The sequence below is a fragment of the Sprattus sprattus genome, assembly GCF_963457725.1.
Source record: "Sprattus sprattus genome assembly, chromosome: 18".
Classification (NCBI taxonomy): domain Eukaryota; kingdom Metazoa; phylum Chordata; class Actinopteri; order Clupeiformes; family Clupeidae; genus Sprattus; species Sprattus sprattus.
In genome coordinates this window covers 26,855,365-26,926,915 of record NC_137916.1, presented here as the reverse complement: position 1 = coordinate 26,926,915, position 71,551 = coordinate 26,855,365, and the positions used below count along the sequence as shown (strand labels likewise).

The following is a 71,551-nucleotide window of genomic DNA, read 5'->3' as shown; positions in this document are numbered from 1 at the left end:
TCCAGGACCAAGAGAACAGAGCACATTACTCCAGTTCTAAAGTCTTACAGAGTATATTTTAAAGTGCTGCTATTAGTCTATCACTGAATGGTTTAGGCCCCGAATACATATCTGATATAAAGAATAAAAACTGAGTAGGGCTTGTAGAACCTGATAATGTAATAATTTCCTGATAACGTAATAACCCTGATAATGTAATAAAAAAATCCCTCATAAGTACCTAAAAGATGTAATAAAACCTGATAATGTAATAATATCCCAATAATGTAATAAAGTGCATTTCCCAATAATGTAACAATCGCCATACCAATAATGTAATAAAATGTTACATTAATGGGAAGTTATTACATTATCAGGTTAGCCTCAATTTTGCAGAACCTGATAATGTAACAAATTCCTGATATTGTAAAAACTTTGGTCAGTGCTGAAATGTTGGGACACCAGTTATTCAGACCAAGTAGTGATGCTGTGTAGACAACCACCTACTATTGTTTTGCTCATATTTTGATCCCAATGGTATAGGCCTTTAGCCTCGCAAGCCAAACCTGTACAGCAAGAAGCTGTACAAGGGTCTGGCACAACACGATTTTCAGTGTGGGCGGGATTAACGGTTGTCTGTTAAGTTGCCTCTGCACGCAATACCACACAATAGGAATGGCGCTACAACCAATCCGAGCGACTGACGAATGACAAAAGACGATTTGATTGGCCTGGTACAGTGTCATTTTTAAGGGACATTGCCACACAAAATCAAAAGAGAATTTGATATAAATCAAATAGCGAAATGTCAGCTATTGATGATCAATGAGGACTTAGAAACTCAATGTTCTATGTGCCCATTAGCTGCCGGTCTATAACATACCAAAATGTTCTCATTATTTCTCTATTAGTTGATTACCACTGAATATCCCTTTCACCATTGTAAAAATTGTGCATTCGCAATCATATAAAATATATACTGTATCTGCTAATAGTGAAGAAGCAGGTCTCTGGACAGCTTCACTGTTTGGACCTCTGAAACTGGAGACCTGATGCTACAGCACCAACCAAAGTTATTACAATATCAGGTAATTATTACATTATCAGGTTTTGCAAAATTGAGGCTAACCTGCACTTTATTACATTATCGGGGTATTATTACATTATCAGGTTTTATTACATCTTTTAGGGACTTATGAGGGATTTTTTATTACATTATCAGGGTTATTACGTTATCAGGAAATTATTACATTATCAGGTTCTACAGGGCTCATAGATCTATGGACTCAGGTCAGCTAGTAGAGCCCAGAGTCAAAAACTAAACATGGTGAAGCAGCATTTAGCTGCCAGAAAATCTTAGACATGCCTAGCATGTAGCAATTCTCTTGGCTCTATTTTCGTGATAAGCTCTAGTTTTTGTGCCTTTCTTTGAAAATGCTTCTATCAGGCTCCATTGCGGATTCTATTCTGGCTTTTGCTCAGATACAGATAAACATGCAGTCGGGCTACTTCCACTATGTTTTAACTATTTTTTATGTACTCTGTATTTTCCCGTAACTAATCTTTTATTGTTTTTCACTCCTTAGTATTATGCCTTTTGCTTTTACTTACGTTAAGCACATTGAGTTGTGCATGAAATATGCTATATAAATAAACGTGCCTTGCCTATTCGCCTTATTCACACGCGCCGCCATTTTGAAACGAAAACGAGGCTTGGTTGTGTAACCCAACCGGAAGTCATTCTCTACTGCACAGAAGTCAAGGGGGCATTCCTTGCCCATGTTGCCATTGTGCTTGCACTGAGGGGGTTCAGGCTCTGGGCTCTGTAAAGCGCCTAGAGGCAATTGTATTGTTATGGCGCTATTATATAAATAAAATTGAATTGAATTTAGTTGAATCTCTCACCTTAGTGACTCCTACTTGGAAGGCCCCTGGTCTCACAGGACACAGCTTCACGAGCATGATGACACAGTTGTCACCATTTGCAGGGGGAGGCTGCTTCATACCCAGAAGGGATTTATACCTGTAAGTGCAGTATCCTCACTTAAGATGTGTTTACTGGAAATTAGTATTCCGACAATTGTGGTGCCAACAGTAAAAATAAATAAAAATGTGTTCAAGCATTAAGGTTTGTCTGGTTTCATAACCATATTTGTGTGCGTCAGTCTGAGCTGGATGAGCCCTCTTATCCCGCACCTGAAAAGGAAGACATCGAAAGGCACTCTGATCGGGTATCCCTCCTTCCGGATGCGGATGGTCTCTAGGATCCCGGAGTAGCGCAGCTGTGTGCTCACCAGCTCCACGTCAAACACACCGGGCTCCTGTAGAGGAGTGCACACACACACACACACACACACACACACACACACACACACACACACACACACACACACACACACACACACACACACACACACACACACACACACACACACACACACACACACACACACAAACACATTTACACATCACCGCATTGGAAAGACCAAAAGGTTCTCACTTGTACCTTGATATACATTTATTTACAATTTAGCAGCCCATAGCAGGGCTTCATTTTATCGGTTTATGTAACCCATGACCATAATGTTGTTACCATCTTGCTCAGCTATACAAACATATCACACATAGTCCTCCCCCTCCCCCCTTCCCACCTTCCTATCTCCACCCGGCCGACCTCAAGCAGATGGGTCCCCCCTTATGTGCCGTGGTTCTGTTTAAGGTTTCTTCCTGCCTAACAGGGAGTTTTTTCTTGCCCCTGTTGCCATTGTGCATGCACTAAGGGGGTCTAGGCTCTGGGCTCTGTAAAGCACCTAGAGGCAATTGTATTGTTATGGCGCTATACAAATAAAATTGAATTGAATTGAATTTAATTTAATTTAATTGAATATCATGCTAACATGAATGTGCATTTTACACAGCCTTAATTTTTTTGTAACGCTTTTGTACATCATATCATACCTTTGTATGGTTTGGCTTGATACAGCGAACAAAAAAGGGGTTACATCTGCAAAATACAAAAACAAGCAAAAATAAATCACACACTTCCCATTTAATTGGTTGTACCACTTTAACACACAGAGAAACTAGAGAAAGGAAGCCTTGTCATTTGCATGCATGGCAACCACAGTGAGAGGCTTCGGGGTAATCTCAACACCTCTCTATCTTCTCTATGAGCTCCAGAAGGGAAGTCTGAAACTTGGCCGCGACCGTGGAGGGCTGGTAGCGCCGAGTCACGGTGCTGTTCTTCCTCACGTGTGACTTCTGTTGACTGAGGGCCTCGGCGTAGCTCGTGAAGAGATTAGCCACCATCTGGACACACCAAGAGGACGACAGGAGAGCACATTTCACCTCGGGTAGCTCTGGTCCACACACCACCAGAAAATAATGAGAGCGACAACAGAGAGACAGAGAGGTTATGTTTTCAAAACGGGCTCACCTTGTTTCTACTCTGAATGAAAAGGTCGAGCACCTCCTGACGCACCTGGTCAAAGTTTTTGTCTAAAAACTTGTGGACCTGCAAAAAGGGTGTCATCATGTTGCTGGCAATGCATGGGCGAATGAAATGTGTGAATAGCCTGGTTGTGTTTTAAGCTGTCTATGTTTAGACTGTGTGACTGAAGAGAGTGTACCTGGTAAGTAACTTTTCCAGCGTAGTGTTTAATGGTGAACTCAGGAAGTGGCATTTTTGGCTTCACATACAAGGGGCTGTTGCCATGGTGATAGTGACATTTTTGAAGGAAGGTGTGGTCTGTTGCCTGTTGAGTAAAATAAGTAGAGAGTTTAAAAGATGAATGTGGATGAAACTGCACCCAAAAATAACACAACAAACACATCAGAGAAACGAGCCCAAAAAAGCTGCTCTCATTACAAAAAGGGGGGAGAAGAAAAAGAAGAAGAAAGTTGTTGGTGTTTACCTGAGGAAAACCACTCTGGTCATCAAGGATTCTGAGTATCCCATGGGGCTTTGCAGCTATGATGTCAATGCAGTCCTGGTTGTTGCTGAAAGGCACCTCTTGCCAGTCAATTTGCTCTCTGCTGTAGTCCTCCTGCGGAGAATAATCGAGAAAAATAAGGGTTTTATGACGACAATGTGAGGGCTATATGCATAAGCAGCCCAGCTCTAAGAAGATTATCATGAGGAGGGTGTACTTACTTGTTCTTCCCTGAACACTATCCTGTTGAAAAAGAATTGAAGGTACTCGTTTGCATAATTTATGCAAAGCTGCTCAAAGCTGTTGAAGGTAAGGTCCTGTAAAGCAAAGACGAAGCAGGAGAGAAAATAACTTCTTTTCATGGTAGTGTGGGTTCCACTATACAACAAAGAAACTGGCAACAACATTTCTGTGTGTATGGCGCAGCAGATTACCTCAAATCCATAGATGTCGAGTATGGAGATAGAAACGGCATCATTTCGCGGGTAAACCAACTTGTTGATACGATCTGTCAGCCAGTTGAACAGAAGGGAGTACATGATCTTGGCAATGGCATCTCTGGTGTTTTCAAAGTTGGAAATGAGCCATTAGTCGGGAGAAGTCTCAATATTACGGTTTCTTCACATACACAGTAAAAAAAAATCTGACGGGGTAATCCGACTGGGAATGTTTACCTGGCATCAACTGCACTTTCAACTGTCAAAGGGGTATATATTTTCTCCCTCATTGTTTCCTGTAAAGGATAAAAAGAACCAGCAACTTAGCTTGTGACCCTGAAGCAGTATATCTTAACAGAAAATACAGCAGCTTTAGATTTTCTTTCATCTTTAGGTTGTCAAGAATGCACTGGGAAGAGGGTTACGGACAGATCACGACAGGAAATAAGGATCTGCTATGCTCAACACACAGTTACCTGAACACATGTACAGTAAGTGCGGACAGGGCTCAGTTTCCCGTATGTAAACACACACTGAGCAGGGAGACATGGGCAGAGCAGCTGTGACGAGGGCTCTGAGCCAACATGGCAGGGAAGAGTCATCTATTTGATACTCGAGGAAGGACGGGCATCTTTTGATACAAGATGTTTTGGTCCTCTCTAAAGTGTTTCCTGTGTTCTTGAAACCCTACCCTGTCCACCCAAAATAAATACACTTGAGACGCTTTTGAATTTGTACTCTGTGGTTGAAATGAGGGGAATTTAACCAGATTTAAAATGATTTGATTATTTTAAATGATTAGATTATAATCAGTTTAATGAACTGCACAGCTGCTGCAAGGAGGTGGTGGCTCCTGTGGAAATGGAACCCGTGATGGTTGGCCAGTTGAGCAGCACGCAAACAGTTAAATATAGTGAAAGCAATTAGTGGGGCAGATCGTGTTCACAGAGCTTTTTTGTAAAGTCAGCGACTTGAAATGGATCCGCAGGTGCTGTTTTATGGTACAGGAGCAGGAATATGACGTTGAATGCAGAGTGAGATTAGCAAGATATGAGAACACAACTATGATAATGGAGCCAACAGAAAAATACTGCGTAAAAGCGTAAAAGGAGGCATTAAATGCATTACCACCAGCTAACAACTATAACTAACTATACGGACTCATATCTCATCTCATACTCATATTCCCTACAACAATAAAATAAAGGTAACACAAAATGGTGGGGTGTCAAGAATGATAAATGGATATTTACCCTCTGTGGCGTGAGGCCGGGAGGGGCTTGGATTTATACCTGTGCTGCGTGGGCAGCTTGCAAAAAAATACTATTGTGAACCAGAAGCCAAGCAAAAAGACTGGAGTAGAAGCCGATGAGATGTGCCATCAACAGAGGAGTGGAAGTGATACCACCCTCACTGAAAGCCTCCCCCACTGCCTCTCCCTCTGTGCCAGGCTGACTGTAAACACGACCCGCTACATCAGCAGCCTCGCTTCAAGACAATGCTAATCCCTTTGGCATTTGACATCGACATTTCTCACTCACGGGAGCTTTTCTAAGTATGTTTAGTCTAGAGTGGAGTGAGACTGGCCCTATCCCTCCGTGCTTTTCGGGCGCGCAAGTGTGTGTGCGAATGTTTTTCCTACGATCTCATCGCAGAGCCTGCTCTCAGGGCTCCATCTGATAAGAGAACCCCGATGGCATGATAGAGAGTGTAAAGAGACAGCCCGAGGTCCATCCAATCCAGCTGAGAGAGGGGAAATGGCTGGCTACGGGTCTTCTCTTGTTACATAGGAAGGACCTGTTTCAGTAATTAGTCGAATTAAGTAAATTGCCATGGCCCGGCCCTTTAGCGGTATCACAGTCAGGGGCTAGATGAGTTGTGGCTGACACACCTTTGCACATTTCAACATGACCATGGCACAGTAAACACTGATGTGCTCTGGCTCCAGGATACACCGTTTAGGGGCAAACACTGAAACTGCAACAGGATGCCACCAGAAGGATCGCATGAATGGTTTGTCAAGGCAGGACTCGGAAAAGACTGAGGGGGATTGATGAAAGAATTGAAATGGGAAGTCTACGTGCAGATGATACGGAAATACTGCATTTTTTCGCTTGTTTACGTTACAGGACCTATAGGAGAGGCACAGGAGCGTCCATTGCTACACATTTTTTTGGTCAGTTTTAAACAAGATGACCATATACCCTTTTTTCATCAACTATGGATATGATTGACAGCTCACTTTAACACAATTCAACAAGGACACTGACACGAAGGGGAGCGGCAAACACTGCAACGGGGCGAAACCACAGCATGTGTTCAAAGACGGAAACAATAAACACAGTAGGTTGGTGAGACCGCTTGAGTGTGTGGTGCTTTTCAAATACAAAAAGCATTTCAAAATGTACGCCTTTTGAATGGAAACATTTCTGTGTTGGGTTTTCACCTCAGAAATAATACTGGCTTGTAACTAAACATACTGTTGACAGCTTTGTGAAGGTAGCGTGTCCAGGCTATCATGAATTATTAACGCCATTCTCATAAGATATGCTGTCATCATGTTCGCGAGTGTTAAAATGAGTAACTTTAAGCTCTGCTACAATGTATCCCATGAAGCGGAATCGACATTTATTATGAAACAGCAATGCAACTGTTGCATACTTCAACATAAATTAAATCTGTATCCTGTAAAGTGAACAATACTTCTGTCTGACATTTCAAGACTTGATTGTTGCGAAGGGCACAACTTCTTTTACTACACTCTTAGTCAAAGTTCTTCAAAAGTGCAAGATAAGTTCTGTGAAACTCTTGTTCACTGAGGAGGTATTGCCTGCCTTATGGACTACTCTCCTGCCCCCACGTGGTCACTTCCTGCTTTAGCCTCTCTGGTGGATTCCCTGCAGTGTCACACTGACGAGGAATGGAGTAGGGGAAGACTAGCGTTCATCTCCTCGTGACGTGAGCGCGCGCGCACACACACACACACACACACACACACACACACACACACACACACACTTACACACACACACTTACACACACACACTGGAGAACCGGAGCGGGAGAGGCAGAGGGCAAATGCAGCAGCAGTAAACACACATACACACACACACACACACACACACACACACACACACACACACACACACACACACACACACACACACACACACACACACACACACACACACACACACACACACACACACACACAGTCCCAGGCACAGACACAGACACACACACACACACACACACACACACACACACACACACACACACACACACGTACACACACAAACACACACACACATAAACACACACACACACACACACAAACACACAAACACACACACACACACACACACACACACACACACACACACACACACACACACACACACACACACACACACACACACACACTGAGCATCTCTCCACAGCTCAGACACAGGGTATCCCCTGATCATGTTTCACACGTTTCCATAGTGCTGCACCCCGCTGAACTACGCCAATTAACTCTGTGCTGTTATTCCATCTGGAGGATTTAGAGCTCGTATATACATTGTTCGCAGCTGTCTTTGGTGTCACCGGCTTGGCTGCCGAGCAAACAAACTGAAACGAATCGCCTGAGAACTTTTCGATTTGTATTTCCAAGCAGCGACGCACAGAATGACATAGGATAGGTTATGATATAGGCAACAGCACACAACGGTTCTGATACTTGGCTTTACACCATCCCATAAAGTCCACCAGGATAAAGTTTATCTCTCCACCTCACTTGTAAACCTGTACAAATGTAGAGAAGACTATGTTAATATTGTGTGATATTTATAATTTCCATTTCCAATATGCAAATGTCATTGAATCTTAAATTGAAGTGGCGCGCTAAATCGCTAAATCAGACCAACAGGGAGAACAATGGATGAACCAGCAAGACTATAAGTAAGACTTAAAGTAAAGAACTCGTAAAAAATGTGTATACATCCTTGTAAGTCGCTTTGGATAAAAGCGTCCGCTAAATGACGAAATGTAAATGTAAATGTAACTCACACGACAGCTCCCTGTTTTTTGCTTCAAGACACAGACATTCCCTCACCACTATAAATACTGTACGTACTGCCCTGTGGCTGAACAGAAACGAGAGAGTCCCATTTGGAAACGAGAGACTGGGGGACGCTGAGGCTGGATAGTCTGTCTGTAGAACATGATCTGTGAGACTGCGAGAGGACGCCATAGAAAATGGAAGCAAAAACCGTGATTCAGGTTTCCTATGGCGCAAACTCCTTGACTTGAAGGAGAGAGAGAGACAGAGAGAGAGAGACAGAGAGAGAGAGAGAGAGAGAGAGATAGAGATAGAGATCGAGATAGAGATCGAGCAATCGGAGACAAGCTGTGAGACTGTGGAGGTGTGCCTGTGGCTTAAGAAGGGTTAAGAACCCGTTGCCCTACCGTGACTTTGAAGGAGAGAGAGAGACAGAGAGAGAGAGAGAGAGAGAGAGAGAGAGAGATAGAGCCCTACCGTGACTTTGAAGGAGAGAGAGAGACAGAGAGAGAGAGAGAGGGAGAGCCCTACCCTGACTTTGAAGGAGAGAGAGAGACAGAGAGAGAGAGAGAGAGAGAGAGAGAGAGATAGAGCCCTACCCTGACTTTGAAGGAGAGAGAGAGACAGAGAGAGAGAGAGAGAGAGAGAGAGAGATAGAGCCCTACCCTGACTTTGAAGGAGAGAGAGAGACAGAGAGAGAGGGAGAGAGAGAGAGACAGAGAGAGAGAGAGATAGATAGAAAGAGATAGAGCCCTACCGTGACTTTGAAGGAGAGAGAGAGACAGAGAGAGAGAGAGAGAGAGATAGAGCCCTACGGTGACTTTGAAGGAGAGAGAGAGACAGAGAGAGAGAGAGAGAGAGAGATAGATAGAGCCCTACCGTGACTTTGAAGGAGAGAGAGAGAGAGAGAGATAGAGCCCTACGGTGACTTTGAAGGAGAGAGAGAGACAGAGAGAGAGAGAGAGAGAGAGAGAGATAGAGCCCTACCGTGACTTTGAAGGAGAGAGAGAGACACAGAGAGAGAGAGAGAGAGAGAGAGAGAGAGAGAGAGAGAGAGAGAGAGAGATAGAGCCCTACCGTGACTTTGAAGGTGATGGATTTCTGCAACCCCTCGGGGGAGATCTGAAGGAGTTCGGCCACCACACGGATCTCCTGAGCACTCACCACCGATGCAACTTCCTGAGAGTCGTTCTGCGTGTTAAACCAAAAATGTGTGACAAATCGTGTGACAAATACCTTTAAGAATGTGGACATGATGATGACCTCAGGTCATTGAGTTTGTTGCTTATGATCTATTTGACCACCATTAAACGTTGACAACTAAGCAGTTCGAGAGCTATTATTTGGGTGCTTGTTATTGGACAATAATAAAAAAGATCAAAATTAAATTAAATTAAATTGATACCTCGTATCTCTCAAAGAAGACATTGCCCAGGTGCAGGATGGAAGACAGGACCCTAAAGATGCTGCTCTGGTCTTCGGCACTGAAGTGGAGTATCTCCATGGCGCTCACGAGTCTGCGGAAGTCCTCTCGGTCACTCTTCCCAGGGATCTCACAGTCCCCTCCCTAGAGCAGGTCAGACAGAGGTCATAGGTCACCAGGCCGAGTCTGCCTGATGCAGTTCTTTTAAAAGCACCTTCAGCAACATTTACTAGTGAAGTACCCATTACTAAAAAAAGAACAGACATGGCACGAAAATGTGTTTCCTTTGGCAGTGACACCTTAGGGCACATGTGTCGAACTCAAGGCCCGCGGGCCTGATCAGGCCCAGCAAGCCATTTAATCTGGCCCGCCAGCTCCTCAGAATGTTGCAAAAAGTTCCATTGATTTGAATGAGCAACGGTGAAATTTTATTTGGTTTGCCTAATTTTCCCTCAGGATTAATAAAGTATCCGTCTATTTATCTATCAGAGCGTGTCTGCCGCGGCCGCTGGTATGTCGAACGCACCACAAATACTGCAAGTCCCACAATGCACTGTCCCCGCTCGCCCCAGTGTTCGGCCCTCGACTTACACCCATTTTTTTTTATTTCGGCCCTCTGTGTATTTAAGTTTGACACCCCTGCCCTAGGGGTTCTGGTGGAACATTGATAATCAACAACAACAATGTCTGTGCAGCAATGTCTACTGACTCAGATGTTCAGTGGTAGTTCTGTTTGAACACCAGTGTGCTGCAATTTATTATTACATATATTCAGGTTAGTTCTGAGTCTCCACGGCTCCAAGGTTGCACAGCTAGATCAGCTAGTTTTACCTGGTTGAGATAGTAGTATGTTTCTGCCTCTTGGAGGTAGAAGGACTGTCTTTGCTGTGACGGGAGGCCTGCGAGCATCTCATAAAAAATGTGATAGTTTCGTTCATCTTTGGCCTTGGAGAGGTGGAGAAATTACACAGTAAATTGATATCCTAGATTCTAGACAATTCCCTATATTTAATTGTCAATATATAGTGTCAGACTGAGGAGGTCAAATAGAGAATACAGAAATACAAATTAGGGTGAAATTCATTTTAGTTCAGTTTTTCCACATATGTACTGTATCTAAACAGTGCTTAAGGCATTCTTAAAAAGGTTTATCTGGACAGAGTGTGAATCACGCTGTTTAGAGCTTACCACACCTGAAACACAATCCTGGACTTCTCAAGGAGATACTGTGAGGTTATGGCACCACTGATTACGCCCCTTGGTTAAATAATGCAGAAAAAGGCCATCATCAATCATCCTTGGCATCCCGCTCTTGCGCGGAAGAAGGCAGTCAAGCACTTTTAGCACAAAATGGTAGCAACAAACCACCTGATCGTATTCTATCCACAGTTACTGAAGACGGCATATCATATGAATCTGGGCCTCTGATCCATGAACCATTTAAAGCAACAGAACACCTGGGAACCAGGCATGTTTATCGGTTTCAAACCCCAGTGAAATCCTTATCTGCTTAAACTAATATATAATGCAAAGCTTCTCAGTCATACTTACTCCTCCATGAATATCTCCACAAGCTTTCCAAATCGACTAGAGTTATCGTTCCTCACGGTTTTGGCATTTCCAAATGATTCTAATAAGGGAGCTGCTTCAAGAATCTAGACAGGATACAAATAACAGGGAGTTTATTTATCTCTCAATCAATCTCTTTGATACTTGAAAAAACACACACACACACACACAAACAATCCATGTTAGTATTCTCCACATATGTTTCATTCATGTATTCTTGTGATTACAGAGTTAATATTCCAGAACTGATTTGGCTTTATATAAAGTCATAGAAAAGTCAACAAACCCATGCACAGGGTGAGATTTGTAAAAAAAAAACAGAGGGGGGGGATTTTTGTTAAATTTTAAATTTAAATTTAAATTTTTGTTTTTTTTAATTCTTTTCAAGTTAACGGTAGGCCCTATAAGGTTACATTATGAACAGTTGACCATTTAATGCAAACTAAATATATAAAATACATGCATTTTTTTGTTGTTGTAAAAACCAGAGGGGGGTGGGGAATCCCCCCATCCCCCCCAACAAATAGCACCCTGACCATGCATACTGCAGGCATGCTGTAATACTGAGACAGCCACACTGCAAGCAGTACCACTCCATACAATACCTCAATCTGTGTCATGATCAAAAAGGTAAAATACAGAGAAAATGACAGGTTACCCTCTCATACACACATCTTTCAATCTAAACATCTCCCAAATGAACACGTGTGGGTGTTTACACACAGGTGTTTATGCTTACCTGCTGAGTGATGTTACGCTTGTGGTGTATCGCAGCTAAGTAGCGCAGAACCAGCTTGGTGGCCTCAGTTTTCCCAGAACCACTTTCCCCACTAAAAAAATTAAAATTATAATATTTAATTCACTCATCTAAATGACGACAATCTCCTAATATTACTTAAACAATATCATTCAGGGTAACTGGGGGCTCTCTCTAATGGTTACACGGTGTCTCTTGTACTCTCTTGACAGTAGATTTAACCACTTTTGTTAAACAGAAACACCTATTGGGGATTATGCCTTTACCCGCTAAGCACCACAATTAGGCAAATTGGCTAGAGAGAGAGGGAGGGAGAGAGAGAGAGAGAGGGAGGGAGAGGGAGAGAGAGAGAGAGAGAGAGAGAGAGAGAGAGAGGGGAGAGAGAGAGGGAGAGAGAGGGGGATAGAGAGAGAGGGGGATAGAGAGAGAGGGAGAGAGAGAGAGAGATAGAGAGAGTGGGGGATAGAGGACTTCAAACTCAAAGTCTCAGTTCGTCTTCGTCTTCTCAACAGCACTCCGCTAATGAGGTACTTTTTCTAATCATCAGACAGCGGCGAAACTGAACCCTGGAATGTGTCTGACGTGCCAATTTCCCTGTGGTGGCAATGGGTGCCTTTCACACAGTGACATGATCTGATGGTACAGCCCTGGCCCAGACACCAGTAGTCTTTCCTTACCGGTGTCTCCTTCAAAACCTGGTTTAAAGTGTTCCAGGCGATCAGCTGTGTCAAGTAGAGCTGACGTTGACAGTTTAATACTGTAAAAGGCTACTCGAGGATCATGGGAGTATCACTCAAGGGCTAAATGTTGCTAAGCCTCTGAAAGTACGTTCTTTGGGCAGTTAGGTGGAGATTTTAGGCCCTACTCTCAAGGATTTAGCTAGGTTACTTGGATGTGAACCGTGCTACTCGCTACGTGCATGATACGTGTATGACGTCTACTGCTTAGATGATGATGCTGGCCCAGTCTTAAGAATTTTGCTGTGCTGAAGCAATTTGGTGCATGCAACAATCAACACTTTGACTTGACTTTGACTTTGACTTTGACACTCAAACCTACCTTATGATAATGCACTGGTTCTGTTTGGCATCCATCATTTTTGAGTAACAGACATTTGCAATAGCAAAAAGATGTCTGTTAAGAGGCAATAAACAGAATTAAACATCGCTGATCGAAGTGATCAATTGATCAAAGTGGACAGTAACAGCAACAGTTACAGTTCTATCATTTAAGGTATTTATGTGTCATGACACTTACGGAGGGTTTTCCCCCAAAGCGTGTCCCTTGTATTGCAGCACCATGTCGGTCCCATAAATGTTAAGCATCCGGTAGGGATTCATGGACACCAGGATGCTTCCGATGTAGGTCTAATAGGAGAATGAAGAAATATTAACTTCTTGCTGCTCATACAAACAAAAAAACAAGAATCGAGAACATTGAGCACAAAACCATAAAAAGAAACACTATTACAACACAATTAAAACATCAGTGTGAATGGTAAGCAAGTGAGTGGAGTAGCTCAAATACTTACATAAATCAGTTCACGCTCATACCTCTTCTTCAAGTTTATTAAAACAGCCCCTTCATGCAACTCCCTGGTGGTGCAATCAAGCCATAAAGTCATTCAACTTTACATTTCTAAACAAAAGCATGTATGAAATAAAACAACCTTTTATCAGGCATGACACTCAAATACTGAATGTAAAAGACACAATTAAGTATTTATAGCGTAAGTAAGGGCTATCAGTTCAGAATACTTTTGTTACATGCAGTCTAGTATTTCTTCTACATAAAGCATATGATCATAGGCCTAAACATGTGTGTGTGTGTGTGTGTGTGTGTGTGTGTGTGTGTGTGTGTGTGTGAGTGTGTGTCTGTGAACACTGCAGGCTTTGCTATTAAGTGAGAAATGTTGTGGTTCCACAACGACCAACCAATAGTGATTCTACACCGAAGGGTGTAGGTGTATTCTTCAAGGGGCTGAGATCCAAAACTGACCTTCAATGTCTGCAATGATCTTATAGTGCAGCTTCTGACAGTTGTGATAATACTGATTGGTTATAATAATACTAATAATAATAACTAATAACACTAATAATGTTTTAATTCATAATATTCTGCTGACATTTCCCATATGCACCACATCATGGTAACCATTAATGTTATGTTTTGAGGACAATTTTTGAGTTAATCCAGTGCTTGTTTGTGTGTTGTCTTTCCCTGCCGGAGCAGACTTACTCCAGTTGGGTCATGTCTTCATTCCCATCCTCCTCAGCCAGTTCCCTGTACCGCATGGTGGGGAGGCTGCGGATGGAGTACATCTGGGAAGAAATACAGAAAAAAAGCATGTGCCACAGTACATCAGATGATACATGTAACTATTGTTCTGACATATTTTTGTCTTGTATTACGTAACTGCTTAAATGTCTTAACTGCATAAATGGTGTCAATAAAAAATGTATCAAAAATCAAATAAAAGCATGTGCCACTAGCACTAATAATCATTCATGAATATTAAGCATAAAAAGTCACTTATTTCGATTTTTTCGACAACTCACCTTTTTTCCAATTTATAACAGCAGTTTCATGTAAATATTAGATACAAAAATATTCAACGAAACAATTAAGTGTGATGGCAAATCAATCGAATACAAACTTCTGTTTATGGATATAATTACCACTCCATTCTGGTCTTTTGTTCATTATTGGCAACCTAGCTGCACTTTTACTCTGGTGTTTAAGCACAATTCATTGGTTATGCATCACACCTTGAATTCAGACAATTTGGGTAATAAAGAAGTGAACAGACATCTGTTCATCTGACATCTATACATTTGATTAAAATCTCCAACCAGTCAAATGACAATCAAAGTTTGTACTACAAACTCATTGTACAACGCTCAGCCAAAAGAGATACTACTGAAATGCTAGCTACACCTTTGTTGGTTACCTTATCATACCAGTTCCCTTGAGGTTCCCCCTCCCTGTCAGGTGCCCACTGTGGAACCGCACCATCTGCCTCTTGTCCAATGAATGGAGGAATGCTAGGGTCCAGCAGGTCTTCATCCCTGTACATGGACCATTTGGTGAGATTTTGCACAGTTCCATGAGGGAGGACCCTCTCTGCAGACCAAACATCACAAGGCAGCTGGCCATCAACTGTATGATCTTGGGCCCAATGTTCACCTTGTTGCATTCCCTGAACCTGAGGCGACACAACAGCGTACCTTCCAGATGGGTCTAAGCCTCCCAGCTTGAAGGATGCATTCCGTAAGTTAGGATTCAGCATGGCGCTTGACAGGAATGGAGATGATGCTTGTGTGGTTTGGGGAGCCTGCCTCCTTGTGACTATTGATCCATCTGGTAACTTATAGGTGGCTTTTCGTAGGTTTTGATTCATGAGTGCACTGGACATCATTGAAGGTGTGGCTTGTTCTTTTTGTCCTGGCCTTTTCAACAAAAGTGATCCATCTGGGAGTCTGTAGGATGCTGCACGAAGGTTTGCATTCTGCAAAGCACCTGACAGATGCGGAGAAAAAGATTGCTCTTCTACTTCTGGCTGTTGTCTCAAAAGGGTTCCATCTGGTAGTCGGTAAGTAGCATTGCGAAGATTAACATTCTTCAAAGCACCTGACAGATTCGGAGAAAAAGATTGCTCTTCTTCTTCTGGCTGTTGTCTCAAAAGGGTTCCATCTGGTAGTCGGTAAGTAGCATTGCGAAGATTAACATTCTTCAAAGCACCTGAAAGATTTGGAGAAAAAGATTGCTCTTCTTCTTCTGCCTGTTGTCTCAAAAGGGTTCCATCTGGTAGTCGGTAAGTAGCATTGCGAAGATTAGCATTCTTTAGAGCACCTGAAAGAAGTGGAGAAGATGGTTTCTGTGGTTGTTTTTTGGAGAGAAAGGACATGTCAGGAAGTTTGTATCCTTTCTTGAGATTCGCACTCAATGCGCCCCCTATTTTTGATGAGGACGTCTCTTCTTCAGGTTGTTCGGGAGCAAGAGTTAGGATAGATCCATCAGGTAACCTATATGTAGCTTTTCGCATACTGGCATTTTGAAGGGCATTGGACAGAAGTGGTGAAGTTGAAGGTGCTTGTACCACCTCATTTCTTGTAATAAGTGTTCCATCGGGGAGCCTGTATGTAGCTTTACGAAGAGTTGGGTTAAGTAGAGCATTCGATAACATTGATGGTGTGGCTTGTTCTATTTTGTTCTCCGAGTGCGGTGATATGATTGTTCCATCTGGCAGCTGAAAGGATGCCCCTCGGAGATGAGGATTGCTTAATGCATTTGAGAGAGAGAGTCCTAATTGTCCAGTGGGAGATGAAGACACTTGTGCTTGGGCACCCATGTTTCTCTGTAAAGGGGAGATGTATGAGGCGTTACGAAGCAGTGGGTTTTGCAAAGCACCTCCAAGAAAGGGAGAAGAAGGTTGAGTTTGCTGCTCAATCTGACCTCCTTGTTCATGCATGGGGTTTGTCTGAAAAGGTGAGATGAAGGATGCATTGCGCAAATTAGGATTCTGCATCATTGCACTAGTCAGCATGGGAGAAGTGCGTGGATCTATCTGAGAAGTTTGTGTCATCATTGGAGAATACGGAAAGCCCATTCTCTGCAGAGGAGATGTGTATGAAGCATTCCGAAGGTAAGGGTTTTGTAATGCACTAGAAAGCACTGAGGATGAGGTCTGTGCTTGCTCATACTGGGGTGCCACTTGGGTACCAGGCGATGAAGCCATATGCAGAGGTGAGATATAAGAGGCGTTTCTGAGATGAGGGTTTTGCTGCAAGGCATTGGCCAAACCAGGGGATGACCGTAAATTCATTTGCTGGATTTGTTGTTGTTGTATCATTTCAGGATGTGGAGATTGAGCTCTGTGGATAGGTGACATATAAGAAGCCTGACGGAGCTGAGGATTCTGAATGAGGGCATGGGAAAGCAGAGGTGAGGGTGCTTGCTGAACCGTCTGGTGAACCATCTGTTGGGTAATGGGACTACCACTGGTTGGAAATGGTGATCTGAAAGAAGCTTGTTGGATGTTCTGTTGGTTAATCAAAGCACCTGAGAGCATTGGAGATGTAAAGTTGGCCGGGGAGGATGACCTTGCAGGTAGAGGGGAGCCAGGTTTACTTAAAGGCTGGGGTGACAAAGGTCTACTTGGTACTTGTCTCACGGATAGTTGTGGGGAGAACTGTCCAGCTTGCTTTAAGGAAACTTGCTGGGGGAAAGGAGACTGGGAGAATTGCTGAGGAAAAGGTGACTGGGAAAATTGCTGCGGAATAGGAGACTGGGAAAATTGTTGAGGAATAGGAGACTGGGACAGTTGAGGAAATGGGGATTGAGGAACTTGTTGGAAAGCATACTGGGGAACCTGTTGAAAAGATTGGGGGGCTTGTTGAAAAGAGGGAGACATGTTATGCTGAAAGGGAGTTTGTGGAATTTGCTGCATAAAATGAGTTTGAGGAACTTGCTGATCAAATGGAGACTGAGGGATCTGTTGAGCAAATGGAGACTGGGGAACTTGCTGAGGATAAGGTGATTGGGAAATATGTTGAGGAAAAGGAGATTGGACACTCATAACTAGAGGGTGACCTGGCCCCCTCAATGACTGTCTTACTGATTGAGCAGAATTTAAAGGCCTTACAACAGGATGTCCTCTTCCTACAGGCTTACGAAAACCTCTTTGATGGCTTTGGGCCCCAGGTGGTAAAAAACGCTTGGATTCTCTGAACCCTGGAGGCCTAGAACCTTTTCTGACAAGCATCACTGGTGTTGAAGTTGGTGACTGTTCGCTTGATCTACGTCCAGTGTGAACTGACGTTCTGAAAGGGGCAACATTTTGCATCAGTGGAGGGCCTTGGCGACTCCTCCTACGAATGAGAGGGTTACCCGTCCTTGGCTTTACAGCTCTCATTGGCACTTTGTTACGCCCTACCCCTCTGAACCTGCGTGTGGATGTACGGGTGGGAAAACCCTCGTGCTGGGACATTCTGTTGGACACTCTTGATGGTGATGGAGATACAGGGCGCCCAGGCATGTGAGGAGATGCTGGTCTTGTTGCTGGTCTTGACCCAGAACGTACAACACGAGATGGAGTTGGGGATGAAGCTCTGTTTGATAATCTAGAAAGTGGTGGCGGGCTGCTTGCTCGTAAAGATGGTTGAGGTGATGTGGGTCTCCCTTTAAATGATCTCGACGGTAAGGGAGGTTCGTGGGGTCTTTCACCGAAAATCCTTGTTGGGCCTTTTGATGATAGTGGGGGTGGGGATCTAACACTTTGCCTCAGGATTGGACGGGGAGATGTTGGAGGACTTCTTTTTCTGAGGGATCCACGTGGTGAGGGAGGATGGCTTTCTCTCTCGGGAGAGTATGGTCTACTTAAGCCCATGGTTTCTCTCCTTTGTAGTGGATATAAAGGGGGAGGTAATCTTCCCCGTAAGGAGGGCTGTGGCGATGGCCCTCTTCTTGATAGCACTGGGGAAGGCGGGGGGCTGAACTTCCTTCTCTGGAGCGGTGTGAATGACCTCTGGGCATTGTTATTAATTGACTGGTGAAAAGACCTGCGAGACATTTGAGGTTGTGGGCCAAACCTTCTTGGTTGCCTTGGAGTAAACATCGGTCCCATCTCCATGTGTGAGGCCACAGGGGTACCTCGGCCTGTAGCTACGCTGAACCGTCTCCGAGGGAGATAAGGAGACTGAAGCGGAGTAAACTGATTTTCATATCCATGAAACATAGGATCAGAATAAGGTTGAGGTCCAGCCATGTTTGGAATGAAACCTCTAGCTGACAAAACAGGAGATGGAGGTGCCGAAAATGCCACTGGCCCCATTGATCCATAAGATTGTCTGTTTGGTGAAAACGATGGTGACATTTGAGGGGTAAGTGGCCTTACTTGTGGAGCAGGATAAAACACTGGCGACCGTCCAAGAATAGGGCTCCCCGGCACAATAGGTGCGGACTGCTGGAGTAGAATAGGACCTACTGATTGATAGAGGGGTTTCTGTGCCATAACTGTTGGCTCTGTAAGCACTGCTGGTTGGGGGAACCCCACTGTCTGAGGAGGCAGAATATCATACTGTACATCAACAGGCATTTCAAAATCATTTAGAGCAAAATGTGGTGAAGGGAGATTTGCAACTTCAATTTTTTCTTTTCCAAAAAGTTTCACTTGTGGTCTTGGAAACCTGAAAGGATCCTCAACGCCATAGCCAGCTGAGGTGATACCTGTTAGGTCATTATTGTAAATCTGTTGAGTAGGGTCAACTTGTTCCATTACGTTTCCCCCTCCAAATGCATATAGCTGTTGATCAGTGGGCACAGGATTGAGGTACAAAGCTGAAGCATCATAATAGGAAGAAGGCAAAATATATTGTCTATACTGATTGGGATAACCAGCTGGCATCATATAGGGACTAGGTAGATCTTCAGTAGTGTAATACAATCCATTCTGGTCACTATAGTAACCAGTCTCTTCAGGAGACATTCCATAGTCATAGTATTCAATGTCATTCCCATTGTACCCATATTCATCTTCCATATAATAATATGGATCATCATAATATTCCATTCCATCATCATAGTAGTATGGATAATCATACATCTCATCTTGTCCATATTCATAGTAATCCATCCCGTCATCATAGTATCCATATGGTCTATCATAGTATCCATATGGTCTATCATATTCTCCATAATAATCTTCTTCATAATAATCATATTCATCCTCATGATTCACAGGACGATAATATCCATTTTCATCTTCATAGTATCCGTAAGGATCATCATAAGGGTCATAATAGTATTCCATATCATCTTCAAAATGCTGACCAGGTCTTCTTGGTTGCCCTCTCGCATAACCGTCATAATAGCCTCCCTGGTCATATTCATCTTCTTCATATCCGTACATGTCTTCATCGTCTACGTATCCTTCATTGTGATAGCCTCGATATCTCCCCATGTTTGGCCTATTGTAATTGCCCCTCCCGGCCAGTAACCCCTGAGTCTTAGATGAAATGAATCTGCCTGTGAGCCAGTTGGCTGCCCCTGAAATCTTCCCCAACACCCAGCCTTTTCTTTTGAAGGCTGAGCCAGTCTGAGTTTTCTGTTTACCAAAAAGTCCTTTACATGTGTTGCCTAGTCCTGTCGTTGCAGCTGCGTTTTTTCCAGTTTTCCCTCCAAGATTGGATAAAAGTGAAGACTTGCTTGGAGTTTCTGCCTCCTTTTTTTTTTGTATGCCTGGAAAGCCAGTCATGAATTTAGAGCTACCCTCCAAAGCAGATTTCCCAATTGGCTTCTTTCCAAATCCTCCAAACAGTTTGCCGACTTGTGGCTCTTTCTTCTTCTTGTTGCCAGACAGACGCATGAAAAGCCTCGAAGTGGATTTCAACCCTTTTTTTTGTTTCTTTGGAGGTGGAACTACCAACGGAGCTGCCTTACCAGCCAATCCTGTGAGTGCACTCGCATCAGCGGCAAAACCAGCAACCACTTTGGATGTGGCCTTTATGTTGGCACGTTTACCCCCTTTTTGAGCATCTAACTCGCCAAGCTTTGGCTTAGCTAAACCTTTCAGAGCCACAGCCTTCGAGGCTCCCTTCAGGGCAGCTTTTCCTTTCCCTTTCTTCCCCTTGTCATCCTCGCTCAGCTCCTCCGACGCCTCACTCTCCTCACTTCTCAGCAGTTCTGCATCAGAGCCTTCCTCAGACTCACTGACGACAGGCTTCTTGCCCTTGCCTTTATCTTTGCCCTTTCCTTTCGGTGGTTCTGCTGCCTTTTTTGGCGGCGCTTCGGCCGCTTTCTTTGCCGGAGGTTTTTTTGGAGCCATTTTTTATCCCGTTGCAAATTTTATGTCAATCTGAGTCATTGTGTCACAAATGATATCGATCACTCTCGAAGCAAATCAACATGAATAATATCATTTCAAATCAGGATGTGGTTCCGGTTTAGCAAAAAAAAAAAAAAAGTGTGCCCCACAAGCAGACAAAACGAAAACACAACGAGAATAAAAAAACACAGCATTTAAGAGAAAACTTAGCTGCTCGTGAAGCAATCCAGATCCGTTTCTCCTTTAGTTGAATGCTAAATTGATGTCACTGCCGACAAAGCACCAATTTTCTGGAGGGAGGTAATCCCGATTTACAAATATCCCATTGACTTGGCCGTAGAGTTGCTTTTGGCAGGAGATTTACCCCCACACAAAGAGGCTCTCTGTCTCTCACTTCAGGTGCAGGTATCCACAAATGTCAGCATCTCTTTGTCACAGGCAAACAATGCTCCTCCTTTCGCCAGTGCAGGGGCACTCCAGTTACAAAAAATGTCCAGTGAGCGTTTGCAAGCAAATTCCTGCCACTGGTCTGCAAACATGTGTCTGGAAGCATGTGAGGAGTCCCTGTTATACTTGCAAAGGGCACCTTAATGTATCAACTATACTGACTTAGGGTAACTTTATCTCTTTGGCTCATTCCTGTATAAATTATGCAGGTTAGCTGAGCTGTTACTAAACTGTGTCTGAGAAGCATATCCAGAGAGGAGCATGCATATAGCCATCGATCAGACTGCCATTCCCTCTCTCCACCTCAACAGGTGAGTTCAGCAACACTTCAACAAAGCCAGCAAACATAATAATAACAGAAAGGTGGAAGTTCCAGGCAATAGTTTGAACCCTGGAGTACGTCAACAAGAATGCACTGTTTGCATTGTGCGGTCATCTCAAAATGATGTATACACTGAAATCTTTCCATTCACTAAATGTGTGTTTTGTACTTCGAAATTGGATAACATTCAGCAATTTATGATATTTTAGTTTTAGCAATGATGTCTAGTAGAATGTCTGGTGATGTTATTTCTTGAGTAGAAGTGGTGAATTATTTCGGCTCCAGTCATGCACTGAAAATAAGTACATGAATTTATTATGTTCCTTAATGAATGAAATTCTACACTCTATTTAGCTTCGTAACAGTGTTGTCTTTAACATGTTGCTTGTAAGATGATAGCATCTAATTAGTAGTAAATGTCAAACATATTCAGATTTGTGAAGCATAGCTGTATGGGAAACGGCAGCCAAAAAGTCACTGTTGTTTACGTGTAGGCTTACTTGACTGCAAAAACTCTTCTGAGACAATGATATGCCACCACAGGTCTCTTCTTCCACTTGTGCCTGTATGATATCATGCCAAAACTACCACTCACAGAGGTTGGGTTAAAATATCCAAACAATCCAACAAAGAAGTATAACATGTGTAACAGTTCTCTCCCTTGTACGTCGCTTTGGACAAAAGCGTCTGTTAAATGACTAAATTTAAATGTAATGATGCTTTCATGCCTATTTTGACCTGAGTCTCGAGAAAATGTCTGTAATGTAGGACCAGGCGTAACCTGAATGATTTATGCTAATTGACGACTTGTTAATATTCCTGGAGTTCATGACACTACCAGTTATCAATACTTAATGGATGCTCTGTATTCTGTTCACGAAGAAATAATGAAACATTAATCAGAAAAGTACTAAATTTACCTACATTAAACTTGCTTTGCCTTCTCAACTTTTTTTTACCTCTTTTTCGACCTTTAAGACCTCTCACTTGTTTAACTTAACGAAATTTTAGTCGATTAACCATTTAGGAATGTGACACAGTAGTTTATCAAGATTCTCTCTTTACAGTGTTCACTCCAATGCATTTAAAAATGGCACTATACTAACAATTTCATGGTGACATTGTGAAAAGATTTTAACGCAATCAACACGACCACACATTGATCTAATTTTGTAATGTGATTGAATGTCATCTTGTCATCTTTTGTTTTGCAGTCACAAGTCATAGAGTGGACGTCAACAGTTAGATCCGCTAGAGCTCCTGTCTGCTTGCATCAAAGGGAACAATGACAGGTCACCCCCCGTGACGCTGTCAACGTTCTTTCAACAAAAGCACTCATGGATACAGCCTCATAAAAACCTCCCGGCGTAATTAAAAAGCTGTTAGTTAGCATAGCCATACAATGGAAAATATCTAGGTCCACTTATTGCTGCAGCAATGGACATAGGAGGACAGAAATACCAAATGTATTTCGGTCATTTCAGAAACGTCTGAGCAATTCAGACATTGTGCACATGTGTAACTGACTAAGGGCAGTGTTCACATGTCTTGAGAAAAGACTTTTGAAATATGCTTTAGGTAGGACATACATACTCACAATACTCTCTACTCTATATATTTTTACAAACATCACCCAATGCTAAAATTGTCCTACAATTTGTAAGACTGAGTAACCTATTTAAATATCATAGTGGTTGCAAAAAAGAAAATCCCAAAACACTAGTTAGATGCATACAGCAGACTTCCATTAAGATGCATACAGCAGCCAGTCATAATGGCCCAGACCCTAAGTGAACCTAGCTCTGATCCAGGCTACACCATTCACCGGGGCCCAAACCTGTGTAGGGTTACAGTCAAGTAGCACATGGGAGAGCCGACTAAAGTTTCAGTCTCTTTGTTACGTCTGAGCAGTGTGACCCCTCTTTAAATTTAAATATGTGTGGATGTCTGTCTGTGTGTTTCTCTGTGTGTGTGTGTGTGTGTGTGTGTGTGTGTGTGTGTGTGTGTTTCTGTGTGTGTGTGTGTGTGTGTGTGTGTGTGTGTGTGTGTGTGTGTGTGTGTGTGTGTGTGTGTGTGTGTGTGTGTGTGTGTGTGTGTGTGTGTGTGTGTGTGTGTGTGTGTGTGCGTGTGAATACATGTGCTGGTGTAGCAACTAGAACAACATCAATGATTTTATATTTCTGCTAAATTTCAAAAAACCATTAGGCTTTAATGTAACATACAGGAGAAGCCATTAATGTCCGTATTCTGCCACAGTTGTAACACAGGGGGCCATCATTTGAAAGGGCATTGACCTGTGCGTCACAAGTGTGACGTGATGATAGCGTGCAAAATGTGCAACATCAAAGGGAGGAGTCGAGAAGAATTGCTATTTGCATGTATGGACTCGTATGACGCAGGAGGAGCAGGAAGCATTGGCAGGACAGGTGCAATGGCATATTAATGTGTGGGTGTGTCTTTGAATTTATGACTTTTGAGCCAATCATATCAACAGGAATTCTGACATCTGCTGTGATGACAAGCAACGTATTATTTGTTTGGTTCAAGTCCAACAGACATCAGTGCATGTTATGAAAATATGAAAATATTGTCATTGTCAAATGATTAAATATGTCATGGTGAAACCACCAATAAGAAATCACTGTCGTGGTCTTCACATTATTTAACATACAGGCCTGTGGGCCTGACAAACACCCATGGAAAAAAGCTACATAAGATTATTAATGAAGAACGTAGTGGGAAGGTAATTGAAGAGTTAAGTAGGGGTGGGTAGTCAAGTTTCTTTAGGGGAAAAAAGTCCTTTTACCACCTATGCGGTGGACAACCAAAAACATTAAGGTTGTCTTCAAAGCATTTTCCCACAAAATAATGAAACAGTCACAGTTAAATGGCAACATATTCTTAGACCCACTCCATCAGAAAAGTAATACAAAAGTATTGATGCCACAACAACAAATCCTTAAATGGAGTGTCTTCACAGGAAACAGCAAAGATGTGTCATGAAACACATGTTATAGTCCATATCCAGAGCGAATTAACCAAGCAAATATTCAAATAATATTAGGAAACTATCAGATGAGTTGTTTTGGCTACATGGAAAGGATCCCTACAGAGATAGACCTGTTGGTTGAGAAATCCTGAAGTCCTTTAACCTCAAATTGTGTATTGTAAAACACGACAATGATTTTAAAACCTGATTATGTGTACATGTGTAGCAACCCTGGGTCGAGCTAATTTTATCACCTGATAGAGTCAATACACAACTTCCAGCTGCTATCTTTACCCACCCACGGACTGAGGTTCTCAGAGTGGGGAGGACATCAGAAGTGGCTCCAACAATGAATGTAATGCAGGTACCATACATAACCCATAGTGCTCTCCTGCTGATCTTCCTAAAGTCAACATTATGCCAGTTCATCCATTGCCTTTGCTTTGCCTGAGAAGCCGCTGCTACTCGTCTAGTTTCCTCTTCTTGCTCATAAAGCTGGTTAGCATCTGCCTCCTCTCTGGCACTGTAGTCTTACCCCACTGTAACCTAACCCAAACCCTGCCCCTTCACTCTGTTCCTGCCCATTGATATCACTATGCTGTAAACCACTTTTCATCGTTTTGAATTCCTCCACTTAGCTGGTCAGTGGTCACTCCAAAACGTATTTTATACAGTTTTATAAAAGATACAGTTCTTAGACAATGTGGCACCTCAAGCCATTTCCCAACTGCCTCATTTATGATTCTCTCAAGTTTCTCCACCTCTGAAATAGTAACAAACAAAATTAGTTATCATCTGCCTCCCCTTAATGTAGCCTTACCCCATGCTTTTCAACTGTCCCTATGATATCCCAATGGTAATACGATATCCCAATGATATCCCTATGATATCCCTATAATATCCCAATGATATCCCTATGGTATCCCTATAATATAATGATATCCCAATGATATCTCTATGATATCCCTATAATATCCCTATAATATCCCTATGATATCCCTATGATATCCCTATTCTATCCCTATGTGTAGGAGCCATTTCTATCCACCTTTTAGTTAGGTTTATTTTAGTGTTACTTATTTTAGCCACTTGGGGGCGTATTGCACCGGGTGTGGCACGTCACTGGGAATTAGGTGTATACATGTGTGGTTGAGCAATAAGGGAAAGGTGTGGATGGCGGGGAACACACGGTTCTTACCGTAGCCTGAAACCCACTTTACAGACAGACTCCTGTTTTAATATGCAAACAGCACTGGGTGAAAAGGACTCATTTTATGTACACATCTGCAACTTAATAATAAACGGGAACACCACCCAAAGAGAGCTCATGCCTGGACAAAGATTTGCTACGCGTTGAGAACACTTTGCCGTCCACACCGAGGCTTATAGGATAGCCTCCACACTACGATAGCCCAATGATATCCCAATGATATCCCTATGATATCCCAATGATATCCCAATGATATCCCTATAATATTCCAATGATATCCCTATGATATCCCAATGATATCCCTATAATATCCCAATGATATCCCAATGCTGTAATGCACCTTGTGCATGTTGAACCGCTGCTCATGGATTCCACTTCTTCCCTGCTTTCTGCTTTCAGTGGAGCAGTGTTCTTGACTGCTGGATCCTAAGACTGAGATAAAGTCATCTCCAGGCTGGTCTTACCACATTTGAACTCCTCCATCAAGCCGGTAGGTGGTAATTCCAAAATTCCTTTTCCATACAATGCTAAAGCGCAACTTAGCACCCCGAGCCATTTTCTAGATGATTCATTTATGATTCTCTCAAATTCCTCCACCTCTGAAATAGCAACTTCATACACAGTCAAAGGCCACCTGATGTGCAAAACTAATAATTCACAATTATTCATGAATAATTATTACTATAGGCTATCGATACGATGATGGGGGTCTTGGACAACACTATCACTATAACAAGGACTATATTTGTATTTGACATAAGAAACAGCTTTACTTTGCACAAAAAAATTCAAAACATTGTTAATGAAAAGTGAAAACAAAACATTGTTTTTACGGATTTATCGCATTTGTCGACAGAGACCATCCTTTTTTCACCTTAAGGCCTATCTTCACTGCCATTACACTGAGAGGCACTAGGCTACTTTAGAAAGGAAAATGGGAGAACAACGCCTTGATCAGTGGACTAACCAGAGTGAGTACTATGCTGTGAAATACTAAACAAAATACTACTATTGTGTCTGACTTTTTTGTAGCGCATTACCGAAGGCCCCGACGAATGATACTGGAATATTTTCTTCACTGGCTGTGCGGCACAGAGCTAGTTGAGCCTAACTGCAAAACCTATGCTGCCATTTGGTAACATATTTTGATGAGTTATTTGATCAGTCAATTTAGCGACTCTGTGGTCAATATACTGCTGTCAGACTGTGTAGAGATTGTGTCTGCCAGACATCAAGATGCAGGTTTTATTTTAAAGAAGGAAGTTGCAGAACGCCTTCCTCAAAACAATTCACACCCAAATGAGGCAAAGGCCCCCTGCCTTCAAAGGCGCTTAGCTCTGTGCGCATGTCATGAAGTTACCAAACTCTACTAAACTTTATGCCATGCCCTTCTTTGATGTGCCAAAGAACCCACAATGCACTTCTAGTAAGTTGGGGCCCAAGATGTTGTTGTAAACAAATCAGTGTTTAAATTAATTACTGTTTGTTTGTATTATATTATATTTAATTTGCTTTTCTATTTGTAATTGGGTGTAATACCACAATATTACAGCAATTCATGACTACAGTGGTTAATGTTCCGTTTATGAAGAAGAAGTTAAATGGAGTAGATTTACAATTATTCCATGTTCATCTTATGATTATAACAGTTACATATTATGGTTATGTACAGTTACTTTAAAGGTACAATATGGAGTTTTCCTGCTGTGTTTAATATAAATGTTTCTAAACCTTGTGTGAAAAAAAAGCATATTCCTAAAGTTGTGATACTTTCATGCTTTTGTCATTTTAATTTCATTTTGATGTTTTCAAATATGCAAAAATAAATCAATGTTATGTATTCATCCAGCATGCACTACAGCTTTACATTGGAAATTCACCAAAGCCAATTCAAATTCATAATAATAATATGTTCGGAACGATACTGATACACTATTCAGCGGGCATCTCATCCTTTTTTGATAAGCAAAAAGATGTTTCTGACTTTCTTTAATTTCCATGGTACGCTTCTAAAGACAATGATTTGTTTTTATGTTTCCATAATTAAAATGTATATTTATTAATTTAAATATTTTTTTTTGATAATAGAACATAACACAAATAGATTTTATAAGTAGGCCAATTCTATTTTAGATACCCTTAAGTACAGGGTACTCAGGTGCCTTTAAGCTGTCAAGCTCTTCTATGTCTCATTACATATGTAACAGGTAAGGTCCATCATAAATATATGTACAGTACTTATACTTATGTTGTTGTTACATACAGTATATGTGAACTATACTGCATTAACACTCCATATTAACTATTTAAGTGTATTGTACTCAGCTCACATAAATAAAAATAGGTCCCATTAAAGGCTGTTTAGTACATTATAAAAATGTAAACGAAAAAAAAAGTTGCCATACATACTGTACATGCACATATACACAGTTTTCCTTCAGGAGAGGAACCATGACAACTGCCTTAATGAAAGCACCCAATCCAAATCAACTGTGTGTCGGGTACAACTCAGCCCCCAATGGCGCCATGAATAGCAACAACTGCATTACCTCTGCCACAAATGCATTCAGAGATTTTAAACAGACACATACATATACAATCCATGTACTCTATGTGCCGTCTCCTTAGTCTTAGTCCCTACACCTTACCTTAGTGTTCCCACTCATCATGTCCAATCGAAACTTTCCCTAAACCAAACAGGAAGCAAACGGAGCACCTATAAGCCTGACTCGCCCATATGTATGGACTGTTTGACTGCTGTGTAAAATCTACAGGCTCTCGCCCCCTACTCTCCCTCTTTTGAGTGGCCATGCAATAAAATATATTTGATGAGTCCACCCTCTCTGCTTCAATGAATGACTTCATCCCTACGTGAGCCCTCTCCCAACCAGCCTACGCGCTCACATTCATTACGCTAAACATCACCGAGGCACAATGGCTTCAGCAAACACACTTTGCTTTTCTTCTCCCATCAGAACCGCAGCGAAATGTGTATCTTCGTCCCCGCTTGGCACGGCGTGAAAGGGGAGACTTTAGGGGGTAGACGGTGAGGAGCCTTACGTGTGAGCAAACACCAAAACACTGACAATGGAGGAAGACACGCTTGTGTCCCTGTTTACACAGAGAGCATCACCACCATCAGCAGCAGCAGCACATCATGTTGTCTGGTCCGGTTGCTAAACAAACAGAAGACTAACAGTGGCTTATACAGTGGGTGATCTGATCCCCTAACTCATAGGCCTTTTTCTGTCAGGTAAGTAACAATCAACAGAGCTTCACAGGAGGCTGCTCTTATTGTTGTTTAATGGCCGCCTGAATGGCGCCCACCATGGCCATGGACATGGTCACGCAGGTCTGACTAACTATGACTTGTTTTGCCCTGAAAGGCCCTCCCTTCGCAGAGGCCATGAAACACACACAATGGCCCTAGTGCCTAGTTCAGGGTTATCAGAGCTCTGCACACATACAAAGGCCTCAGCAGCAGATGCTGTGACTGGGGGAAGGACATTACAAGCAGCCCTTAGTTATCCTCATGGGTCAAAAATCTCATCCCACTTTTCCCAAAGTACAGCTCAGTTAAGTGTATTATAATCACAGTGGTTTGGAGTGATAGTGAGGACAGCTCCAGACAAACAATAAAGCCACAATGCCATAAAATCCACATGCGAGTTTGTATGTTGTGTGAATGAATGAATGAATGAATGAATGAATGGATGGATGAACGAATGAATTAATGACAGAATGAAGGTCATAAAATACATGCGAGGGTGTATGTTGTATGAATAAATGAATGGATGGATGAAAGAATGAACAAATGAACAAATGAATTAATGACAGAATGAAGGTCCTGGTTATTGCCGAGATGACATCAAACCCACCTGGATCCTTTTACCTGGTGTTCTTCCCTGAGACAACAGGCCTCATGACAAAAGACTGAGTGTGTGCACTGGCATATGCAGCAGGTGGCAGCAAAGCCACACACCATATGTGCAGGTCCGTCATGAATAACTTATATGCCAAGCCAAACATATCAACAGACTTATCTGTTGTAAGTAAGCACTACAAACAGCAAAGAAAAGTAAACAATTAATCAAGCACACATCTATACGTGTGATGTTAAGTTACTATGTTACTGATGTGTTCCTTTTTCAATAGACCCGGGGTGTTAATTTTCCATTACATTTAGCACAGTTTAAACATGTTTAGTTTTCATATAAAAAAAAAGTAAGGTGGCTCTTAAATCACGAGTTGTGGTCCAGTGTTAACCTTTGGAAATGTGCGCTAAAGGTAATCAACCAAAGTGTTATAAAGATATGCTTAAAAAAACAGCCTGCACAGATTTTGGCCTGGCCTATCATGACTTTATTGGTCAAATTTGCCAGGCAGGAAATTGGTGTACCATACACTGGCAAGTTTGGGAAGTTAGTGTCTTCATGTACTCCTGACGCCCTTTCATTCAAATAACATCATTTTCCACATCCCTGCAGATATGTTACAGTTCAATCAACTCATCTTAATTTAGTCTAAATAAGACAAACTAAATAACAAAAAATAGCATATCTTTCGTTGTATCTCTGACACCAGTCAGTCCACACAGGACTTGCTACACTTCCCCCAACACACACACACACACACACACACACACACACACACACACAGAGTATGAGCCATATGGGCCCAGCATCAAGTATCATGCCTCATTCTACAATAAGGCACTGTGTAGTAGCATTAGCAGCTCTTACCTTTGTTACCCCCTTCCCTTTTAGCTCACTTACATCCTAACTTCACAGGGGTCCCGTCAGGTAATTCCAAAGCAATGCCTCTCCATTGTGTCCAGCAGGCACGGAAAACACACACACACACACACACCTCGGGTGCTTTAAACTACAGCAAGTAACATGCGGTAGGAAGCGCAAGGCCAATAATGTGACAGCTTTTCCAGAGGCTTGCGACTCCCCAACTCCACACTTGCCCAGCGGGGTTGTAATGCCTGAGTGGCTTTGGGATACATTTTTAATGAGGCCTATTATGCTTGTTTTCTCTTCCTGAATAGAAGCAGCGGCTCCGGGTTTCAAATGAGTACCGTTGGAGGGGTGGCAGCTTGGCATCTTGTGATCATTAACGAGGGACACTCTTTTAAAGTTCCGGGAGCTTAGCCCGGTGAGTGTGATGATGTAATAGCCTACCAGAGGGTGGAGCGAGACGGGTGGATTGGGATAATTTTGAGGTGTTTGTATAGAGACTGGGAAGAGTTCCCCTATTATATTCTAAGCCTCAAGTTCTCAACAGGGCTCCGTCAGGTCATTGATAAAAGTGTCCACAAGTCTTATCATCAGAGACGTAAAGACACATAATATGGCTAAAGGAGGGTGATCTACCGAATCCTTTAAAGGTCTACAATAGTCTATGGAATGGGATGGGATGGGAAAAGTATGCATATGGGATTGGAATAGAATGCATTTTCAGGTAGGAGAGGTAAGGGCTCTAGATAGAGTGATGGTTATTCAATACAATCAAAATGTAGTCTAGATGGAATAACAGTCTTCCACTTTATTGACCAAATCATACACAATTAGTTTGAAATGGAGCACTACCACAAGGAAATAACCCAATACTCAAAAAAAGTCAGGATATTTAGACTCGAAAGAGATGGTCAAGAATTGTATGTAATGTAAATGGATGGATTAGGAAAAATCAGTTCAGTTCTGCCATTCACATGGAATTCCAAGAAAGCCTTCGAGTAAGATTTAAGAAATTATTTAGCGAACCGCTCAAACGATCTGAAGCCAAGTGTGAGTAACAAAAAGGTTACGGAGCTTAGGTGACAAACCTCACCTATCCTGAACACACACTTACAGCAAGCAAAAAGAGGTGACCCAACTGATCTGGGAACAAAGACATGGAGGTGGTTTGCCGAGACAATTTTAAATATATCGGACACTCACTTTGATGTTTATTAATACTTGACCAAACCAGTCAGGTGCTCTTGCATTCTACACTTTGTAATATCATGGGGCCTTAACTGCTTTCAAAATGCCAGGGGTACTGCATATAATAATCTGTGGTAAAGCTTTACTTAAACTCTGTATCCATAAAACATTAATAAATGTGTATTAAGTATTCATAATGCATCATAGCACCTGACATAAGTCTATATAACTATTTATACATAGAAATGCCTGCACTCATAAAGTGCTATAATGTTGTAGTATAAGCCCTACACAACATTAGTATGAACGCTTGAATGGGGACACATAATGGCTCCATAAAGACCATTTAGTAAATAAACAGCTATCTCCACAAGGAAAAGATGTCTTCAATGACATTATTAAGACATTATTTTATAAGGTTATTATAAGGTCTAATACTATAATAGCGTAATGCTTTCAGGCCTTGGGCTCTGTAAAGCGCCCTCAGACAATCTTATTGTTTCGGCACTATATAAATAGAATTTAATTGAATTGAATCAATAGATCCAGTCATTACAATGCATAAGTAGTTATATAGACTTATGTCATTCATTGAGGCATCATGAATACTTGAGAACCCTTTATGAACATGTTTATAATACTTCATGGATACTAGGTTAAAGTGTTCCTAAATTTGTGTCAATTTAGTGTGCACAGTATATCAAGAAACTGACCTTCTGTGTGTGCTGGCCTGACTCGCTCTCCACACAAAATGCTGTTATGGTCTTCCTTGTGCTCAACTGTATGTGTACTGCAACATGATTAACATTATAGTCACTTCAGAGAAAGGTCCTTAAGTACACTTTACTGTATGACAGAAAAGCCAAGCAGCACATTATGTGAACCTAAACGCTTTTAAGAGGCACTCTAATGAGGCACCTTACTGAGGCACCCTAATGAGTCACTTTGGCTTACTTCTTATCACTAGCTTTTCCATAAAGTCTTTGAGTCACATTAACACGGTGGAAGTGGTTACAGTCAAGACAAATCAACTTTTACAAGTAGAGAACCAAATTAGGTGTAATTTATTCATACAGTCCTTTTGCCAACACACTGCAAGTGTCAATGTGCATAATTCTTTCGCGTCGCCATTTCTCACCTGCTCAGACATGTCCAGTATCTGACTTCTTAGATCTTTAAAATCTCACAAAACCTGAAACTGTTGACAGCCTACTTTACACACGCTCAAGAGCATTTCCTTTACAGTCCTCGAGCACAAGAGTATCTTGTGAGGAATTGTTTATTTCTTCACAATCTGGATGACATCCTCGTGCTCCATGATGTGCGTAAGTCCCACCCTTTGTGGACTGTACTTTGTGCTCGTCCCCTGGAAACAACAGAGGGTCAGGTTTTTAAAGGCACCATAAAAAAGGTCACACATTCACCTGTGGCAGACTGACGATTCCATGTCAATTCAACCGTTTTTTTCTTCTTTATTTTGTTCTCTATTATAGAGACATTGGGGGGATTAGTTCAATTATAGACCAAGTTAAGGGGTTTCATTCAGTTTAGCACATTTCATAGGGATTCGTGTCAGTTAAGCTCCTCAAAAATAGAAGAAAACAAAAACCTGTAAGAGTGGCTGTGACGTAATTAACAAAAGTTAAATATATGAGGTTGATTTGACATGGAATGCCCCTATAGGCCAGGGAAAGCAGGCAAGCATAACCATAAAAAAAAAAAAAACATAACCTGTGAGGACAGAGTACATAATAACTTACCCACACCAAGGCATACTTGAACTGGCCGGCTAATGTTCTGTGAATTCGATGACACTGCAAAAACACGTAATGATTAATTAAAGAACAAACCGTTTCCTCAAAACTAGCCAGCTTTACATACTGGCATCTACGTGCTGCATATCCACTCAACATCTTTTATTCCATGGATTTGTCTAATCACTAACTATTTCCATTGGGTTCTGTGAGAACAGTTATTACGTCTTACGGTTTGTTTTCAGAAGAGACAACACATACCGCATGTTCTACTGACGCCCCTCTTCTCATGATGATGGGATCACCGAAGTCGGGTCGTTCTAAAACAAGACAGGAAATTCATTTTAGAATTTCAGAGGAGTGGAACACTTAGTCCTGACGCACACCATAACAAAAAATTCTATTTTTATACACAAGCTGCATCAAATCATTCTTCTTTAACTTCCTCTGTGCCATTCTGCCAAGTACCGACAACGCCAAAAGGACATTAATTTACATGCATATAAATAAATATAAAATAATGTAATATGTACAGTATTTAATAAATAGACATTGTAATATATACAGTATTTAATACGTTGACAGTGTACCTCCCCTCTTCTTGGTGTACAAGCAGATAAGAGCCAGGTATTCCCAGAGCTCCTCCAGGAGGTAGTCGAGATTCAGGCTCATACCACAGCTACAAAAGACAAACAAACAAACAAACAAACAAACAAAACATGATGGGTCTTGTGATGTTGGGAGTCAACATGCTGGTTTATAACGGAGTAGAGGGCAACATAGCAGGAGCTTATGTAGAACATGCAAGACAATGCTCTGGGTGTTTTTAAAATAATAAGTGGGTGTTTTAAAAGAATAAGTGGGTGTTTTTTGATGTTTATACTTCGTGGAATCAACCAGACAGTGTGCTCTGAGGAATCACCTGATGACCACGCTATGATCTCTGCGAGCCAATCGGTCAACCTCCTCCATTGAAATCTGGTCCACTTTGTTGTACACCTGTAAGCAAAGAATAACATCTAGGTCACACATTCACCTGTGGCAGACTGACGATTCCATGTCAATTCAATCATTATTTTCTTTTCTTTTAGACATGGGGGGATTAGTTAAATTATAGACCAGGTTTAGGGGTTTCATTCAGTTTAGCACATTTCATAGGGATTCGTGTCAGATACAGCACCTCAAAAAAAGAAGAAGAAACAAAAAAACTAACACATTGTGTATTTGATTTCTGATTGTACAACTGTAAGATCCCCATCATGAATGAATATTAACCATCTACACTTCGATTACATCTCATGCTTATTACATTTGAAAGCAGTGGGTTTGAGTCAGCGTTGATACTTACATACAAGCAAGGCATATAAATTCTGTTTCCTACAATGACATCGATGAATTCATCTGGTGTGCAGTCCTCTCTGAACAAAACCTCTGCGTTGAAGATTTCTACAGAAATGGTTAAGTTCAATAATTGTTTACGGACTCTAGTTTGCAATAATAGGTTTCTGTTTGTTTTCCAAATGCACCCTGATGAATGGACCTTATGGCAATGGGTAAAGGATACTGTACTCGTGCAGAATAAGCTGCACCAGTTTTTCAGAGCACTGTGTGAGAGGCAATGTTGAGTTGAAGGATAGTCCACCACCTTTCTTGGGCTGAAAGAGGAATAGAAGTCAACATTAAAGTCACTACAAATACAGTGTGCAAGTGTGTGTGTGTGTATGGGGAGGGGGTTGTAGTCAGTAAAGGGGGGAAAAAAAATATCCAAAGTTGTTAGTTGTTAGATTATGAGATTTCAATAACACCATTACTTTATTTCAGGCCTATGAATAGAATATGCATAGATAGAATGCTGTACCTTGAAGTAAATATTTGGTTTTGCGGCGTTAAGTCTTATGCCAACAGACTCCAACTCTTTTTCCAGCAGTCCTCTACAATAACAACAACACAAGATCATTTATGAGAAGACGAGCCCTTAGATAAGGATTCAAATACAGCCTGTGGTTATTAATCACCAACAGCAACTTCTCATTGCAACTTCGATACAAAACGGTTACTGTGATGGAGACTACCACAACAGTCGAATGTGAGCTACGACTGCCTCAACACTAAGCCTGGCCATTTGCTGATGAGGGTCCAGTGAATGGCTATTACCAGTGGCTAGTCCCATCCCTTCGCTACATTTAGTGGGGAAAGTATTTATATGAACCCCTGCCGATTTCACTAGTTTGGCCACTTGCAAAGAAATGCGTGATCTATAATTGTAATGGTAGGTCTATTTTAACAGTGAGAACCAGAATATCAACAAAAACACAGAAAACTGCATTTTATAACAGTAAGGTATTGATTCGCATTTGTTGCGGCAAATAAGTATTTGAACCCCTGTATGTACTTATTGCAAATACTTATTTTCCCCACTGTATGTCAAAAGAAGTGGATGGAGTGGCACAGCCTATGCCTTCTGTGAACCTCCAGGAGAGGTGGACTCTTATGTGAACCTCCAGGAGAGGTGGACTCTTATGTGAACCTCAGGCACCGCAGGAATGGTTGAAGCACTGGGTGTAAGCTGTGTATTTCTGGATGCATCTGATGGATGTGGCGGATCGGCTGTTTCTCTGTGGGTGAGTACTGCCTTATGAACATGTTAAGATAATGAAACCTGAAGTCTGTGCTCACCTCTGGACATCCCCCTTTGTTGCGTCCAGCATCATGATTACAACATCAGCAGTTCTGGCCACTGCGATGACTTGCCGACCTCTACCCTTCCCTATCAGAGAAAGGCAGCGAGAGAAGAGTGAATACCAAGAAAATAATGTGTGTGTGTGTGTGTGTGTGTGTGTGTGTGTGTTACATACCCTGAGCAGCACCCTCAATGATCCCAGGCAAATCCAAGAGTTGTATGTTGGCACCTTTGTACTAAAGTAACAAAACACATAGGATGAGTCCATTTATACAAACAGATGCTTCCATGACAGATCAACCGAGCCTTCCCAACTGACCATCTTGTATTTGCTTTGTACTATGTATATGTTAATAATAACATTTTACTCTATAATTTTAAGCCTGTATCTTCTTTAGTATCTGAGATACAGAGACTTTGAAAAAAAAGTCATGACCCTTATTTCACTGCAGTGAAATGGTGTTGCTAAAAATTCGCCAAGCCTCCATATCTCAGAAACTAAAAATGATAAAAAGCCGAAAATGTTACACACATTATTTACTCAAGTATTAAGCAAATCCCAGATGGTCAGTCAGGTAATTATTCTCAAATCTGTTGATTTGACATAGAATTACCCAAATGCAAGCATCAAACATAGAATGTTTCCTAAAGAGAGTAAATATAATGTCCAGAAAACCTACCGAAATGACACCAGGGATGCATGTCAATGTGGTGAACTCATAAGACGCAGCTTCACTTTCAGTTGCAGTCATTAAGCTAAGGAAAGTGGACTGCAAGAAAAGGAAACATTAAGGAGCACTTCCAATACAAACACAATGACCAATCACCTCAAACTCATGGGACGTTGTCACACTGACAAGTTCACTTACCTTACCCACGGATGGAAACCCAATAAGCGCTACCCTGGCATCACCAGATTTCATTACATCAAAGCCTTCACCCTTGGCTCCAGCATTTTTAGAAGGTTCCAAAAGTTGAGCTCTGTATTTGGCTAACTTGGCCTTCAATAATCCTAGATGGTACTCGGTAGCTGCGAAAAAGAAGTTTCATTCATTTCAAGTTAAAGGACAGGCATAGGTCTGGAGCATGCTCTGTTTTACATTTGCGCAGGGTAAAACACAATTCCATATATGTTTAAGTTCACAGTAAAAAAAATCATATTTACCTTTATTTTTTTGAGTCCGACCAATTTCTCTCTCGATTTCCGCTATTTTCTCGAGAATCCCCATGATTCCTGTATTCTTAGAGGTCTATATTCTCAGATTACTGTAAAATAAACACTTTGTTTAGACACAAGAAATAACGTTACATGGCTGTTTTACACAGCTAACATTAACTTAGCAGGATGAGATGTGGCAGAGGAACAGCTAACTTCGCTAGCTAACTACTTTTGGGATGTAACGTTTGTTAATAACGCAAAAACGAATGTTTATAACCTTCCATTCATATTGTTAGAAGAGTATTTTAAATGTCATCATTCAGCTAAATGACAACATATTCTGAACAATATAATATTTACACTTTGATTCTGGTCGAACTCTGCAGCATGCCGAGAAAATGACATCACAAACCGGAAATACACAGTCCTGTTACAAAGTCTTCCGACAGGAAATAAGTGATATCTCGCTTTGCAAATGGTTCCTGATGGAGAGGGCATTGTCTTTGTCTAATTTATTTCAGGCTATATGTATTGTACAGTTATATGTTACATCTGTAATTAAATACATGTTATGACTAAAGATTGTCATGTCCATGTGTCTTGGGCTTATATTCATTTTCTAGATGTGAAGTAATACGCCCTTCCTGGGAGCAATACCCATCAATCCCATGATGCAAGACTAAACATGGCTGCGCCGTATGGATCCAGATCATCGGGCGAAACTTCAGCGACTTTTCAAGGCTTTCCATTCAATGTGTCAGGAAGACCGCCTGATGACACTTCTGGTACAGATCAAGAAAAAGCCGGGGAGCCAAAGAAGAAACCATGCAGAGCTTGTACAGATTTTAAGTCATGGATGAAAATACAGAAGACGCCGACTCCGACAGCACAGGTGAATTGGGTTCATAGTGCATTCCAGTAAGTTTAGATACTACACTTCTATGCGAGAAGTGGACTGGTAGTGTAAAGTTATTGATCCTAAGTTGTCAGCAACAATAGACAGTGAAACATTGCAAGCGACACTCTTTTAAGGCTTTTTCTAGTATGATGTAGGCTAACATTAATGTTAGAGAGGCAACGTGACTCCAGATCGATTTGTCAGGTCATTTGAGTGGACAGCGTTAGCTTGGCAGCTAATCAAATATTTGTAGGCTACTGTTACAGAGTTTACCTAGAAAGCTTTCACTGTAACATTTGGTAATCTGTCACAAGCCAAATGTTCAGTATAACGGCTTAGGCAGAATGGAGAGAGTAAAGAATCGCACCGAGTTTAGTCAAAATATTGTAATTTTAAGAGGTATCCTGTTGTTATAGACCTGTGTTTGTTAATGATGTTATACATTTATTTGCTTAATTTTGGTGTTTGCCAAAGCCAACCTGTTGTATTAACTGTAATTAACCAAGGCTAAATAATGTGTTGGGTATATCCCTGTTGCTAGGTAATTTAATTTGTCTCTGAAATATATGACCATCTTCTAGGTGACAAAGCCGGTAGAGAGTGAGACGCCAGTTGAGTGTCCACTCGACAGAGAGGAACTGGGGAAATGTTCATGGTCCTTCCTTCACACAATGGCTGCTTACTACCCAGTGTCGCCAAGCTCCAGCCAGCAGCAAGACATGACACAGTTCATCAACCTTTTCTCAAAATTCTTCCCTTGTGACGAGTGTGCAGAGGATTTGAGGGCAAGGTAATTGTGCTATAGAGATGTATGTTAAAATTGATGGCTGTACAGCCATGGTCACATCATAACAACTCAGTTCATACTGAATGGCACATCGGAATGGAAGAAAGGAAATCTTGTCAGTTTTTATACCAAAACCTTTCTTGAGGCACTTGTGGAGAAGGAGCAGGTATTAATAGCTAGAAGGTTGTACCTTCCTGCACCACCAAATACTATTGTATCAGAACCCATCTTTCTCAAACAAAGCTTTAGTGGAGTTGTGGCTGATGTGGAGATGTTACACTTTTATACTATTGCATATTACTTTTACCAACCCGTTACTTCCATTCTTTGTCAGATTGAAAACAAACCAGCCAGATGCAAGCAACCAACGCAACCTCTCGCAGTGGCTGTGCCGTCTCCATAATGACATTAATGTTCGATTAGGCAAGCCAGAATTTGACTGCTCCAAAGTGGACGAGCGATGGAAAGATGGCTGGAAAGATGGATCTTGTGACTGACACCCTAAAAGCAGGGAGTAGGAAACACTGGGAATAATTATGGTGATAGAGGCTATTATTTGTGAGATTAAAATGTTTGTTGTATAAATCTGCAAATAAAACCGACAGTGTATGTTTATTTAAATTTCATGTTTTTATTGAGGTGTTTATTTGCTTTGTACAGATCCATTTGTTTTGCCTCTTAAATTTAATCTTGACGAGAATACAGATAATTTGATTATGTAAATGCAATATGGGTCCAGGTTTTCACAGCACTTTAATTTATCACGTCTATCCCTTTCCATGTGTTTTCTGAAAGAAAGAAAGAAAGAAAGAAAGAAAAATAAAGTTCCATTATGTAACTGGATGACTGTCCCACTATTTTATTGATTGCCTCATTGAAACTGAATTTAGGTTCAATACACAACCAGCTTGCTTTTCTTAAGTCCTCTGGTACACTGTTCAAAGTAACTGAAAACTGTGTGTACTCATCAACAAAATACTTGCTCACAAAATTCAAATATATTCTAAAAACACACATTGTCAATGGGAAGTGCTGACTGAACATTTGCAAATTCAACCAGCGCCCCATTTAATTTGTACTGTATTTAGACTGCATGGTGTTTAAAATAGTTTTCACTCTTGTGCCGTTAGCAAAACCTTTACATAGCAGTTGTACAGTGTTTATTTATAAAGGTAAGTACTGCACTGAGATGGGATTGACATAAAATAGGACATCTGTCTGTGTTTGGTATAAGACATTGTAAACTGATGAACAAAACACAGTTCAATCCTTGAATTCTAAAACCGTTTTCAACACTACGGCCATGATGCATGTCGTGGTGTTGTGTTGCATAAATGTTTTTTTCAATGTTGTTCAAGAGTTGCCATAGTTCCATTTTAAAAGTTTTGGAAAAAGTAATGAATTCACTACAACTGACTTAATTTCTATAACACGAGGAAGAGATCATCTGCACAGACCTGCTGTGACCGCCAACTGGTCGGTAGAGGCTGCTAAAGAGACCACGATCGTGCACGAAGTCTTCTGGCTGGTGCACGCCGCTACCATGCAGTGGGGTGTGTGCACAACAGATCCTACCTATCTGGAAACCAAAGACTGGAGCCTGAAGAGCAGCGAGAGGAAAGATGGACGGAGTAGGCTCCTTTGGCGCTGGTAGAGCAGGGGCTGTCTTCGACCCTATCGCTTATATTCAACAGCCGACGACAATCCTAAGACTAGTAGCCTGGGTAAGGTTGTTTTTTTCATTATGGGGCGTATATGTCATGTTTTTCATATTTACTGAGGGAAAGATGGAACGGTAAGTGCAAGCCATATTTGTATTGATGGATGCTGTAAATTGAAATTTCACAGCGCGAATAATGACGCTCGTAACGATATTCTGTTCCTTTCGGCCTGTAGTCCTTTTCCTCTCCCATAATAGCTTATTGAGGGGTTAAATATATCAAAAATCTCAAAATTAATTTGATTTTGTCTAGCTAATTTTCCATGATTAGCTGCCAATTCTGCATGCTTATATCGAATTCGATTTTTCTTCCATTTCATTATGATTGGCCATTTCAGAACGTTTATCATGCTTGGGTTTTAGGTTGCCTTCGAAAAAATACAGTTAATAATGTTTTTATTTAATTATACCACAAAAACACTACGGTGGCTATTTAATACATTTCAAGATTTGTATTCCAATTGAATAGCCGTTTATGATAGCCTATCATAATACGTCCATATGCAATATCATAACAATATCTCGTTATGGTTGTTTTTCTACATGAAATTGGTTTGCTTGAAGCTTACATCAGGGCTAAGAAGGGCACAATCCCCGCCTATCCGACCCCCCTTCCATCTTTAGTTATGTCAGTATAAAAGCTCCTTTTAGTTACACGTCCCTTGTGTGCTTAGCCATGATAAGAAATTGTGGATTGCTCCAACCTTATCTTTTTTTCTTTGCACACAACGACATTAATAACCAATATTTTGTCAATAATATACGTATCTCATGACACAAACGTTTCATGAGAGCCCGTTAAAGGTAGCTATGATTTCTGTAAAGACTGGGAGTTAATATGAATCTCTTCACTTGTTGATACTGTACAACTGTCTCTTGTTAGATATCAAAGGGGCTTGCAAGCAATTGTATATTCCAGTACTTTGTGACCAAATACAATGAGGTCAAAACCTCTAAGCCTTCCATGCATTTTTAGCTCCAGAACAGTACAACTTAGAAACTAAAACCAATTATTTCAGGATATGCTATCACAAATCCTTTGTGTAGGGCCTATGTGGTTCCTATAAGGACTAATTTATTTCGGATTTGTGATCATGAAATGTAATATTTAGGGAATTAATGACCTGAATAAAAATGACCAGGCCTATTTAGCCTGAGTTAAACCCTGAGCCCCATGCATTCTTAGTAACAGGAGTTTGGCCTGTCTTTTCTATATTAAAGTGTATTTTTGGGAAACCGTAGCAGGATGACTGTTTAATGGGCTCACAAAGTATTATTTTCCAACATGAATAGACTAACAATTGGTAAGACCTTTTAGAGAAAGTCTGATGCAACACGTACTTAACGGTCACATCTGGTCATGCTGAGGCAGCTTTATCATCAGATCACCAGCATGGTGGTAAAATATACATTAAATAAATTAAAACCGTTAGCAGATAACAGTTACAACATAATGAAAAGAGGGCAGCTAAGCTTTCTCAACTGAAACTGGCCTTTGATGATGTTTATGTATATACTTGATTCCTACTGCCTTGCTGCTATAACACCTGATTTTCCCTAAATCTTTATCTTACATCCATGTGGATCCATCAAACAGTCCATCTATCGACTGTGTCATGTGATCTCCAGCCATCCCATGTCCCATCAGTCTTCTGATTTTTATGTCTAAGTATTGATCTAGTGAATACTGCCCTGTGAGACCCACATAATCACTAGACCTAGATTACTATGGACTCAAGTGTTTATTCATATAATATTTTCTGCTCTACTTTGCAACCCCAAATCATTCTGCATCGTCTTTGCAGATTTTCTCCATTGTGGTGTTTGGGTCTATCGTGAACGAGGGCTACATAAACATCGGGAGCGAGAGACTGTACTGCGTCTACAACAAGAACAACGATGCCTGCAACTTCGGGATCACCACTGGCATCATAGCCTTCCTGGGATGCCTCTTCTTCCTGTTCTTGGACGTGAAGTTCCAGCAGATCAGCAGCATCAAGGACCGGAAGAAGGCAGTGATGGTTGAGATCGGCTTTTCAGGTAGAGCACCTCTCCCAGACCTCTAGTCAGATAAGAGCAGCGGGAAACATGGGGTATCTGTGCCACTCTCAACTAGTTAGTCAGTAGTGGTGGCAGTGATGGTTGAGATCGGCCTTTCAGGTAGAGCACCTCTCCCAGACCTCTAGTCAGATAAGAGCAGCGGGATACATGGGCAGGGGTGCAGATAGCACTGGGGACGGGGGGGACACGACCCCCCCAGATTCATAGTGACCCCGATCCGTCCCCACCACTCTCCCTACAAAAGGCAGCAATCATCAGTTAATAACTCTGCACAGCTGATTAGGCGATGTTAGCGTCCCCCCCAGTTAAAAAATCTCATCTGCACCGCTGAACATGGGCTATCTGTGCCACTCTCAACCTGTTATTCAGTAGTGGTGGATGGTGTGATTGGACCACTGAATGGGAAACTTCGGTGTCTACCCTCAAGTTACACATTGTTCTTCCTTCAGAGCCACACTGGCTGCTAGACAGCCATCTGAAATATGTTAAACATATACACCAACATGTCAACAGAATTGGGTTGTCACGCATGAAAGAGTTGGGATTGTAAATCAGAGTTGTCAGTTCCTGGCTTGGCTTTTGTGCTGTGTCTAATGCATTTGCTTTTCTAATGGAAGTGTGTGTGTGTGTGTGTGTGTGTGTGTGTGTGTGTGTGTGTGTGTGTACATTTGAATTCACTATCAAAGACAGTACAATAAAAAGGGAAAATTATGCTAAAACAGAGCACTGGCCATAACTCGTAATATGACTGTCCTACATGGAAAAATGACTGTGCCTAAAATATTGTGCTTAAGGCCTTAAAGTCACCACTGCTGAACCAGTATTCCGCAGGTTCCCATTCAAAACAAGACATTCCTTATTATGAGAGATTGGAGAAGGCTGAAACACATGCACACAGGAATGAATGATGTCACTCATTGGCCTAACCCATGTCTAGAATCTGAGTCACAATTGACAATGGCTGACTGATTGACTGACTGAAATCAGTTGCTATGCTATGCTGTCCTGCGCGGTTGTTATGGGCAACATTTGTTTTTTTCAGTTCTGCACTGAACTAGGCTATTCCGTGTTTACAGGTTTCTGGACGTTCATGTGGTTTGTCAGCTTTTGCTTCCTGGCCAACCAGTGGAGCCGCACCACTCCAGACGAGCTGCCCTTGAACCAGGGGGCAGACGCCGCCCGCGCTGGCATCGCCTTCTCCTTCTTCTCCATTTTCACTTGGGTGAGCACCCCAAAGTCACACTAACACCAGCACCGAAGCAGTTCAATCTGTTATGTTAATTTCCATGTTTGAATAATTAGAATGTGAATCATTGTTAGTAGTGCGACTGCTAGAATAATACTTCCTTGTTATCACTAACCATAAGGCGTTTTTCTGAAGGCACTTACCACACAATGATTGTTTAGGTGTTTGTATTCATTGGAAACGAAACTTTTGACCTTTGTGAGATTAGTTTCACAGGAGGAATTTGTAGAACTATGTAGACACACCAAAAACACAGATTGGATGCTGTGAGACATTTGCCTCAATCCATACTTCATGTTGAGAGGAGCTATGCCTAACAGGAGAGCTAAACCTATTTATATGCACTACTTGTGAATAGGAGGACACTAATGAATGAATCAGATTCCCTCAACTGCAGCTGCTCTTAATCCGTAAGCGGTAAAAAAAAAAGAAAGAAAAAAAAAGAACAGTGTCTACACACAGCAAGCCACCTTACTGTTTCCTCTCAGTCTATTTACATCCGGATGTTCTCTTTAGGCCTCAGGCTTCCGAAGGCGAGTACACAAAGACTGGGGAAACAGAAAAAGAGCCGTCCTCGGGCTAAGAATAAGTCATTACATCATGGCCCATCTATGCCACATAGACCTGAACTACATTAGTGGGAAAAATAGTGCTCCACATACGTGAGGAGGCTGACGCGGGGAAATGGGAGCGATCACACAAAAGCACTACTCCAGTCTTCTATCGCGGCTAACAGCACTACTCCAGTCTTCTATCGCGGCTAACAGCACTACTCCAGTCTTCTATCGCGGCTAACAGCACTACTCCAGTCTTCTATCGCGGCTAACAGCACTACTCCAGTCTTCTATCGCGGCTAACAGCACTACTCCAGTCTTCTATCGCGACTAACAGCACTACTCCAGTCTTCTATCGCGGCTAACAGCACTACTCCAGTCTTCTATCGCGGCTAACAGCACTACTCCAGTCTTCTATCGCGGCTAACAGCACTACTCCAGTCTTCTATCGCGGCTAACAGCACTACTCCAGTCTTCTATCGCGGCTAACAGCACTACTCCAGTCTTCTATCGCGGCTAACAGCACTACTCCAGTCTTCTATCGCGGCTAACAGCACTACTCCAGTCTTCTATCGCGGCTAACAGCACTACTCCAGTCTTCTATCGCGGCTAACAGCACTACTCCAGTCTTCTATCGCGGCTAACGGCACTACTCCAGTCTTCTATCGCGGCTAACGGCACTACTCCAGTCTTCTATCGCGGCTAACGGCACTACTCCAGTCTTCTATCGCGGCTAACAGCACTACTCCAGTCTTCTATCGCGGCTAACGGAGGTGAAAGGGAAGCGCGGGACTTGTCCCCATGTGCACCAGAGGCTATGAATAGGGTGCAGCTCCACTGCTGTCTCCTGTGTGTGTGTGTGTGTGTGTGTGTGTGTGTGTGTGTACAACTACAGTTAAGACTACACCCGTCTCAGGCAGACGAGGTCAGAGATCTCCAAAAGCACCTGTGTGGAGGAATCCCCATACTAATGACTTATTAACACAGACCTGGGCAAAGTGCGGCCCCAGGGCCATTTGTGGCCCTTTTGGCTGTCCCTGAGCGGCCCGCAGAGGTCAATGGTAAATTAGGAATCAAACATAAATACCTGTACTGTGTGTTTTTACTATGCCTGCACCACATTTTCATACCAGTAGCAGTAAATCAAAACAATACAATGTAATGTTTTTTTATAAAGAGCTAACATTTATATTGAGCAGAATTGAGTTCAGCCTATTGGTCCGGCCCTCCACTTTCTCATGTGGCCCCTTGGGGAAATCAATTGCCCACCAACAACACACAGGTGTGGGGGTGAGAGTGCTAGAGGGCCAGCCCACAGCACTGTACCACATTTATACATTATAAATAATGTATTGGTAGATTTTTGGGACGTTGGGTTGTAAATCCCACCAAATGAATGACCAAGGACAACCGATGAGATAATTCAAGGAAATATGTCATTTGAAGGAATATTTTGACTGGAAGGCGATCTGTGAACCCTGTGTTCACAGCTCCTGACTGTGCACTTTATTTAGGTCTAAGGGTCCAGATACCTGATCATGATGTTCTTACTTTGAAGCCTGTGCAACACACTCTCACACAGTGGTGTAGTGGTCCCTGGAGAAGTGGGTATACTCTTCATTTTTTTAAGCAGCCCATACAGCACAGGATAAACGCCCTGTTTTGAGAAGTGGGTATACGCAATGCTGACAGAAAAATAAGTGGGTATACTCTGTTTACCTGCGTATACCCTGGACTACACCACTGCTCTCTCAGTCAGTTCACTACTCCCACCTGCCTGCTGAATGTCATAGCAAGAATCTTACCGTCTCTTTTTGCCTTTAAGGTGCCGTCCGTGTTTCTAATCCCATACACTTTTTGTCAAATTCAGCAAATTGCTCCTCGTGGTCATCTAGATTGCGTTAAAAAAATCTCGGGTGTAAACAATCCTAGCCAATCGTAGTGATAGTAGTGATATACACAGTGAAGCACACTAACCCGGAGCAGTGAGCTGCTTTTTGAGCGCCTGCAGTGATTGGGGTTAGGTGCCTTGCTCAAGGGCACTTCAGGGCGCTATTATTTGTGTTGCATGTATCAAAACTTATACACATGATGTGTTCTCATTCTTCAGGCTGGTTTGACTATACGAGCCGTGCAGAAGTTCCTCCTGGGGACGGACATGAGCCTCTTCACCACGGAACACTTGGACGGCAACGCCACCATCCAGCCGTACCCTACCGGCACCGGGGCTGAGACCACCGACACGTACCAGAGTCCCCCCTTCACCGAGAACCTGGACTCTACCGCCCCCTACCAGGTGCCCATCTACTAGCGGATGGAGACGCAGCAACATCAAAGTGGAGCAGGTCCAACCAAATGTGTCTGTGTCAAGGGGAAGTTTGGGTGGGTGAGTGGGTGGGGAAAGGGGGAGGCGGGGGGGGGGATGGGTGGCTCACCTGACCGAGGTGGTGTAACAGTGTCCATAGGTAGTGCTGTGCTGTGATCCTCTGTGCAGGTTTTTTTTCGATCGTGGTGTCAACTTTCATCCTGATCTGTTTTAGGTAGTTCTGCGTTGCTATGCTAGGTGGTACCTGAAAAATATATATATATATATATATAAAAACACGCTGCACATCGCACCCAAAAGCCATCAAAGGGTCTCTCTGAAAGCTTTAAACCTCAGAGCAAAGTGGAATTAATTTGACCTGGTATAAAAGGAAGTATTTATGATGTGTGGTACAATGTTCTTTCAAGTGTTCGTACCTGTAGGTGTTGGGAGAGGATATTATTTGTGTTGCATGTATCAAAACTTATTACACATGAAGTGCCATGCATCAGGACATCTTGAACTACTAGGTTTCCATATGATGTGGACATGTGGTCACGTGCAATATATTTAAAAAAGAGAATTATCAAAATTGTCTGAAATCAGTCCTCAAATTATAGAGATTATATACATTTTAAAGAGTATGTTTACAAAAGCTGCCAAACTATTTGTTTGAAGATGGTTTTTTTTTTTTTTTCTGTGTGTGACGAGTAGTCTTCCAAAGGGGGTTTTAATAGCCCACGGATGCTCTAGAGTAGCCCAATATGAAGTGATGCAGGGCGATTCAGTGTCAAAAGATAGACATGCAAGTTCAGTGTTGGGATTTTTTTCCGTGTGAAAACATTTGTGCAGTTTTTGTGCTTACAGTAGACCTGTGTGGGAATTCAAGGGATCTCAGTCTTACTTTTAGTCTCTGTACAGCGGTCAGTGGACATGGGAGGGCAGTCTGAACCAGAGTCTAGTAGGGGGCTTAGTATTAAGTATTGAGGGGTCATAGCCCAGGTATGAAACAGAAGTATAGCTGACATACATACACTGAAAGGAGGAGGTTAGTTTTACTCTTCAACTCTCTCAAGACTCTGCCTTTTGTTACCGTTTGTGCGCTCCTGGTAAAATGTACAGTGACAAATATGGTGAAGATGCATGCAGTATTTGAAACATTTCATTTGATTTATCCTTGCTCAATTTCAGGCAGCAAAATAGCGCGAGTTCTTCAGATTGAGCAAGCTAGGCTTATTCACTATGATGCTTCAACACAGGCCCCGTCCTCGAAGTTCAACCCAGTGAAGATCATTATTTGACTAGAGACAAGCTGATCAGAGGCACATTTGCCTCCCTAAAAAGATGCGATTTTGCAGATGGGTGTAATTTTCAAAAGGCGTTTTTGGTAAGTCATCAGTGCTTAGTCTAATATGTGGTAGATCATCTCCAATGTATCTATGTTCTGAGATAGGCCAATGTACACAAAGTAACTGATTGTAACACAGTACATTATAAATGGAGTACGTTTGTGAATCTGATTAGGGTCTCGTGTTTCCTGTCTTAACACTGCACTCTTGTTAAACTTGCTTCATGGACCAATTTTTTACAGCTCTCTCTCTCGTTTGTTCTCTCTTTATTTTGTACCACATAATATCCTCAGGCGTGATGGCCCATCTTGTCTGTAAATGCTGTTCATAGAAGACGTATTGTTGTCAAACTGAATGTCTTTGGACTGCAGTTGTCTGACATCTTGGAAATAAAAAAAAACATGTTTTTGATGAGTTTGTTAGTTTCTGATAATACCTCAGTGCCCTCCTGGTTTCCTCTTTCTCTCGCTCACACACACTCGCACACGAACACGCACACACACTTTTAACTGCACTCCTATGCAAGGAGCTATTTTGGTACACTACTGCTTAACTGCATCTTCAGCAGTGTGGCGATATGTTGGTCAGGCATTCAAGAGATCTTTCTACCTGAAGCAGGGCAGCTAGTACCCTCAAGACATTTACATTGTCATTTAGCAGCCGCTTTTATCCAAAGCCACGTACAAAGGAGACATTCACTGAGAACAAAACGTCAACCAATGAACAAAACACAGTAAGAAAAAAAGCTGCCGCCACACAGCCAGTCCAATGAGTGTTTTAAGAACGGGCCCAGAGAGAGGACGGCTTCATACTTATTTATGAGAAAAGACTAACTGTTTGACTAACCTTACTCGCCCCTATTATTCATACTTCAATGGTGCATGAATATATGACTGGCGTGCAAGCACTGCAGCAAGACGGATTCTAATCCCGAACCAAAACGTTTTTAATATGGATGATACTCGCTCTTCAAACAGGAGCGCATGACTGAACATTTTCCCTTTGAGAGCTTCACGTGTACTAAATACTTGATGACAGAATGGCTATTCTCTGTGGATAAAGATATGGACCACAAGCAGCCTGAGCAGTACAGTGACATCGACCAGTGCAAGAATATGTCTATGAAGACTTTGTAGTTAAAGGCATGAAGTATTCACCAAGCAGTCTACATCTATTCCTTTTGAATTCACTCTCAACAAGACATCTGAAAGAAACAGTAATGAGTCTGAATCAGTTTGGAGACTGACAGTGTTTTCCTCTTCGTGTTTTTACGCCTTTTAATTGTTTGCATTTTTTTTTTGTTCACATGACGTAACCGGTTCAATTGTAGTCAGTTAATCTACTGAGTGAGTAGTGAGGGATGATCTTGTTCAGGTGGGGAAAATGCTTAAATAAATACATTAGTTTTCCCAAAAGGCAAACTTGATAAAATTCTTTCAAAAATTAAACATATTTAGAAAAAAAAATCAAATCAATGGAAGCAAATTGAAAAGACTTAAGGACTGAAATTAACAACCAGCTAATCTTGTCACCCTTTTCGTTCGAACCTAATAACATTTGGGTGACAAATGCCCCCGTTTAAAATCCAGCCCCTGATGCAAACAGCAAGATTAGCATCGATTAAACCGTGCGGGCTTTAGAAAAAAAACACAGATTACTCGCATTAGCTCTCAAAAATGTTCAAGTAATGACTCGTCTTGCTTAAATAACGAAAACTGTTAGTCCTGCGTGTTTGGAAGGGGGAAATGGAGTACCCTGAACTGGTCAGGTATCTGTAACATAGGGCCTACATTTCCCAGGCTCCAACACAGGCTCACACTCCCCACTCACTCTCACACCAACATCATCACACCCTCACTGGTAGAAGCACTCAATCAATCAATCAATCAATCATTCTTCTCAAGCCTCATAAAACACTCTGGAGTTGCTCCGGTCATCTGGACTAGCAGACAGAGCTGGCTGTGGCTGTAGCTGTAGCTGTGGCTGTGGCTGTGGCTGTGAGCGCAGGCAAAAGACTTAGCTGATGATCTTGCTGATGGCCTGCAAAGAGGGGAAGTCGTCGTCTCCCCCCATGTGCAAGGTCTTGTGGGAGTTGAAGTCCTTCTGGGCCAGCACCTGCCTACAGGTGGGGCAGACCTGGCAGTCCAGCTCGGGTCCCAGGCTGGGAGAGCTGGTCTGCCAGGCCGTCTTCTTTTTGTTCTTCTTGGCCTTGGCGGCGCCCCCTCCGCCTTGCTGCTTCTCCTGGGCCTTGAAGTCCCCGTGGGCCGTGAGGAGCTCCTGCTGCTTGTGCGTGTCCGGCAGCAGCACCAGCAGCTCGTTCAGCACCCTGTTGAAGTTGTCTCCCAGCAGCTCCTGGCAGCTCTTGTGGTACTGGGCTGCTGAGATCACACCCTAACAAGGGAGCAAGACAGCGAGGCATGTTTCTATGTTAGTGCGCACTATTAACTTCACAGGAACCAGCTTTACTGAGGAACTGTCAGAGGTACGGCCTTCTTAAAAAGACGATCTCTTATTAGGAGGGTGTGCACATCCACACACACACTAGCGTGCACTATTAACTTCACAGGATCCAGCTTTACTGAGGAACTGTCAGAGGCACGGCCTTCTTAAAAAAACTATCTCTTATAAGGAGGGTGTGCACACACACACACACTTTTTTTTTTAAACAATCTCCACTGCAGTTTAGTGTAATACAAATATGATGCAATATGCAAACAAACCTCTAAAGGAACGAACTGTAGACAAATTTCTTAAATCATTTCAAAAAGTTTTTATACATCTAGGGTCATCTTTATGAATGAAGGTGTTTGTTACCTGTCGGAATTGGCCAGAGTAGTTCTTAAACTCGTTGAACTTTGACTCATCATCCTGAAGGTAGACTTTAATAGACTCAATCAGGTCCATGTTCCTTTTATGGAAATTCTCAGGTCTGAGGTAGGTCCCGAGAGACTGTGTTGGTCTGATGAAAAGACAAATACATAACTTGAATTAAATAAATATATATGTGGCTAGTCACACCATTTTACAGACTGCTTTGAACAATTATTATACTATTTTACACAGGCTTTGATTCTGTTGTGATGGTGCATCAGGGGAAAGGTTCTGAAAACATTCATGGCTTTTGTTACATTATGTGTCTGACACAACTGTGTCAGCTCGAGGACTACACGTGTGTCATGTTTAAGCAGCTCTCTATGGAAAGCCATGACTGGATACATTTCAAGACCATAGTCTGTGGCCAACTATGCCCAACCCAAAAAAAGCTATGAAAGCTGGATGAAATGTATACTGGCCTAACTATACAGCATTACATCCGAGCCCACGTGTTTTACTCTGTTGTAGGGTTATTGTTATTTGGAAAATAAATGATCTCTGGTTCAACTTTGCAAATATTTTGTGATTACATTAAGTTAATCAAGTGTGAATAAAACTAGACGACCATTTTTGAGGAGCCATAAAAAGCAAACAGGATTCACACACACCGATTGGCAGCAGGAGCAGGCGCAGGAGGCTCCACAACATTACTGTTTAGAGGAACGCCCGTAAATCCAGGAGGAGGCTTGGTGACCATGGCTGCTACACCCCCCAACCCTGGCGGTGGTGGCGGAGGCCCAGTGTGGGTGCTCTTCAAGGGGAAGGCGCTTTTGAATCCTGAGGGGGAAGAAAAACCAGCACACCATCAGCATACACCCACAACGAGGGAAAAGACGCTACACTCAGCCTTTATCAGAAGAGTTAATTGGGTCTTTCCCTCACTGACTGAATATTGATGGTATCCTATGAAACTCCTTAGGTCTGCACCAATTACATTTATTTGCCGGCGAATGCTGATACCAAGTGTCAGCCGATAAGTGACATATGAGCCGTTCTAAACTGTGCTCAATTTTCAATTTCAGTTGTCAATTTCAATTTTCTCTCCCTTTAAGCCACCGTTGAAACTGGAATTTTGTGTTTAAAACATCACAACTATTAATCATCTAGTAAACTTGCATGGAGGGGTTGCATACTTATAACCAATGATAACAATAAGGACAATGGGGCACACTGTAAGACGGACTATTACGTGCAGGGAAATAACTGGCCTGCTAGTCGGTGCAGTACCAACTAAATTATCAAGCAGTATGCCATCGTTTTTGGATGACCTGTCCTTTAACTCATCACAAAGAGCAAAAAGGAAAGGTACAGTACCGGGTGGCGGCTTTTTGGAGATGAGGGCGGGGAAATCCTCTTCCACAGGAAGGGGTGCCGGGTCTGACGCTGGCAGTGGTTTGACAGGAGGGGGCTGCTCGGTCGGGGCCATCACGTAGCCGCTGTTCTGCACCGCGGGCCTTTCCGTGTAGCCGTTCATCAGAGCGCTGGACTTGGGCACGAACGCTGGAGTGCTGGAGTTCAGTACAGAAGCTTTTGGGGTGCTGGTGTCTGGCGGTGGCTTGCTCTGCGGTACGTTCTCCTTGTGAGCAGCGCTGGACGCCATTTCGCCCAGGTCGGTTGGCGCCCCGGAGGAAGCGGGGGCGGAGAGCTTCTTCTTCTTGCCCACCTTGGCGGCGCTGGGCTGGGGTGGCACCGCGCTGGGCTGGGGGGGCACCGCGCTGGGCCGGGGTGGCACCGCACCGGCCTTCACCGTCAGGAGCGAGGAGATGTCCAGCATGGTGGGCACCGGCGCGACCTTCTGGACCGGCTGAACCTTCTGGACCGGCTTGCCCGGACGGGGATCATCCTCGTCCGACGAACACGGTGACTTGACTCTCAGGGTGGCTTTGGGACCCTCGGCAGTACCAAGCTTCTTCTTGCGTTTGGATGACAAGGAGGAGGAAGAGGATGACGAGGAGGAGGGCAAGAGGGGCTGAGGGCCGCTCAAGGAGATGGGGGCAGACACAGGGGGAGCGCTGGGGGTTTTGCTGGGCGCCGGCTTGCCTCCGCCATTGGCCCATGCCGACCTCGTGCTTTCGGGCGGTTTCCTGGGTTTAATTTTGGAGATGAGGGCTGGGAAGTCTTCCTCCTGGAAGGATGACTTGCTACGGGGCGGTGCACTGTAGGCGGGAGTCATCGGTGAAGAATGCTTCACGGTAGAGAGGCTGGGGAAATCATCCTCCTTCAGAGTGACTGGAGCAGGTTTGTTTGAGCTGCTACCGAGAGGGAGAGAGAGAGAGAAAGAGATGGAGAGAGAGAGAGAGGGAGAGAGGCCGGTGAGGTGGAGAAACAGAGCATGGCATATCATGTCATGTGTTGTGATCCATCACCAAAAGCAAGGAGGCACAAAGCGATGCCAAGCAGCATCCATGCTCACCTTGTACCAGGAGGAGGGTTCCCCAGCACAGGGAAGTCACCTCCTGTGAGTGCAATGTTTCCCACCGCTGGTCGGCCTGAAAAACAAAAACAAGAAATAATTACTCCATGCACGAGAGTCAAAGCCAAAGGAATCAGGGAGCAAATGATTTCCCAAGACAGAACAAAAAGTACAGAGTGTTCTACAGTCTACAGGGTTCAACTAGGATTCTCTCTGCCATCACCTTGTGCTTCACTGGGCAGTTTTGCAGGGCCTCTGGCGTTTCTCATCTCCTCTGGGTGATCTACCCTCTCTCTGGGTTTCTGCGGGCCTCTGTCCGGGGGGGGCCCTCGCTCCTCCGGTCCTCGGGTGGCCAGTGAGGCCTGGAGTGCGGCAGCCACCTCTCTCTCCTCCTCGTCTCTGCGTGGTACACAGCAAAAAGCCCTCAATGCACCACCAGCTGCACACCAGTGCTTTTCCATCGCAGAGTGCACTACAGCTCGACTACATGACACCTTCAGTCATGCATGAGGAAATCCTGCGCTCACCAGTCACCATGCATTTACTATGTATGGCCAAAGGCAAGTGCGGCAGTGCAGGTCAACCCCGCTGCATTCACTGTTGTGTTGTCTATAGAGAATAATTGGCATCCAGGAAAAAGTCAGAATTTGGGTGCATATTGCATATTTGCCCTATGAGTACCCTACAAATCTGAGCTGCTCCATGATAGACGGCTTTGTATACATCTCATAGCGCGTAAGCCACCACAACAAATAATGTCATCAAAAACCCTTTATCTCAGATGGGGCATCGAGTTAATCAATGGAATTATAAATCCATTGCTTAATGAGGTGTTGTCCTGGACCATCCTAGCTGGAATGTCTACTTAACATCTTTATCTAGTTTTTAGGGATTAAATGAGCTTGACATCTCTATTATAAACACCAATAGACTGTTCCACTAAAAGAGCACGCATCATGCTTCTCTGTTTTCCGCCCATTCCTTTAGGGTGTTATATAGATTTTTGTGAATGTAAACGGTCAGCATTTTTCTCAGCTGTCTGAAATGCCTTGTTGGAATTCCGGCCCTTTTCCTTTGTCACAAGATAACACAATCTCGTAACACATTTGTACCTGCCTAGCTGTTCAAAAGCAAAAACACACTTAAAGTCACAGGAGTTCTAACAGAGCATTTCAGACAGAGGGTGAATAGAGATGTAGAGTGTGAGAAAAAAACAATGTGTTTTTGGAACATTGAAGTATGTGAATCTATTCTAGTAGACCTCAAAAATAGAATGAGGAACATTGAAAATTAGCATAATAGGTCATCTTTAAGCCCCTTGATCAGAGCTCTTTATTTGGTAGGAACACTTTGTTATTGATAACATGTTCTACCTGGGACTGTGCAACCTGAACCAGTGATATAGCGAGTTTTTACCGGTTGTATCTCCAGCTCTTCCTCATATTCTGCTGTGTTCCTGGGGCTCGTCCTCGGCCTGCTCGTCTGTTGAACCGATCCACCTCCTCATAATCCTCACCGCCAACTTGACCTTTAAAAGGCAAAAGAATAAATAAATAAATAAATACAGCCAGTGGACTGGAGAGTAAATCAATCATCATTGCAGAGACAGGGATGGTAACATTCTTCAAAAGGCACCATAATCCCACGATCCCACAGCAATGGACAATCAGACACAGACACCAAAGGCACTTAAATGTCCCTCAGACTTGACATGACTACAGAATTCTGTTGGTGTGACAGAAATATGATTTTCCTGGCATTCCTGGGCAGTCTGTCTCTGTGAGCCAATACAGATACAATATCTGCCGTTTACGCGTTCAAAACAGATGACATTGTAGAAAATATCTGTTATAGCCAGAATGGTAATGCAAACTCCTTAAAAAACCCCAAGCATGCTGAACAACAGTCATTATTATTAAATAACTGTCTAGCAAGTTGTCGTTAGAACTGACAGCCCGTTTATCTGCAGAAACAAATTAAACAATTTCCATAACCGCTGTTTTGCTTTTCTTCTTCCCCTCCTATCGCCGGCACTTCCGTTTTGAGTGCTATGACCGATAGTTGCATTTCACAGTGTTGCTGCACTGAAGCCCGATTATGAAACTCCTGGAATGAGGAGGATCCCATAGGGGGGTTTCTCCTACACAAAATCATAATTTCGTGAAACGCCCCTTAAAATCGGTCTTTGCTGCGGACTAACAATCAGCTGTCCGCAGGGGGCGCCTCCCAGCTTGGGGGACCCAGGAAATGGCCTACTTTGCCTTTCCTGTGGTGATGCCCCTGTCGCAAAATGTGGGTGGGGGAACAAAAATAACACTACACACATACAACACAGAGACAGACCTCCTAAATGTCAGGCACACCCAGGTGCAACGAGGGCTCGAAATTAACTTTTTGGCTTACCAGCTAACATGGCTGGTAGATGAAAAAATTTACCAGCCAATCATATTTTTTACCGGCCAAAATTAAACCTGCCATTTCAGACCAAATCTACACGCCATTGGCGCTTGGCGGGTGCCAATTTCGAGCCCTGGGTGCAACCAATGAAAAAAAAAAACGTCAAAACAGATCAACCGACTCGTGTTCTTCTCACCGTGTGTGTTGGGATCTCCACCGTTTCTCCTCTGCTGGCGAGGGGCATAGCTGAACTGCAGGTCGATGTGCCGGTTCTGCCGAGCCTCGGCCCGGTTCTTGCTGTGGGCTCCCGCCTTGTGGGCTTTGTAGTCGATCTCAGTGCGGAAGGCGTGAGTGAACTGCTCCGTGCTGCAGCGGCCCTCCTCGCAAAGGTAATGGCTCTCCCGGAAATGCTCCATAAGGTACTGATAGTCGCTGTGGAAAGGAACTACATTTAACCACTTCTCAAGAGCATCATACGCTATAGCTGGCACCCACATTGCACAAAGGCACTTCTGGGGTCTGTAGTCCATTAGTTTAGAGTTGCTAGCGGGACAATCACTTAAGAGCATTTTTAATAATAATAATAATACATTTTATTTATAGGGCGCCTTTCAAGAAACCCAAGGTAGCCTAACAACAGTGACTAATACAGTGAATAATACAGTTAAAAAATATTTTTAAAATGCACAAAGCAGAGCAGCAGCAGAGCAACAACTTCAGTTGGCAGGACCTTTACAGGTTTAAACCTTTAACCACTTCTTTACAGCTCAAGAGCATCATACACTATAGCTGGCACCCACATTGCACAAAGGCACTCCTAGGGTCTGTAGTCCATTAGTTTGGTGTTGCTAGCAGGACAATCACTTAAGAGCATGTTCAGGAATAATTGGTAAATACATCCATTCTGCTCTGATCTGTCGTTTTAGAGATGCTTCAATACATTACTCCAGGTTCTTGTAGCTAGAGTACACCTGCTCACGTCGCCTGAAATATCTGTCCGCTCTATTTACTGGCCCATGGCTATCATAGATTAGCTACAAGAGTGCACCACACATGTAAAGGAGTACATACAGACATGGACAAAATTGTTGGTACCCTTCCGTTAAAAGAAAAAGAAAAAAACACAATGGTCACTGAAATAACTTGAAACTGACAAAAGTAATAATAAATACGAATGTACTGAAAATGAACTAATTAAAATCAGACATTGCTTTTGTGGTTCAACAGAATAATTATGAAAAAAATGATGGTACCCTTAACTTAATATTCTGTTGCACAACCTTTTGAGGCAATCACTGCAATCAAGCGATTTCTGTAACTCTCAAAGAGTCTTCTGCACCTGTCAACAGGTATTTTGGGCAACTCCTTGTGAGCAAACTGCCCCAGGTGTCTCGGGTTTGAAGGGTGCCTTCTCCAGACTGCATGTTTCAGTTCCTTCCACAGATGTTCAATAGGATTTAAATCAGGGCTCATAGAAGGCCACTTCAGAATAGTCCGATGTTGTGCTCTTAGCCATTATTGGGTGTTTTTAGCTGTGCGTTTTGGAACATTATCCTGTTGGAGGAGCCATGACCTGCGACTGAGACCAAGCTTTCTGACACTGGGCGGCAGCACATTTCACTCGAAATGCCTTGATAGTCTTGAGATTTCCTTGTACCCTACACAGATTCAAGACACCCTGTGCCAGATTTAGCAAAGCAGCCCCAGAACATAACCGAGCCTCCTCCATGTTTCACAGTAGCTACAGAGTTCTTTTCTTTGTATGCTTCATTTTTGCATCTATGAACATAGAGCTGATGTGACTTGTCAAAATGCTCTAGTTTTGTCTCATCTGTCCAAAGGACATTCTCCCAGAAGCCCTAAAGCTTGTCAATTTGCATTTTGGCAAATTCAATGCACTATACTAGAGGATAGTGCCTCGAGCAAAAATTCGATACGCACCGAGTAGTTCCGCTTAACTAACCTGTAGTACTCTTGGGCTCCATCTGCATCGCAGAAATGGCAGAAATAGTGATCTCTCCGCAGGTGTTTGAGGAGCTCATCGTTGTCCAGGTAGCGCTCGTCACAAAATTTACACAGGGGGTGTCCTCGGTGGGACGTGTCATCTGGGTCCCCTTGCGTTCGATGTCGAGCCAAGTCTTTGCGATTGTACCACTTTTTCTCGTATGAAAATATCTGGGGAGAGATTTGACAGAAACAGCTTCACATGACAACCTTGCTATGTGGCCACAAGAGGACACATATTTCATCACAGCCCAGAAACAACAATAAAAACAAAAATCATAAAAAACAAAACAAAAAAACACATCAAAAGTATGTTACCTTCAAGTGCCTGACACAGATTTTACAGCAAAATAGTTCATGCTGTTTTCTCATGTGTTGTTCCAACTCTTCAAATTTAGAAAAAACCTTTGGTTCCCGACACTGTGGACACTCGGATAGCAAAATCCGCCTGACATGGGAAATGTGAAATACAAGTATGTCAGACACTAGCACACATAGCATATGACATACAAAACACAGCAATACATCAGTTATACACATAATCATCATCAGCACCATAATTTAACAAAGAAATGTTGCACAACCGTACTTACCGATACTGTGCATAGATCTTGGTATCACTGAAATAGATGTCATTCTCACACTGGAGCTGATCAGTTGAAATTGATAAAAAAGGTTGCCGTTTCTTGACAAAAATAACCTGAAAAACAAACGTAAGAAAATTGAATGTTTGGAATGACATATGAACATCAATCAGTAAGCCCAGATACCCATCCACAATCGCTGATTACCAATATCTGGGGTTCCAAGAAAAAATAACTGACCTTCCACTATAACGTTACTCTCACCACTGAAGCTTTCTCTGTAGAAGTAGGCATATATATATATATATGTTCTTGTGGATAAAAAGTCGTTCAGTTAAGAATTACGGTAAAGTTTATATACCGCATGTCAAAACAGAAAACAGGCCGACAGAGAAGCAATTATCGGAGTTCACCTTTCCATTCCAACCTCGCCGTTCCCATGTGACTGACTGACGTGATCATGTACACACGAGCAGCTGAAGATAGTGTAAGAAATGACACGTTGTACAACAACCTAACGTGGTTGTTAAGTAATCTATCTACGAAGGATTGCATAATCCCACCAGACAGTCGGTGAAATTGACTAACTTTGCTAGCTAGATAGCTGGCTGTGTCAGCTAGCTCACCGAAATCTCAATCATTCAAACGAAAACACATGTCGTTTTGGTTACGCTGGAATGTTCAGGAGAACAAAACAAAATATGAACCACCTAGGCTACACAACTAAATAATAAACACCGCAAAGAACCACGTACGTGTGGCTAATGTTAGAAATGGAGCTACATAGGTCTAGCAATGGTAACTAGCTATACAGCTAGATAGAACTGTAAGCTATCCAAGTTTGTTTGTAAATTGACAGTGCGTGTCTAAGTATGTCAAACAATACCTAAGTTGCTGCTTTTATCTCAATTTACTGTAACTGTTATAAGTATCGAGAACAAATAAAGCTAGCTGTAAAGCTATCAATCTTAGCTGTCAATTTGCTATGCAACGTTAACGTTAGCCAGCTGGCTAAGTGGGCCAAACATCAGCTAGGGATAACGTGCTTCTTCGCTACCGTTAGCATCAAACAGACTATAAAGTAACCTTGTGCTTTAGAAGTCCAGTTAGACATTCTAAACAAGAGGCCTTCATAACGATTAGCAGATATAGATACAAAAACATAGTTAGCTCGTTACCAACCTTGTCAAGTTCCTCCCGGCAGACGGCGCAGTATTTTTGCTCACATAGCACCCTCATCTTGGTTGAGCAACGATAGCACACCGGGTGATCACATTTTCCTAAAGCGAAAATGTCAATATCTTGACAGCAGAGCACACATGTGCGTTCGGTTTCTTTCTGAGATGTTGATTCCATGATATAAAGGCACAAATTACGAGCTTATAGGTTTACAGACTTGTACACCAAGTATTAGCGGTGAAAATCCAAGAAGGTGAGGTCTCTCAAGATTGCGTTGTTGGCTAGTTACGCTAAGTTTGTGTTGGGAGGGTGGCTGACGACGATGCACCGGTTTACGTAACAGCATGTGCTGATGCATTGTGGGTGAAATGGTTCTCGGACTGTCAAAGGAAGTTGTTAGTAGATGATGGTGGGAGTGTGCAAGTACCAACTGTCGTTGTAATTTTGTATGCTGCAGATGAGCATTTCTGGAAATTCCGGGTTAGGGAAAATCGATAAAATAACGCTCACAGGTCAATCACTTGGACATGGTCAAGTAATTTAAACCAATGCATAAATAAACAAGTCAACACATACATGGTTCAAAATAAATAGACACAAATTATCATGTCATATTCTATGCTAAGGTTGGTTTCCAGGTGCCCACAGTATTGTATTCCTGCAGGCTTTTACCTGAAGATAAGTCACATAAGAGCATTTTAGTCCATTGTTCCATGGATTTTTCTGTAAATGTCATAAAATCATATTATTTTCATTTGGAATATTCTTCCATGGGATAATGTATAGAACGCAGGTCCTTATCGGAAAATAAGTCCCGACAGGGTGAACCGGACACCGACGCGAAGCGGAGGTGTCTTGCTTCGCCCTGAAGGGACTTATTTTCCGATGAGGACCTGCGTTCTATACATTATCCCGCTTATTATACGGCAACTTGCCAAAACAAAAAAATAACTTAACACAGTGTGTCTTTTTACAATGTATGTGTTACTATACGTAGTGTTAAAAAGCAGAGAAATAGTTCGCCAAAGACGTTGAACTTCAGAGACGTTGAACATTCTTTAGAACACAGCTGCTCAACCGTCCGCTGAAACTCCATTGATAAGTTACCGGACTCAATACTTTCGGAATGATACGAAAGAACTATATCAGAAGCACAAAACCCGTTGCCATTGACAGCACAGCGGTCATTATATGCAGGTCATTATATGAAAATAAGTACCTGCGAACGTTGGGGATGGCCCATTCAAATCAACGGGGCTTTTTGGAACGTTCTGAAGAGCCGTATAATAAGTAAGGGATAATGAATAGAACGCAGGTCCTTATCGGAAAATAAGTCCCGACAGGGTGAACCGGACACCGACGCGAAGCGGAGGTGTCTTGCTTCGCCCTGAAGGGACTTATTTTCCGATGAGGACCTGCGTTCTATACATTATCCCGCTTATTATACGGCAACTTTCCAAAACAAAAAAATTACTTAACACAGTGTGTCTTTTTACAATGTATTTGTTACTATACGTAGTGTTAAAAAGCAGAGAAATAGTTTGCCAAAGACGTTGAACTTCAAAGACGTTGAACATTCTTTAGAACACAGCTGCTCAACCGTCCGCTGAAACTCCATTGATAAGTTACCGGACTCAATACTTTCGGAATGATACGAAAGAACTATATCAGAAGCACAAAACCCGTTGCCATTGACAGCACAGCGGTCATTATATGCAGGTCATTGACAGCGGTCATTAAGTCCATAGCAACGGTCAGTTATCGGAAAATAGTTGACCGCAGAACGTTGGGAAGCCCCATTCAAGTGAATGGAGCATTCTACAGCATTAAGAAGAGCCGTGTAATAAGTAAGGGATAATGTATAGAACGCAGGTCATTGTCGGGAATTGGGAAAATAAGCCCCGACAGGGCGAACAGCACCCCGACGCGAAGCGGAGGGGTTTTGCTTCACCCTGAAGGGGCTTATTTTCCCGACAATGACCGGCGTTCTATACATTATCCCGCTTATTATACGGTTACTACTTAAACAAACAAATTACTTAACACCGTGTGTCTTTTGTCCTGTGTCTTGTTACTATACGTAGTGTTTAAAAGCAGAGAAATAGTTCGCCAAAGACGTTGAACTTCAAAGACAGTTGAACATTCTTTAGAACACAGCTGCTCAACCGTCCGCTGAAACTCCATTGATAAGTTACCGTACTACTTGCGGAGTGCTACGAAAGACGTGAATTAGAGGCAAAAAGGCCACTTTCCTTGACAGCGGTCATTAAGTCCATAGCAACGGTCAGTTATCGGAAAATAGTTGACCGCAGAACGTTGGGAAGCCCCATTCAAGTGAATGGAGCATTCTACAGCATTAAGAAGAGCCGTGTAATAAATGAAAATAAGTACCTGCGAACGTTGGGGATGGCCCATTCAAATCAACGGGGCTTTTTGGAACGTTCTGAAGAGCCGTATAATAAGTTCACTTAATGCTCGGGGGAAATGTACCCCCAGTACCCCCTGTAACTGTACCCCCAGCTTTGAGCCTAACTGTATAATTTTGAAAAAGGTATAAAGTGGGCAAGGGGGGTAGTGTGAACTCCAGTGATGATTAGTCTTGATCAGCAAATGAAAATTAGAATCAAACCCACAAGCAGGGACTGGAGAAGGTGGGCTGTTCACTTCATGACTGAGATGTACAAAAACCCAGATCCAGGAATTTTTCCTTTGGAACCAGGAAGCCTTCTGACAGAAGCATCCAGTCGGCCAATACTCAGAGCCACATTCTCTGAGTATGGCCGGCTTATGTTTGAGCTGCAGTGTATTCCTGTTCTCATTTGTAGACCAATGTTGTTTGCACTAGTTTTGTTCAGTATTCCAGAATTCACCCATACATGTAGGCTAGTTCATAGCCAGTGTAGACGTCCATGATTTGATCAGGTCTGTATTTGTTCTTGTGTTGACCCACCTGTCTATAGCAGCTAGTTGCAATGCATATTCATTGCAGTGTGATTGAATGTGTGAGAATTTGTGCCAAAACAGCAGCGCATGGTGTTATTTGACAGCTCTGGGACAGAGGCACCAGCAAATGTGACTTTTGGCCATGCACTGAGGAGTCCAGTCCTGTGCCCCCTCCTATTAGATCTTCAATCTCTCCAAATATTGTCCCACTTCTGACATCAGTGAAGGGAGCAGTGGATAAAGAGATTCACACATATAATGAGATTCATGATCTTAGCCAGTATATTTGGCCATTTGAGAAAGAGGATTTATTTTAGTGTAAGCAGGTTCACTAATGGTGCCTGTTAGCTCAAGTCAGCTCACGACACCCCAAAGTAAATATGAAACCAGATTTATGTCAACTTAACTGATAAACAACATATATTTCCTTGAAATATTTCACATAGTAACGGTGGTTCCTGAAAATAAGCAGCTCTAATGCCCTGTTCATCTTTACCTCTCATGTCAACATTTCATTGTTCTGCCACTAGATGGCAGGCTGACGCCTCATGGCGATACTTAGGGTTTGTTATAAGATCACTCCTTGTCCCTGTCTCATTAGGCTCTTTCATATAACATAGAGAATGCTAACTGTGTCCTTCTCCATTATACAACGGCCAATTACAATGCATTAAGACATTTTAATATCACACACCACTGCCAATGTCCAGCAGCCTTTATGGGTTCTTAAGCTTTAATGAATGTTTACTACATTTCAGCATTTGATGTTTGCGAGATCTTTATCAGCCCACAATCCTATTCCAAATACACTGCCATAGTTATTTTATTTAACCAGTGTTATAGAAAGCCACTCAGATCTAATTCAGATCTAAAAACAGAGGAGGCAAATAGATATCACTAGCCAGAAAAAAGCCCCATGAGAGGCTGCAGTGATGGAGATGAGCAAACATGTTGTGACTGACCTCTGGGTGAGTCCTCGGGCATGAACAGAACTCCAGAAGTGGCTCTGCGGCCCGGAGGTAGGAGGTGCATCTTTGGCCCCCTTGGCTGAGTGGATAAAGTCACATAATATTTGTATTTGTGGACATGCGTTATGTTTTTTTCCCCAGCTCAATTTACCTCATTGGCTCTTAGTGTTGTTTTGAGGGGGGTAGAATCAGTGGAGAGGAACGAGGACTGGAAAAGCATTTTCTGTGGGAAAGCTGGCTACTGCCACCATCTTCCCTCCCCTTTCCTATGCGTCGTCGGCTCCAAGTGGGGATTTGCCCTATCTTTTACCGACTTAGCCCCTCGGTGTGCTCAGAAGGCACCCGAAAGATATAAAGGATGAAAGAGAATGGATTTTTTTTTTGTGCCGTGTGTGTCCTTATCATGATCTGATACATTACAAATTTGTCTGACTGAGTCATCAAAGAGCACTCGAAGGGGACCGAAAGCAGAATTGGATCCTTGGTTTTGCCGGGTGAAAGTGACTGATTGTGGCGCGGACCTATCTCAGAGCCAAGCCGCATTTAAGAGTCCCCCCGTCGCCACACACACACACTGGTTGACGACCTGGGCTCCACCATTACCTTTTGTTTGGTGATTTTACCTCGCAAACACACGTGCGTTCGGTGATTATTTGGTGCTTGCTGCACCTCATTAAAGTTCCCTGTGCTGCAGTCACACAGAGAGTAGCAGAGGTTAATGCCAGTCAATTGCTGTTGCTATGTTCCTGTCTTTTTCCCTTTCTCTCTCTCTAACACACACACACACACACTCTTTATCTCTCACTCTGTCTTTGTCTATACCAATATCTCTGTCTTCCATTCAGGACCCAGAAACCCTCTCTTCTGTGCCCTTTCTCTCTTAATTTCATTTTATTTATGTAGCGCCAAAATAATCAAATTGTCTTAACATATCTGGTTTTGAATAACTATGTATGTCCCTTTTTAAAGTTGCTGTTTCTTCTTCTGCCTCTGCCATGCCTCTCAATCTGTCTATCTGTTCTTGCTTAATGTTCCGATTTTTCTTGTGATGAATGAGTCTGTCATCTTCCCTGTCTCCTTCTCTCCACCTCTTTCATTCAATCTTTCTGTGACACACACACACGTACACGTACAAACACACACACACACACACACATACAAAACAAACAACTCCACCTGCTCTTTCATCTTTCGGCCTTTGTGGCTCCAGTGACGTCTCTCTGTGAGGTGGATGTTTGATTTCATGCAGTGAAAGGTTGTGAAGAGGGGGCGAAGGGGAGTGCCGGTGGTGAGGGAACGAGGGGTCAGTTGGGAGTCACAAAAGTGTGAGGTCATTAAAGCAGAAAGGCGATAGCCCAAGGCATCTCTTGGCCTGTAGCAGCTTATAAATACACGCACACACATACAACCACACACACACACACACACATAGATGTGTGTGCACTTACACATGTGCACATGGCATCCTTAACTCTTCATTCTACAGCTCAAAGTGAGGTTACAAACTACTCTCTTCTCTTCTCTTCTCTTCTCTTCTCTTCTCTTCTCTTCTCTTCTCTTCTCTTCTCTTCTCTTCTCTTCTCTTCTCTTCTCTTCTCTCCTCTTCTCTTCTCTGCCATCTCTGCATAACTGCCCTGAGGTTTCTACCTTTCAGACCACTTCCAGTTGTGTTCCTCAGTTGTCAAGAGCATGGTGCAACACAGCTCTCCTTCAAGTTTACTATCAGAGGCTGTCCAACTGAAACCGTGACTGACATGTGGAGGCTTAACCCACCCACGAAGTCTTTCACCATTGGTGGAACTAGTCCATTCCCTTTCCTCCCTCCCCCTCTCACCCTCTTAAAGCTGGCATGACATTCTTTGCTTGAAGGCCTTCCAGCAATCTGGTCACGGCACATCCATATAGCACTCAATTTAGAATGTTCATTTCATCGACTCTTCCATAGCTTCAGTTGCTCTTATGGATTGGGTATGACCCAATACCATTGAAGCATCCAAGAACAAGTAATCAGCGGTCAAGCATAGATAATGGTCATTTGTAAATTGATTGACGTATGTTTTATACAGTGCTTTTTTATACATCGTTTTATAAAGACATTGAAAGCTTGCATCTATTATGACATGTTGAAGTCAAGAAAAGGGTTGTATAAAGATTTCAGCTGACTACAAGTTAAAGGAATAATTTGTATTTCAACAGTATTATAATAAACACACAGAGAGATACTAATACATGTAAAACATCTGACACATACAGACAGTATACCCCTCAAGTGTCCTATTGGATCGCATCTCTGTTTACCTACCGGCTATAGCTTAGCCGCATTGGCTAATCAGGCTCAGTGGTGTTTACAGTATCAATAAACCCGCAGCCACAGTTGGCCTCTCAGGTGAAGGTGTGAAGGCTGTTTGGTTGCGTGTGATACGGCCAACCTCTCTTACCGCAAGCCGAGTGTCGGCAATAAAGATGCGGCGGTGTGGCTAAAAGCTGTTAAACAACCACAAACACAATTGCTGCCGCGCTAACCCCCCACACACCCTTTAATGAACCGCTGCCTGAGCCTAATGAGTCCCACAGGAGATGTGTGTGTGTGTGTGTTCGTGCATTGTGCCGTCCCGCTGCGCCAGGATCACGGTTGTGACGTCGGTGCATTTTGACCCTTCATGGCTTCCTTTCTTCTCCACCTGGTAGCCGTGTGATTCTGCCTCTTTGCAAAGAAAAAACAAACAGCAACAGCATTGGTGTGAGACATCTTCACCAATACGCTCTGCTCAAACTGCTGCATTTACATTTCCGTACGTTCACAAAACAATACAGCCAGATGTGTCAACTGTCAAGGCTGACTTGGTGTGGGAGATGGTGTGATTAACCAGAACAGGTGAATTTCTTAGTGTGAGGTGAATTAAAGTCAATAGAATTTTTTTCATTTCTTATATGAGATGCATTATGAATTTTTTTGTGAGGTGAATTTTTTTTTAATGCTAGCATGACACAAAAGACATAGGAGCATGTGTCTCATGGCAAAAGCCTGAGAGTTGGTGACCCTGATAAATGCTACAAGCAGTTTGCTAGGTGCTAGCTGAACATACACACACTACCCAACCTTTCCCCAGCTTGTCGTTGACCGTCTTCTGCTGCTGATGTGAATGTTAAGTATGATGTGCTGTAGGCACGTCTGACAAGTCAGAGAATGCTTCTCGCTTCTCCCAAATGTGGGTCTCCATGAAATTCAGTCTCACAGAAGGGGGCTAGCCTGTGCTACTGATCGAGTTGAGCAGGTGTGCATACAATGGATTTGGGGTGGTGGGGGGGTCAAAAAGATTTGAGTTGTGTAATGTGCTGGCATTGTATGATTGTAATTACAATTGAGCACTTTTATATTTATCTCTCTTTTTATCCTTCTCACTTTATATTCAGGCATCAACTGGCGGGCTGAACCACATCTGTCTCATGAGAGAGAAAGAGAGAGGAGAGGGGGGGCGGGGGGGAGAGAGATGCACGCAGGTGTTCCCTGAGATAAGTCCAAAAGATCTCCCCCACCATGCAGCAGACAGTCACAAGCCCAGCAGTCATGGGAGGTAATTAAAATCAGCGTTATCATTACATGTTTGGAGAGGTGCTCTTTGGGGAGGAAGGATGCACTGACACACACACACACACACACACACACACACACACACACACACACTTCAGCTGCAGGGGGAGGGAGGAAAAAGAGAGGAAAACCAAGTACGAAATCATGAGGTATTGTGTGGAGCAGACCTCCCACACAGCAGCACATCAAAGACGGGCCTTACAGTGCGCACATGCTTCTGTACGTACACTAACACACACACACACACACACACACACACACACACACACACACACACACACACACACACACACACACACACACACACACTCAAACACACACACACACACACACACACACACACACACACACACACACACACACACACACACACACACACACACACTCAAACACACACACACACACACACACACACACACACACACACACACACACACACACACACACAGACAGACAAACACACATGCACTTGCATATATTAGCTAGTGTACTCATTCCATTGTAACGTTTATGTTCAAGATTCCAGAAGAACTTTGCCTTTGACTCTCCATTGGAGCTGGTGGGAGAACATCCAGAGAGAGCAGTATGGGCTTGCACCTTATGGCGTGACAGCAGTTCCTAGGGGGAGCATCTGAGGGAGGAAAATGATGAATGATTTATCGCATGGAAAAGGACAACAGGAGCTGATTAGAGGAGCATTGGGGTATCTGATGTGCAGAACACTAGTGATTATCTCCTGAGCGCCCTAAGAAATGGCCTGGAAAGGTTGCAAGTCGGACATGAATACTAATAATGAAAATGTGACCTCTTGCTGTGGTCATTTCATACAATTAAAAAGAGAAAAACACTGCTTCTTTTCCTGACAACCTTAGATCACATCAAATCATTTTCCTTCATTTTCTTCCCTTCTATCCTTCCTTCATTCCTTTTTTTGGAGAGAGTATGGGGATGTTCGGCATTCGCTAGGCGAGCTCAAACCTGGCACACAGGGGGGGGGGGGCACCCAGGGGACAGCTGGGGAGGGGACTCTTAGCCTCTGAGGGCACCAACAGCTGGCACGCAGGCTTGAGCTGTGGTCCCCGGTGAACACCTGGGTTACAGCACTGGCCCCTAGCCCACCCCTTATCCCCTCGGGGGGTTTCCACAACATCCCCCAGAATCCCATGCAGCTCCCTCTGGGGGAGTTCGGAAGAGATCAGAAATGTTTCTGATGAGTCTACCATATGCATGTCATAAACCTGTGTAGTCATTTACGCATGGTCTGTATATGTACATTAGGACTTATTTTAAAGGAGGCAAACAACCAAATGTGAAAGTGTGCAAACGTCACTGCGATTGACATCCCCTAGACCTCTTTTGAAAGGCACACTATGCATGTATGTACAGTTACAAGATTTTAATGGCATCCTCAAATTAATTTTGATGGCATTCTGTTGTTCCCAGTAGCCACCCAGTCTTTTCACTGTGGAGTTGTAGCATCTGGGTCAGAGACCCTGCAAATATGTCAGAACAGCTTTTATTCCCTGGCATTGTCAATTATACAGCCAAAATCTATAGATTAGCAAACTAATGAGATTAAATCAGTGCCAGTTGTGCTGTGCTTATAAGGCAGGTCTGTTGGCTTTTATGTAGTCAGCTTGCTAGTTTTAGCAGCCTGGTCTCAATCTGCCGTCGTACATACAGTACTGTGCAAAAGTTTTAGGCAGGTGTGAAAAAATGCTATGAACTAAGAATGCTTTGAAAAATGTAAACAATAAATGTTTATTTTTTATCCATTTACATGGTAAGACTGAGCACAGCAACAAGACACAACGTTGTTATACTGCATCAGCAGGGTCTCTCCCAGACAAAGATTTCAAAGCAGACAGGGTTTTCAAAATGTGCAGTTCCAGCTCTTTTGAAGAAGACGTTGAGGATCGTAGACGCAGTGTTCAGCCAAGGAAACTTAATGCAGCTGATGAAAAACACATCAAGCTTATTTACCTTCGAAATCGGAAGATTTCAAGCAGTGGCATCAGCTCAGAACTGGCAGAAACCAGTGGTACCCAGGTACAGACATTTACTGTCCGGGGAAGTCTGGCCAGAAGTGGTCTTCATGGAAGAGTTGCAGCCAAAAAGCTCTACCCCGACAAGGAAACAAGGCCAAGTGACTGAACTAAGCACGTAAACATAGAAACTAGGGTGCAGAAACATGGCAGAAGGTGCTCTGGACTGATGAGTCAAAATTAGAAATATTTGGCTGTAGAAGAAGGCAGTTTGTTCGCTGGAGGCTGGAGAGAGGTACAATAATGAGAGTCTGCAGGCAACAGTGAAGCATGGTAGAGGTTCCTTTCCAGTTTGGGGCTGCATTTCTGCAAGTGGAGTTGGAGATTTGGTCAGGATGAATGGTGTCCTCAATGCTGAGAAATACAGGCAGATACTAATCCATCATGCAATACCATCAGGGAGGCGTATGATTGGCACCAAATGTATTCTGCAGCAGGAACATAACCCCAAACATACAGCCAATGTCATTAACAACTATCTTCAGCTTAAAGAAGAACAGAAAGTCCTGCAAGTGATGGTATGACCCCCACAGAGCCCTAATCTCTACATCATCGAGTCTGTCTGGGTTTACATGAAGAGACAGAAGAATTTTAGGAAGCCTACATCCACAGAAGATCTGTGGTTAGTTCTCTAAGATGTTTGGAACAATTTACCAGCCGTGTTCCTTCAAAAACTGCGCAAGTGTATCTGGAAGAATTGATGCTATTTTGAAGGCAAAGGGTGGTCACACCAAATATTGATTTAATTTAGAATTTTCTTCTGTTCCTTCACTGCATTTTGTTAATTTATGAAGAATTGATGAAAATAAACTGTTAACACTTCCATTTTTGAAAGCATTCTTAGTTTACAGCATTTTTTCACACCTGCCTAAAACTTTTGCACAGTACTGTATGTATGCGAACATTTTGAATATAAATTCGTAACAATAGTTTTAGATGAAAGCCCCCCACTGCTGCTTAAAGACAGGAAGCCTGTGTGATGTTTCATCTGTTGGTACAAGGATGGTATCACTGGTACAAGTATGATATCCCAACCCAGTAGACTTGCCTGCAACTGCTACTATCTTAAACTACCCAAGGGTAATGATTATTCATTTTCACTGACAAGATAGTTTGAAAATAATCTATCACACAAGGCTTTCGATCTGATAGCATTAAAAAAAAAAAAGAAAGAACAGTTCAACTAATGAATAAAGAAATACACACAGTGGGAACAGTCACACTTCCTCTTACATGGCCTTTGTGCATGGGCATGCATGAACACACTATGATATATGACTGAAGATGCTGAGGCTGTTTGTTCTACAAATAATCCACATTTGACTTCCAGAAAATACACATTAGTAGAAAGTGCTAAAATAATGGAAAACTGTTTTTAAACGATGCTATTATTATTATTATTATTATTTATAATAATTAACTATGCTAGTGTTATTAAACTATGATAATAGTACTAAACTATGCTAGAATTATGAAACTATGCTGGTTTTACTGATTTGGTGTTTCTGAACACCACTTGCCTTTATTCTTCAGTTGCCAGCGGTCACAGGGGTCAGAGAGACATTTCTTGGCATGTGATTTTATGTGATTGTGACCTGTGTACATTTTACAGTCTCCACAAATACCAGATTATCTACACATCACCAAATATATGGTGTAACAGTATTTCGAAAATAACTGTATTTCACTAACAAAGCTACATGTTTTTGGCATGGCTTTGTTATATACCATGTATGGATTCATGAAATACATTTTTTTATGGATTAACTTAACTGCAGAAATATGGCAGAGCATAACACAGAACATTAACAAGTTAATACATACAGTAAGACACCTCTAGTTAAAGGTGAAAAGCTTTGACCACATTTTTCCCAGTAAGTAATTCTAAAGAAAAAGCCTTTAAAATCTTAGGGAAAAAAAAAAATGCTAATTGGGATATCAAAGTGTGCAGGCTATCCCCCTACGGTTCAGTGAGAATTAGCCAGATGTTTGTGATCTGTTTTTTTCTATCCTGCGAATGAGACCTTGGCTTGTTTGTGTGTGTGTGTGTGTGTGTGTGTGTGTGTGTGTGTGTGTGTGTGTGTGTGTGTGTGTGTGTGTGTGTGTGTGTGTGTGTGTGTGTGTGTGTGTGTGTGTGTGTGTGTGTGTGTGTATGTTTGGTGCCGTAAGCCGTGTAAA

At 42.6% G+C, this 71,551-nt stretch overlaps 5 protein-coding genes across 6 annotated transcripts in view; 2 read left to right on the top strand and 3 right to left on the bottom strand.

Annotated features, from left to right (window-relative positions):
* Positions 1-14,460, bottom strand: part of myo15aa (myosin XVAa) — a gene marked incomplete at both ends in the record, with an annotated part of 46,843 nt that extends 32,383 nt beyond the window's left edge. The window contains 20 exons of the mRNA XM_080856273.1: positions 1,885-2,002; positions 2,176-2,300; positions 2,938-2,983; positions 3,134-3,288; positions 3,416-3,493; positions 3,609-3,734; positions 3,894-4,025; positions 4,133-4,228; positions 4,346-4,469; positions 4,586-4,644; positions 9,468-9,581; positions 9,796-9,957; positions 10,645-10,758; positions 11,007-11,070; positions 11,365-11,468; positions 12,122-12,212; positions 13,199-13,273; positions 13,397-13,506; positions 13,671-13,734; positions 14,378-14,460. Of these exons, the coding sequence (XP_080712399.1) occupies positions 1,885-2,002; positions 2,176-2,300; positions 2,938-2,983; positions 3,134-3,288; positions 3,416-3,493; positions 3,609-3,734; positions 3,894-4,025; positions 4,133-4,228; positions 4,346-4,469; positions 4,586-4,644; positions 9,468-9,581; positions 9,796-9,957; positions 10,645-10,758; positions 11,007-11,070; positions 11,365-11,468; positions 12,122-12,212; positions 13,199-13,273; positions 13,397-13,506; positions 13,671-13,734; positions 14,378-14,460 (2,040 nt within the window). The remainder of the gene's footprint in view (positions 1-1,884; positions 2,003-2,175; positions 2,301-2,937; positions 2,984-3,133; positions 3,289-3,415; positions 3,494-3,608; positions 3,735-3,893; positions 4,026-4,132; positions 4,229-4,345; positions 4,470-4,585; positions 4,645-9,467; positions 9,582-9,795; positions 9,958-10,644; positions 10,759-11,006; positions 11,071-11,364; positions 11,469-12,121; positions 12,213-13,198; positions 13,274-13,396; positions 13,507-13,670; positions 13,735-14,377) is intronic.
* An 18,433-nt stretch (positions 14,461-32,893) lies between these two features.
* Positions 32,894-37,877, bottom strand: drg2 (developmentally regulated GTP binding protein 2). The gene is made up of 14 exons (XM_080855931.1): positions 37,815-37,877; positions 37,461-37,561; positions 37,165-37,325; positions 36,976-37,065; positions 36,471-36,531; positions 36,292-36,382; positions 35,474-35,546; positions 35,180-35,270; positions 34,964-35,061; positions 34,538-34,614; positions 34,206-34,294; positions 33,877-33,935; positions 33,622-33,675; positions 32,894-33,227 (listed from the first exon to the last, which is right to left on the bottom strand). The coding sequence occupies exons 2-14, from the start codon at positions 37,522-37,524 to the stop codon at positions 33,141-33,143; spliced, it is 1,095 nt and encodes a 364-aa protein (XP_080712057.1). The 5' UTR covers positions 37,525-37,561; positions 37,815-37,877; the 3' UTR covers positions 32,894-33,140.
* A 262-nt stretch (positions 37,878-38,139) lies between these two features.
* Positions 38,140-39,982, top strand: gfer (growth factor, augmenter of liver regeneration (ERV1 homolog, S. cerevisiae); the record flags this gene model as incomplete). Its single annotated transcript, XM_080857061.1, has 3 exons — positions 38,140-38,346; positions 38,934-39,142; positions 39,474-39,982. The coding sequence occupies 3 exons, from the start codon at positions 38,140-38,142 to the stop codon at positions 39,634-39,636; spliced, it is 579 nt and encodes a 192-aa protein (XP_080713187.1). The 3' UTR covers positions 39,637-39,982.
* Positions 39,983-40,761: 779 nt separating this feature from the next.
* Positions 40,762-47,031, top strand: syngr3a (synaptogyrin 3a; the record flags this gene model as incomplete). The annotated part of the gene is made up of 4 exons (XM_080857187.1): positions 40,762-40,863; positions 42,665-42,899; positions 43,997-44,142; positions 46,831-47,031. The coding sequence occupies 4 exons, from the start codon at positions 40,762-40,764 to the stop codon at positions 47,029-47,031; spliced, it is 684 nt and encodes a 227-aa protein (XP_080713313.1).
* Positions 47,032-49,362: 2,331 nt separating this feature from the next.
* Positions 49,363-60,120, bottom strand: znf598 (zinc finger protein 598). 2 transcript variants are annotated; one of them, XM_080856518.1, is made up of 12 exons: positions 59,829-60,120; positions 58,656-58,762; positions 58,381-58,510; positions 58,022-58,233; positions 56,255-56,490; positions 55,078-55,189; positions 53,885-54,060; positions 53,662-53,737; positions 52,563-53,500; positions 51,857-52,025; positions 51,189-51,333; positions 49,363-50,765 (listed from the first exon to the last, which is right to left on the bottom strand). In XM_080856518.1, exons 1-12 carry the CDS (start codon positions 60,000-60,002, stop codon positions 50,391-50,393), a joined length of 2,850 nt encoding a protein of 949 aa, XP_080712644.1. In that variant the 5' UTR covers positions 60,003-60,120; the 3' UTR covers positions 49,363-50,390. The 2 variants fall into 2 exon arrangements, with proteins under 2 accessions (XP_080712644.1, XP_080712645.1); XM_080856519.1 differs by having other exon boundaries at positions 52,563-53,497.
* Between the last annotated feature and the right edge of the window lie 11,431 nt (positions 60,121-71,551).

Bases quoted from the DNA above. Each gene is read 5' to 3' on its own strand.
- znf598 (XM_080856518.1), bottom strand. From the start codon at position 60,002: ATGGAATCAACATCTCAGAAAGAAACCGAACGCACATGTGTGCTCTGC. The intron at 58,763-59,828 runs GTTGGTAACGAG...TTTGTTTTTCAG, and splicing joins GCCGGGAGGAACTTGACAAG to GTTATTTTTGTCAAGAAACG. The intron at 51,334-51,856 runs GTGTGTGTGAAT...TCTTTTCATCAG, and splicing joins CCTGCTCCTGCTGCCAATCG to ACCAACACAGTCTCTCGGGA.
- drg2 (XM_080855931.1), bottom strand. From the start codon at position 37,524: ATGGGGATTCTCGAGAAAATAGCGGAAATCGAGAGAGAAATTGGTCGG. The intron at 36,383-36,470 runs GTATGTAACACA...TTTCTCTGATAG, and splicing joins CATTGAGGGTGCTGCTCAGG to GGAAGGGTAGAGGTCGGCAA. The intron at 35,062-35,179 runs GTATCCTTTACC...CCATTTCTGTAG, and splicing joins GCTTATTCTGCACGAGTACA to AAATCTTCAACGCAGAGGTT.